The sequence below is a fragment of the Ziziphus jujuba genome, chromosome 2, assembly GCF_031755915.1.
Source record: "Ziziphus jujuba cultivar Dongzao chromosome 2, ASM3175591v1".
In the NCBI taxonomy this organism is placed as follows: Eukaryota; Viridiplantae; Streptophyta; class Magnoliopsida; order Rosales; family Rhamnaceae; genus Ziziphus; species Ziziphus jujuba.
The window spans coordinates 26436096-26508184 of record NC_083380.1 but is presented as its reverse complement, the minus strand read 5'-3'; the positions used below and the strand labels follow the sequence as shown (position 1 = coordinate 26508184).

Genomic DNA, 72089 nt, shown 5'->3' with positions numbered 1-72089 from the left:
CTAATGTAAATACATATCCATTAATTGATTTGGTTTCTATGTTGTCAGAAATCCAATTAGCATCACTATACCCTTCAAGTACTGGTGGATATTTCGTATAATGTAATCCATAGTTTAAGATATATTTTAAATACCTTGAAACTCTAATTAATGCTTCAGTATCTACTGAGCCGACTTACTGAATAAGCTATATTTGGTATAATAGAATTCATTAAATACATTAGGCTTCCAATTATTTGTGAATATTCTAATTGAGAAACTGCATCTCCTGTAAACTTCTTTAATTTACAACTTGTATTAAAGGGAGTTATAGCAACCTTACAGTTAGACTACCTAAATTTATTTAATATTTTTTTTTACATAATGGAATTGTGTGAGAATGTAACCATCATTATTTCTTTAATTTGAATTCCTAAAATGACATCAACCAGACCTAAGTCTCTCATGTCAAAATTACTATTCAACATTTTCTTAGTTAACATAATCACATCTTTATTTGTTCCCATTATTGGCATGTCATCAACATATAAACATATAAACATACTATCACATAAGAATTTTTATAATTCTTAATGTATACACATTTATTACATTCATTTATTTTAAAATCATGTGACAACATTGTATGGTCAAACTTCTCATGCCAATATTTTGGTGCTTGTTTAAGTCCATATAAAGACTTAACCAATTTACAAACTTCATTTTCTTGACCTTTAGCCACAAAACCTTCAGGTTGTTTCATATATATTTCTTCATCTAATTCTCCATTTAAAAATGCTATTTTAACATCTATTTGATGTATCTCCATACCATATAAAGATGCTATTGCAATTAGCATTCTAATTGATGTTATTCTCGAAACAGGAGAATAAGTATCGAAATAATCCAATCCTTCTTTTTATCTATATCTTTTAGCAACCAAACATGCTTTATATTTGTCTATAGATCCATATGTTTAATTTTCCTTTTAAAAATCCATTTATAACCAATTGGCTTATTACCTGGTGGTAGATCAACCAATTTCCATGTATGATTTTGTAAAATAGATTCCACTTCACTGTTTATAGCTTCCTTTCATAAAGGTGCCTTAGGTAAAGACATAACTTCTTTATATGTTTGTGGTTCTCCAATAGTAACGTATGTAATAAAGTCTGGTCCAAAATTCTTTGGCATTTTAATTCTTTTACCTCTTCTCGGTTCCAAGTCTTGATCTTGGACTCCTGAAGTAGAAGGTTCCTCAAGAACTCTCTTCTTTGAAACATTAATCTTATTTTCATTATAAGGAAATATATTCTCAAAAAATTCGGCATCAATAGATTCAATTATCGTATTTACATGTATATTAGAAATTTCACATTTATAAACTAAAAATCTATATGCAGCACTAGCATTGGAAAAACCAATAAATACACAATCTATAGTTTTAAGACCTAGTTTAGTTCTCTTAGGTAATGGAACAAGCATTTTTGTAAGACAACCCCACAATTTCAACATTTTATTTGATGGAATTCTTCCTTTCCATATTTCGTATGGTGATTCATTAGAATTATTCATAGGAATTCTATTTAATATAAAATTAGCAGTAAGTAATGTATCACCCCACAAATTGTCTGGAAGCCCTAAACTGTTCAACATGGAATCGATCATGCTTTTAAAAGTTTTATTTTTTTGTTCTGCTACACCATTTTGTTGTGGTGTATATGGAGCCGTTGTTTAGTATATCATATGGTACATCTTGGTGTATTAGTCTTTAGGTGTTCTAGCCTTTGGGTAAGTGTGTTAGCCATTGGACGGGTATTCCAGCCTTCAGGCAGATGTGTTAGCTTTCGGCAGGTGTATTAACCTCCATGCAAGTGTACTAACCTACAGATAGATTATCCAAATTTGTCGAGAGACTATATACATATTTATATTTATATATTATATATATATATATATATATATATATATATATATATATATATTTACAATGGTTTTGGATAGTGGTAATATTATTGAAGTTATCATTAAGATCTCAACTGTTCAATTTAAAGTATTGTTTCTATATGTGTATTTTAAATGTAATTTATTTTATTAAAGGATATCTTACAGTTTATCGGTTCTTAGCAGTCTAATTTATATCTTTATATTTTGTAGATATTAAAAGACAGATTGTATGATTTAATGTCTGGGATCAAGGATATTGTTAGCTCTTGTTATTATTATTATTATCATCTTTCTATCTACATTTATGTGTTTGGTATATTCATGAAGTGCTGTAAAATTGTGAGCTCATAATAAGTGGGAGGTGTAGGTGGCCATGAATTTATAGAAATACATATTTTCTATATTGGGTAAAAACTTAAGAAGAGTCGAGGCCATCCCAAAGTTCAAGTTAGAAACTTCCAGAGGGGTCTTGACATATAAAAAGATACTTATGATTCATTATTCATTACTTATATATATATATATATTCCTATGCTGTTGTTATCAAAATCTTGTAAATTTGTAAAAATTTATAGTAAGGAAGGGAGGAAAAAGGCAGATGTATAATTTTGGAGTGAGTTTTTTGTGTAGGGGATATTTAGGGAAGTTAATTTTATAGGAAAAATGCTGTCATAATAGAAATTTCGATAGAGTTTCCCCTAGTTGAGGTTATCCTAAGATTTCAATAAAAAACTTTAAGAGGGTCCTAAGAAATTGAATGTGTGTTTTAGGAACCACATAGAAGACAAATAAACAGGGTGAAGTTCTCTCTTTTCAAGAAAGCTCTTTAAATAAGTATGCCAAGGCTTGAAACAAGTTTATTTGTGCAAGTATCATATTTACTACTCATCCACATGCTGCACAAAAGAAATATGGAGGATTGCTTTATGCCATATGTTCGGGAAGACAATTGATGTTGGATTTTTTATTAGGAGATCAATTATTTAAGCTTTAAGGACAAGTTTTCAAGAAGCCTTATACATCCATTCATTATCACTGGATTGTGTAGAGAAGTCGGAGTAAATTAATTTACCAACAAAATGACATATACAAAGTCCAACCTACTTATTACCAATGAATCTATCAAGAAATGTTTTACTTGATTAGGTGGTAGACCGATAGCATCCAAGTTGGGCTTCAAGATTACCAAAGATGAATAAATGCCATTCTTATCTCCTCAAGCAGCCCTAAATGAAATCTATGCCCAAGACACTGACTCTTTCCACTCCTATAATAAAGAAATTGATCCTTCATTCTTTCAAGAAGAAGTAAATCCCCAACACTCTTTCTCACAAATGCAAAGAATGATGGAAGTGATGCATATGCAAATGAATCAATTAGGAAATGATGTTCTAAGGTTAGATGCAAGGATTAATAACATCCTACAAAGGCAAGTCGTACATTCACAAAATGAAGCCAATTATCATCATGCCTTCAACTTGTCAATCAATTTCAAGGTTTTAATAAGCCTGACATCTTTTTCACTTTGTCCGAATCATTTGCTTCATCAATTTCAAGGTGCTCATTATGGAAATCTAAGAAGAAATAAAAGCTTTGATCGAATGGAAGATGACCAAGATGCAAGCCAAGACTTGCATCAAAATGAAGACAATTAGGATGGCCAACTAGGTTAAGGAACATCTCATCCCAAGTAAGCTATCTTACTCCTTAAGACCCTTTATTGTGCTATGAACATTGGGGACAATGTCTAAATTAAATTTGGAGAAGGATTTGCTTCTTGTTGTATCATGATATGATTGTTTGTCTCCAAAGCATCTTGATTCATCTTTGCATTATGATTATGATGAAGCTTGTTTTTTGTTCTCATGTTCCATCCATCTCAAGTACAAGTTTTTAACGGATTGAAGTTGTGTTAGTTAGTATTTTAGTTTAATTTTTTTCGAATTAGGTACTTTAATTTTTATTTTTTTTTCAAATTTTATGCTTTTTTGTTTAATTTATAGTTTGAAAATCTAAAAAAGATTTTTGTTTTTAAGAAAATATTTAGAAAACCACAAAAATTTGTCTATTTTTCATTTTTTTTTGAAATATATGGCTAAAAAAGAAGAATGAAATTATTTCAAAAATCATAAAAATATGTTGCTTTTTATTTGTAAAAATTTTTTAAAATCCAAAAAAAGAAAGTCTATATATAGTTTAGGTTTTGAAAATATAAAAACATATTTGGCTTTTAAGTATATTTTTGGTTGTTTTGGTTTTTGGAAAATGTATGATTAGTGAATGATGAGATTGGAGGATGTTGCTAGTTTAGATTATATGGATTGGTTGTATGTTTACTTATTTACCTTAAGCACATTCTCTTGTTATTATTTCTAATCATATTTTAAGCACACAATCAAGTTAAGCATAATTTAGATTACTTTCTAAGGAAGATTCACGTTAAGTTTGTAGTTTATTATGTTGTCTAGCTCTAAAACTTACATGATCTTTATTTGAAGTTAAAATATAGGTGAATGCTTAGCTTTGAAAATGATTTAGGCTATTATTATTTATGTTTGAGCTTTTATTAGATAACCTATGACATCATTTACATCTACCACCTAATTTTGAGCTTTTTAGGATGCACAAAGTGCATAGTTAGAGCACTTATTTTATTAACCTCATTTATTTTTACCTTTATGAGTCTTTCATGTGTATTGTTATCCTACCTTGAAATGTTTTGAGAAAGCTTGTTATCAAATTCATATGAAAATGTGCTTATGACATGTCGGAGGAAGGATAAAACGTGAGTTAAGTTTGGGGAAGTTACGGTGGTCTAGTGAGGTTTATTGTGCAATTTGTATGAGCTTTTGGATTTGAACGAACAAAGTGCTCAAATTTGGATTGTGTGATAAAGATACTAGTGCGTTGCTAACATTAGCGAAATTTTGTCCTTAGGCACATGATAAAAATAAGAAAAGCAAAAGTGAGAATTTGCTTTGTATGTTATATATATATATATATATATATAGAAAAGTGATTTATCACCCTTGAAAAGAAAGAATAATGCGAAAAAGCAAAGAAAATATCAAAAGGAATGAGTTTAGGGGTTCTCATTTTGAAAAAAGAAAAAAGAAAAAAAAATATAGTTTAAGAGAATTAGATTCTCTAATTAGTTTCTGGGCATGCTAAAATGTTAGAAAAGCACATATGAGTATGATGGAAGTGTTTTGTGAGGAGACAAACTTTTATACTGTACTAAGGATGGCAATTTAGATCAGATATGATAACACGACTAAAAAACAATAGAAATTAACGAGTTCTGATTTATTTTAAATGGGTTTAAGTCGATCCGTTTAATACGATTATTAGATGTGTTAATTCATATTTATCCGCTTAATTCAAAATTAATCCAAATTAAATCGTTTAACTAAACATGTTCATTTCAGGTTGATCCGCTTAATCAAAAATTTACCCAAACTAACCTGTTTAATTAAATGTGTCAATTAATGCATTAATCCAACCCAATATGATTATAACCCTGTTGAAATTGTAACTCTAATATATTAAATTTACCATTAAATTACTAAATTACAAACTTATTTAAAGTTGTATTATTAGTTTTCTTTTATTAATTAAAATATAAAGAATAAAAATTATTAAAATAATATTTATTTACTTCAATAGAATATGTTTAATACATGTATGGATCTATAGACATGAAAAAGAATAAAATTAATATGCCTAAGGGTATTGAAGACGTAGACAATTAAAAAAATAATTATTAATAAGGTTTTTTTATATAATTTTTAGAGAAGTAGTATTAGGTTTTTTATGTGTGTATATATATATATATATACATATATTTAACTATTATACGAGATTGTTATATTATCATATCATATGTTATATAAGTGTAAATTTGTAACTATTTATTTATATGGTTTTAAATATATATTTTAATTTATGATTAATTAATGACTAAATTATTTTTATTTTATATGAAATAATTAATTTAAATAAATAAATTTATTTAATTGAGTAAATTTCGTGTAAACTTATTATTTTCGTGTAAATGGCTCAATTTCGTTTAAACCAATCAATTTGTATAAATGAATTAATTTCATATAAACAAGTCAATTTCGTATAAATAGATCATGTTGACCCAAAGTGATCCATTTAATAAATGGGTTACATGAGTCATATCAGGTTACTTATTTATTAAATGGGTCGTGTTCAGGTTGAAGATTTTTAATACAATTACTAAATGGATTATGTTTGGGTTGAGCAATTTCAACATGATTAATAAGCGGGTTGACATGAACACGACATGGTAACATGAATTACCACCCCTTTGCTTTAGTGAGTGTTGAGTAGTATAAGTGATGGAGACCTAAAGATTGTGTTGGATATGTTGTTGGGAAGAAAGGAGATAAATAAGTGTGAGAAGAGTGTTTTAACTTTGAGAGATTTGTCAATTGTGTGGGAGTACTTGTTACTTGAGCACATTGTCATTGATCTTTAATACAAAGTTCTCTTCTAATATTCATTTACCTTTCCCTTTCTTTCTTTGAGCCTTCCCTCTTTAGCCTTTTCATTACAAGCTAATAAAAACGTATTGATCCCGAGTTTTGCATCCATTCTCTATTAGTTGAAAGTCTAAGATTTTGTCAAACATATGAAGCTTAATACTTAACTTTAAGGCTTTAATTATTGTAAATCCATCTAGGTGCATGACGTTGAATGCTTCACTTAATTTCACATGCACATTGAAAACAATAGTTTGTACGATGAAAAATGGAGAGTTAGGTTGCATTCATACTTTGAAGTTATTGCTTAACACTAATGACTGAATTCTCTGTGGAAACTATAATCATAATGCTTACCACTTGTCTTGAAATTTCAAGCTTTTAACTTGGTTTTTTAATCTTTAGTTTAAGTTTATTTGCTTTAATAATTAAATGCTTTAAGCTAAGATAGGCTAGATTATTGAGTATAAACCTCATTAATCACACTTTCAAAAAACTTAATCATTTGCTTGTTCTCAATCAAAACACCAAAGATAGGCTAGATTACTTAGTATAAACCTCAGTAATCACAGTTGAGGTTGAGTGAATGTACAAAGTTGAAAGGGTGTAGAAAGGGGCTTCGGGTTTTGTGATTGTGTTTTCTATGTGAAAACCTGTTTGTATACAAGTGGTGATAGTTTGTGTAACTACTGCAAGATCAATAAGAGACCAGAAGCTCTCACCGGAGCAACGAGGACGTAGGTCATCTTGGCCAAACCTCGATAAGTTGTGTGGTGTTTGTTTTGTTCTGATTTTCTAACAGTGGTATCAGAGCTTAGTTAAGTGTTCTTGATTCTTTTTTCTTGTGAATTTTCTGTGAGAATCATCTTTGTGAGGGTTTTCAATCTTTCAAGAAGTCAAGAATGTCTACAAAATTGGAAATTGATGTTTTCAATGGCAAAGGAGATTTCTTGTCTACAAAATTGGAAATTGATGTTTTCAATGGCAAAGGAGATTTCTTGCTATGGCGCAAGAAAATGAGGGCAGTACTGGTGCAAATGAAAGTAGCTAAGGCAATCGATGGAATTTATGCTGCTGATGTTACTGATGAAAAGAAGCATGAGATTGATGAAATTGCAATGAGCACAATCATATTGCATCTCTCCGATAGTGTTCTGAGGCAAGTTGATGATGTAAGTACTACTTCTCAAATGTGGCAAAAGCTTGAACAGCTTTATCTGGTAAGATCCTTACCTGATAGAATTCTTTTACTTGAACAATTTTTTGGCTTTAAGATGGATACTACTAAGGATTTGGACACAAATCTTGATGCTTTTAATCGTTTAATCTTAAGCCTTGCAAATTGTCAAGTTACTTTTGATGATGAACATCATGCTGTGATCTTATTGAACTCATTGTCCGAGACTTATAGAGAAGTAAAGAATGCCATTAAGTATGGTAGAGATTCCTTGACCTTAGATACTGTTGTAAGTGCCCTTCAATCAGAGACTTGGAATTGAAGTTTGAATCCAAAGGTGAAGGACTTACTGTGAGAGGTAGGAGTGCTACTCGAAATTGAGGTCATAGTGACCATAGAAGTAAGTCTAGAGAGACCTTTAGGTCTAAATCAAGAACTAGGGGTAGAAGGTGCTATTACCGTAAGAGAGAAGGACACATTATTAACAATTGTTTCAAGAAGAAGAAAGATGAGAAAGAAAAGAGTCAAAAGTCTGGAGATTTAGCAGTGGCCTACACTGACTTAGAGCCTGCAGAAGTTTTAGTAGTGTCCATAAGTCAAAATCATATTGAATGGGTGTTGGATTCTGGCTGTTCTTTCCACATGTGTCCTGACTTGAGTTGTTTCAACTCATACACTAAGTGTGATGGTGGCCAAGTGTTGTTAGGCAATAATCGATCATGTTCTGTAACTAGCATTGGTAATGTGCAGTTGCAGTTAGTAGATGGTACCATTAAGACCCTCACCGTAGTAAGGCATGTACCTGATTTGAAGAGAAATTTAATTTCTCTTGGCATGTTAGATGAATCTGGCTTGTCCTGTAAAGCAGAGAATGGTGTCATGAAAGTGACCAAAGGATCACTTGTAGTAATGAAGGGACAGAAGAAAAATGGTTTATATGTCTTACTTGGTAAGCCATTAGTTAATTCGAGTAATGCTTTTATAAGTTCACCTGCTGATAAAACTGCTTTATGGCATAAGAGATTAGACCACATTAGTGAAAAAGGTCTGTATTACTTGAATAAACAGAATGTTTTTGAGAAGGATATAGTTAGTAATTTGGAGTCTTGTGAAACTTGCATTTTAGGCAAACAGCATAGGCTCAGTTTTAATTTGAGCTCAAATAGGGCCAAATCTGTTTTAGATTATGTACATGCTGATTTGTGGGGACCTGCTAGAGTGCAAACACAGAGTGGGAACAGATATTTTTTGTCCATAATTGATGATTACTCTAGAAAAGTCTGGATATACTTGTTAAAGGCTAAAAGTGAGGTTTTTTCAAGGTTTAAAGAATGGAAATTCCAGTGAGAGCTGTCCCTTTTTCAAGAAATTGCTGGTTGAAAATCAAACCAGCAAAACTGTTAAAATTTTAAGAACAGACAATGGTCTTGAGTTTTGTAGTAGAGAATTTGATGACTTTTGTAAATCAAATGGTATTCTAAGGCATAGAACTGTGAAATTCACACCACAGCAAAATGGTGTGGCTGAAAGAATGAATAGAACCTTACTTGATAAGGTGAGATGCATGCTAGTGTCATCTGGGTTACCTAAGCTGTTTTGGGGTGAGGCTGTAATGCCTGCCATGCATTTGGTGAACTTGTCACCTTCTACAGCTTTAAACTTTAGAACTCCTGAACAAATGTGGCTTGGAAAGAAGCCTGATTATAGCAAACTGAGGGTTTTTGGCTGTGCTGCATATGTCCATCAATCTGAAGGGAAACTTGAACCTAGGAGTTTGAAATGTATTTTCTTAGGTTACCCTCAGGGAATTAAAGGCTATAGGCTTTGGGATAGAGAGAGTAGAGGTTTTAAAGTTATTATTAGCAGAGATGTCATTTTTGATGAAAACTCTATGCCTTGTAAAGATACTAACAGTGCAGGTGATGAAATGGGCAACAAAGTGGAGACACGAAGTCTAAATCTGTTTCCTGAGGTAGAAAACCAAGACAGTGAAGACTTTGAGGGAAGGCCAACTTCAGAAGGAATAGAAGAACCTGCAAAAGGTGATGAACCAGAAAAATTAACACCTGCACAGTCTGAGGAAGATTCTGAAGATGATCACACTCAACAGCAGTCACCAAGTACAAGAAATAAGAATATAGCATCACCTGGCTATTTGCTGACAAGAGATAGAGCTAAGAGGACAGTGAAACCAAACAGGAAGTACAGTTATGCAGACTGCATTGCTTATGCCTTGGTGGCATACGAAGAACTTACTGATAATGAGCCAAGGAGTTACAAAGAAGCAGTAAACTTTAAGGAGTCAGCAAAATGGAAAGAAGCCATGAAGGAGGAAATGGAATCTCTCCATAAGAATAGAACTTGGGACTTAGTACCAACACCAACAAATCAAAGAGTTGTAGATTGTAAATGGATCTACAAGGTCAAAGAGGGTATGTCCAAATCTGAACCAGTGAGGTTTAAGGCCAGACTAGTGGCCAAGGGATTTACTCAGGTGGAAGTAATAGACTACAATGAGGTTTTTTCACCTGTTGTGAAGTATACAAGTATAAGAGTCATGTTGTCATTAGTGACTCATTTCGAATGGGAATTAGAACAACTGGATGTCAAGACTGCCTTTCCTCATGGTGAATTGGAAGAAATAATATATATGAAGCAGCCTGAAGGTTTTGAAATTAAAGGGAAAGGTGGAGATTTGGTGTGCTTGCTTAAAAAGTCACTGTATGGACTTAAGCAATCACCAAGGCAGTGGTATAAACATTTTGACTCATTTGTGGTGAAATCTTGTTTTGAAAGAAGTGATTTTGATAGCTGTTTATACTTTAAAGATCCTATGACAGATAAAGTAGTGTATCTACTGTTATATGTAGATGATATGCTTTTAGCTGGACCAAATGGCAGAATTATACAAATTGTGAAGAACTTATTAAAATTAGAATTTGAAATGAAGGATCTTGGACCAGCTAAGAAGATTTTGGGCATTGAGATAGTAAGAAACAGGTCAAGATGTGAAATGAAGTTGATACAATCTTCATATATAAAGAAGGTAGCTTCAAGGTTTTCAATGGATGGTGCAAAACCAGCAAGTGTACCTCTTGGTGGACATTTCAAATTGTCAAGTGAACAATGCCCATCAACTGAGCAGGAGAAGGAAGACATGATAGCAGTTCCTTATACTAATGCTGTGGGATCAGTGATGTATGTTATGATTCTAACTAGGCCTGATTTAGCTCATGCTATTAGTGTTTTGAGCAGATTTATGGCAAATCCTGGCTGAGGTCATTGGGAAGCTTTAAAATGGCTTCTAAGGTATTTGAAGCATACAGCAAATGAAGGGTTGATTTATAAGAAGGATTCAAGTGAAGTGGAGCTTAATGGATATCTAGATTCTGATTATGCAGGAGATAGGGACAAGAGAAGATAAATGTCCTCTTATGCATTTACCTTGTGTGGAAATTGCATAAGTTGGAAATCTCAGTTGCAGCCTGTGGTGGCCTTGTCAACTACTGAATCAGAATACATGGCAGCAACTGAGGTTGCAAAAGAAGCCATTTGGCTTAAAGGGCTACTGACAGAGCTTAAAGTACTCAAGCAGGAGGTCACTTTGTACTCAGATAGTCAAAGTGCAATTCATTTATCTAAAAATCCAGTGTTTCATGAAAGAGTGTTTCATGAAAGATCTAAGCACATTCAAGTTAGATATCATTTCATTCGAGATTTGACAGCTCAGAAAGTAGTCAGGTTGGAGAAGATTCCTACAGAGTTTAATCTTTCAGATATGGGAACAAAAGTGCTTACTGTTGGCAAGTTTAATACTTGCAAGAACCTGCTTCGAATAGGAGCAGGCTGATCAATTTGTGAAGAATCTTGCTGAGATGGTGATGAGCTTCTGTATTTGGTTGAATTTGAGGATTAGGTGGAGATATGTGAAGATTTAATCCATAAATTCATCTTGCAAAGATCTGGTGTATGCATGAGGTCAACACTTGGAGGAGACTTCAGCTAATTCGATGGATAAGTCTCAGAAGAGCAAAACGCATCGTTTCATTTACTTGAAAATAAAGAAGGACAAAGTGGTCATTTCCAGTATACTGTAACAGAATAACGGCAAGCTATGTGTCTTAATCTGGGTGATTCTTCATAATAAGTTGGACGACGTCGTTTTGAAGCTGGTGTGTAATATATATATATATGCACAGAACTCTTTCTCTTCGATGGAAGTAACAGACATAACAGTTTTCTTCAAGATTGTGAATGAGAGAGGAGCTCCAAGATTCATGTTCTACCTTTTCTTCAATTGTATTCTTTTCTGAGTGAGAAAACATCTCTAAGTGAGATTGAGTGAATGTACAAAGTTGAAAGGGTGTAGAAAGGGGCTTCGGGTTTTGTGATTATGTTTTCTATGTGAAAACCTGTTTGTATACAAGTGGTGATAGTTTGTGTAACTACTGCAAGATCAATAAGAGACCAGAAGCTCTCATCGGAGCAACGAGGACGTAGGTCATCTTGGCCGAACCTCGATAAGTTGTGTGGTGTTTGTTTTGTTCTGATTTTCTAACAATAATATTACTCTCTCTCTCTCTCTCTCTCTCTCTCTCTCTCTCTCTCTCTCGCTATATATGTATATATATATATATCAATCTATTTATCTTATTTTATGTTTTTCCATTTCCTTATCAATAATCAGGACATTCTGGATGATTCCCAGAGGGGTGAAGTTTTATATATGCCTGGGCTAATGACCTAATAGAGTTATGAACATATAGAAAATGTTTGTCTATTGAGGTTTCTTTTCATTTTTCCTTTAACTTGATTTGTTGTAGTATTTGTATTCTAATTCTTTACTTTAAAACTACAGCGGAAAATCCAAGATGTTAAATCAATGTCAGTTGTATTTTTCTTAACATTCTTTTGAGATTATAATTCTTAATCATTTTTCCTTCAAAGATAACTTAAGAATCTATGTGTGGCTTCCAGATATTTTCGTCACGTGATGTTGGTGCCAAAATTCTTGAGGTGAGTCTTACTGTTCATGTTTCTTCTACAAAAATTGATTATCGTCAACATGGATGTGAACTGCACTTCCTTCTTGCATAATAAATGGACTTATAAATTTTTCTACTTGTCCCTCATAATTCCAATTAGAATTTTTGTTAAGCACATTATGTACCTGACATATTGATATGGAAAATGTTCTGATTTAGCATGTTAGCATATAAAATTACATTCACGCTTCAATAACTTTCTAAATTCAACTCTAGTTTGAAAACTGGTTACTCAAATGTATTACCAGAGAAATGATAATATAAAAAGCATTTAGAATGTTAAGGTGAAGTGAGAAAATTTTTAAGTCTCTAATTAATGCTTTGGCTTTAAAACAAAAAGTTTAAAGAATGAAAGACACACACAAGAGACTTAGCAGTCAAGAGTAAAGTTATTCTGCATATCAATTTCTCATCATTGTTGTTCAAGTCCAGAGATAGCCTAGGAATAATCTCCATCTTACTTAGTGACAGAGGTTTATCCTGTTTCAGCATTAGATGGTGTAAAGTATATTTCAGCCCTCAAGAAGTCTTGTCCTCACATCTTGATTTTCCTTTTTTTTTTTTTTTTTCAAAGCTCCAGCCTTTCATCTTATGACATTACATAGACGTCCTTGTATGTATCTTCTTACTTGCTGTCTCAATGTCCAAGCATTTCTTGCACGGTGTATCCCAACATTCTTAATTCTCAATTTTATTTAAAGTTCATGTGCTAGACCTAAATGATATGAATGCTTTGTTTATAGTTTAGAATTTAAACTATATAATCCTACGTTGACAGATTCAATGCAACATTTTCCCAAAAGCAAGATACTGATTCATTGATGTTTGACACTAACGCACATATTATTTTCATTTGTTACAGATTCAGTAGGTGAATATATAGCTCAGGGAGCATCATCCCCTTTTTTTTTTTTTTTTTTTTTTTTTTTTTTATCAGATCCCATATTTAGTCAAAATAATTTCAATGAAATATATCACTTGCATATATTGCAGCTTTGCAGGGGAATGAAGCTGTGTAACGGTTAGCTCCATTGCGGTTTGGGGACATCTCATAACTTATTGTGTTCTTCTATTCTTCGCATTTTACATGTCCTGTTTTAATATCCCTCTATTCAGTACTCTCTCTTATCTCTCATTTATTTCTCATATTCTCTTTATTTATGTTCTTCTCGCCAGTTCATATAGACTAAACTAGATTCACATATTCCTTTTGAACTTTTGCTTTGTTAAGCCTACAATAGAGTATAATAACTGCAATAACCTAGAGAAAGACTTGTGTCCACATTGTCTTATTGGTTATTGGCCTGTTTGATTGTTATGCAGCACGAGGAAGGGCATGTCAAATTACACCAGGGGTTAGTCAGTAGTTTTTATCCGGCACATCATACTAGGGGAAGATCACGCATAAGTTGGGGATAGTGCTATTGAGTTTCCTCAAAGACATGTACTAGCAGATTAATTAAATCAGGGTATGAAGCTAATCCTTTATCAATTGATCATCACATTACCATCTAAATCTGATCTTTGCTTGCAGTTGAGTTTGACTTACAATTTTGTTGATCCTGGTTTTGGTCCAGACCAGGGATGCTTAGTCGACAACAAAAAATTCCTAATCTGACAAGCTGAAAACTGAGCTCGATTGCTTTCCATATTATGCTAAGATATTAGATTATAGTGAGAAAAATATAAAGCATAGGCAGGTTTAACTTCTTTTGCTATGTTTAAGTGATAAATTTGAGTTCTCAACATATTGGGGTTTTCAAATCATAGGCAAATTTCACTTCTTTTACTATGTTAAGTAATAAATTTGAGTTCGGTAATAAATTTGAGTTCTCTATATATTGGGGTTGGTTTAGTTGCAATTTCAGTTATCAGTAATTATATTGTTCATGAATTTTTGCATCTATCTCCTCTCATTCAAATATCCAAAATTTCTAAGCTATTTTGTTCTTCTCTTTGCAGGGTCATGAACAGAATTCAGAAAATTGTAAAGTTTCATTAGGAAAAAAAATAAAATAAAATGACATATCAGTAGTGTACAAAACTCAGAATCTGAAAATTTCCTCCCAGATGCAGATTGACCGTAGTTGTTTGAATTTTCAGTTTTCTTTCCTTTTTGATCCCTATCAGTGTTTGAACTATGTAAATATAGATTATAAATGCATATAAATTTTCTTTCTTGAGAATAGAAATTTGACCAAATCATATTCTTGCATTCGATTCAAAGAAAGTAAAGAATCTTATAACCAACATACAATTATTATATAATAATCTATCAACATCTTGAGCATATACAGTAAAAAACTTAAACCAAATTACAAAAACAGAGTTAAACATATCCTTCACAATGGACGCCTGCACAGAGGACAGGAATTTTGATTCTCCAGCCACTTAACAATGCAGTTTTGGTGGTAAAGATGTTTACAACCAAAACGGATTAACTCAGTTCCAGCAGTGAACTTCTCCAAGCAGATACAGCAACCACCCAGCTCTCCATTGTCACCATACTCTGCAACCACTCTTTCATGGGTAGTCATACTCAATCTATCAACAGTCTGAGTCTGAGTTCTTGAACCTGTTGAATCCGATGACGATGGAAATCTGCTGGGCGCCTGATCAATTATCAACTGATCATCAATGAACTGAAAGTTGCGATGATCATCACTATGTGGCATATTACCGTTGGAAACCAAATCAGGATCAACGACCAGTTCTGATGATCTAACAACTAGATCCACTTGAGCATCCAAGGAAAACAGCCCTGTCTGCAGCAAAGCCGCGGCTAAGACATTAGAAGCGAGACGATCAGTGGAGGAGTGTGGGAGGCGAAACCCAGAAACTTGAGAGAGAAAGTTATTGATGTGGTTGCGGAAGATGGGACGTTGTCGAAGGAGATTGTTGGGCAAGAAGAGAGACGTGTGGAGTTGGGGAGCAAGAGGGTAGGAAGAAACTTGAACAACAAGGCCTCCGGGGGTGGTTCGAAGCTCTCGTCTCAAAGTCTGGTTCAGAGAGACGTTGAGGAATATTCCACTCGAAGGCAGCTCAGTCGACCAAGGCAGAGAGCGGCTTTGGGACACTTCCACACTAATCGCCATTCACACTATTTTGATTAAATCCAACTTAGCAAAACCAACTTTTTGGAAAATCCAACAGAAAAAATTGAAGAAGAACAGGAGGAGATGAAGAAGAAAGGAAAGAACTAAGTATTGAAGAAGAAGAAAAAGGCGGAAAATATTTGAACCAAACCAACCGTTAATTATATGTATAAGGAACTATGAAAAATAAGACGGTTTACTTTCACGCGTAAAAAAGGAAACCATTGTTTTGACAAAATTATCCTTCAAGAAAAAAGGAAACCATTGTTTTGACAAAATTATCCTTCAAGAAAAAAGGAAACCATTGTTTTGACAAAATTACCCTTAAAAAAGAAGGAAAACCATTGTTAAAATGACAACCGACAAAGTTTCATTTAATAAGCCTCGTACTTTTAACCTCATACCATGGTGAGGTTATGATTTTCGCCCCGGCGGGGGGAAGTACAATGTATAAACTGTTATTCTTTTTTTTTTTTTTTTAAATAAATTTGTCTTTATAAAATTGGTTTTGGATCTTCATTAAATTATAGTAAAATTTTATTATTTCTGCCAAAAAAACAATGTAGAGTAAATTTTTATTATAATATTAAATTGATAGAATCAGATAGACAGTGACCAGAAATTGATTTTCATCCAATATTAAATTGTCACAGCAATTCACAAAATAAAATTTTTTTTAATAAAGAAAAGAAATTCAATATATATATATATATATTACTAGTTTTTTTTTGTTTATTACGTACTTATATCTTTAAAATGTCTGTCTAGTTTAAGACAAAAATATGTTAATTAATGGTAGTATACAAGAAATAGCTACCCAACTACTTTATATATGGTTAAACAAAAAAAAAAAAAATCTATATATATATATATATATATATATTATATATGGCTTCCAAAAAAAAATAAAACCTACTTTATTTGTTAAGATAATTAGCTTTTAGTTTTAATTAAATTATATATTATTTTTCTTTATCTAGTTATATGTAATTTGCTTATCTAAAATATTTGTTAGTGATCATTAGAATTTATTAGGTATGTAAGTTAACTTTAAAAAAAAAAAAAAAAGCATATTGAATACAAATTCAAATTATGTTATCTTTTATTTTTATTTTTATTTTTCTTTCAAATTTATAGTTGTTTAAGATATTTAACGAACTAATAATTGACCCAAAAAAAAAATTATATACAATCAGGTATTAAAAAAACAGAAAATCAAATATGTTACTAATCATTTGGCATTTATTTATTTTTTTCTTATGGATTTTTTGGGTTATTTTATTTATTTATTTATTTATTTTTTGAATTGGGCTTTTTGCTTATCAATGAACTATGGAAGCTCCTAATAACACAAAGTTATTGATTAATTAAACTAGATTATAACTTTGTCACAATATTAATTTGATGAGTTGGTTGCAGCTTTCTTAGCAAAAAATCAAAACATAAAAACAAAAAGAAAAATAAAGTTGGTAGCTATCTAGTTATAAAATTGATTCTCATCCGATGTTAATGGTGATAGCAATGCTCACAAGAAATTTTTTTTTTTTTTTTTTTTTTTTACTTAATAAAACGTTTGTGCAAGGACCAAGTAAGATTTATTCAAGATTTATATCTGACATAATTACCTTTCAAAATAAAAAATCAAAACGGACAATTTTTTTTTTCTTCAAATAAAAACGCCATATTTTTAACCTTATCAGTAATATATTCTTTAAAACTATAATATAAAAAATCAGGTTATGGCTTTCAAAAATAAAAATAAAAAAAAATAAAAAATGAATCGGATTAAAAAAAATAAAATAAATAAAATATATAGAATCATGTTATGATTTTTAATTTGATTGTTATTTCTGCAAAAGAAAAAAAATATTAAACTTTCTTATAATATTAGTTTGATGAAGTAAGGTAGGCAATGACTAGGAATTGATTATCACCCAATATTAATTGTCATAAAGCAATTCTCAAAATAAAAATTTGAAATAATGAAATGAAATCATATTGATTTTTTTTATCAATTTCCTAAGACCAATCTTATTAGATTTATTAAATATTTGTGCCTTAAAAATATCTTTTTAGGTTAAGACAAAAATTTGTTAATTAAAAGAAATAAACTACTTTGTAAGTATGGCTTTCCCAAAAAAAATAATAATAATAATAAAATAAAAGTAACTTTATAAAATACTTGATTTCTTTTTTTTATCAAATTAAAAAGTTTTTTATTTCTTTTAGGGTTTTAAAAAAAAAAAATTGGTGAACTGAGCTTGTTGCTTATAAAGTTAACTATAAAGTATTAAAGTTAAAGGAAACAAAAAATTGAACACAAATTCAAATTGTCTTGATTTTGTTTTTATTTTTTTTTATTTTTTTCATTTGTTTAAGATGTCTAACAAACTTAAACTACTATAATAAAAACTTTACACAAGAAAAGTATATATAATTAGGTATTAATAAAATAAAATAAAAAAACATGTTACCAAATGGAACTAAGGACACGTTTGGTTTATGGAATATATGATGGAATACAATAAGTTTTTCTAAAATCTTGATATTTCTTTATTTGGTTGGATTTTTGAAATTTGCCTTTTTTATTCCTATAGAATTCTAATTCTTTAAAATAAAAAATTGTCTAATTCTTTAAAATAATATAATGTTATTCCTTCTAAAAAGTTGTATTCCTTAAAATAAAGGAATACAAAATACGCTACTTTATATATATATATATCTATATATTTTTTTTCATACTTTGATTTTTTTTTTTTTTTTTGCATTGTATTATTGTTTTTGCCTTTTTTTTTTAGCCATTTTTTTTTTCTTTTCAATCCAAAATTTTATTCCCTATAATACTATACCTAGAGCACAATTTGCTTCAAAACTATCATTTTTATATTTCTTTCTCAAAGGTGAAGAAGTTTTTCTTAGCAAATCTTCAAAAGTAATATTTTCTTCTAATCTCTTTTATTTATTATTTTCGTCTTTTATTTTTTCTTTTTTCTATTGCGAGATGTTAATAACATGTGACTACTGTGACCTGCATAGTTTACATTATAAAATGTTTGATTTGATTATAAGTTGTCAATCTCTTTCACTATATCGTCCCTTCACAACCTCTTTGTTATCAATGAATCAAAAATTAAGGTATCTAATGTATAGGAAAATTGAAGAAGAAGAAGAAGAAGAAGAAGAAGAAGAAGAAGAAGAAGAAGAAGAAGAAGAAGAAGAAGATGATGAGAAGATCAATTATCTACTAATAAGAAACTTTTAGCAATATCATGTGCTCTGGTGGGTTTTTAGTCTCTCACCAGTACATAAATATTATCTATCCTAATGCATGTATATCTAGTTCTTTGATTTGGAATCGTAAAATTTTCATTTATGAAATTTTCTTATTCCTAATATTGAGTAAATATTCCTTTATTTTATTTTATTTTAAGGAGGGCATAGGAGATATATTAGATATCTAGGATACTGAAAATTGCTTGAACATTATAAAATTATTACCATAAATTTATTTTGATATTTAATATTCTTGCAGCTAATTAAATGCCCAATTGAGTTTAATTGTGAGAAAATTGATAAGAAAAAAAAAAAATCGGTTTCAATATTGATAGTGTGGCTGGAAATGTTGCATACAGTCTCTATTTTTTATCAATTGTTATGTTTTATGGTTAAACATTATATTGAAAAACAAATCTTTGTGAATAACATATGTTAATGATTTTTATTCAAGAAGAAGAGATATTAATAGATTAATATATTAAAGTGATATAACTTGCACTAATCAACTTAGGGTGAATAGACGTGCATTTATGAAATTGTGTGGTATGCTTCAAACAATAAGAGGCTAAAAAGCCACAAAACCCATGCTAGTAGATGAACAAGTTGCAATGCTTTTACATATTTTATCACATCATGCAAAGAATCGAGTCATAAAACACCAATTTAGACATTCGGGAGAAACAATTAGCAGATATTTCAACGTTGTTTTGAATGCTATAATATAACTACAAGCGGAGTTACTTAAGAAACCAGAGCCGGTTCTTTAAAATTCAGTAGATGAAAGGTGGAAATCGTTTAAAGTAATTTTTCATATATATATATATATATATATAGGAAGTTATAACTAGAGAGACTATATATAAATTTTATTGTATTCAATTTTAGGATTGCTTAAGGGCATTAGACGGAACATATATTCAATTCAGGGTGCTTTCAGAAGATCAACCGAGATACCGTAATAGAAAAGGAAAGATAGCTACAAATATGTTAGGAGTTTCCTCACAGGACATGCAATTCATATATGTATTGTCTGGTTGGGAAGGTTCTGCAATAGATGGTAGAGTTCTTTGAGGTACAATAGGTAGAAGAAATGGATTAAAAGTTCTACATGGTAAGGATAGTAAATTCTCTAATAAAGTTTTAATTTATTAATGGTGAACTTTAATTAAGCAACAAAATTCTAAGATATTTTAGTTTAAACTCTCAATCCTACTTCTTTTGAATTGGTATTTATTTGAAATTTAGTTAAGATACTTATGGAATTATTTATTAGGTTATTTTGATTTTTTCTTTTTATGTTGCCTAGGTTATTGTTAAGATGATTAGCAATAATAAGAATTTTCTAATTAAGTATTTATTTCATGTTTTTATTTTTATTTTAATGTTGTTGAAATTGTTTTGGGGGGTTTTTGAACATATAAATTCTTAAATAAATATTATGTAAAAATACTTATTATTCAATTTTGCACCTATGAGGATGTTTACCATTCCATTATTTAACATGTGGAACCAAACAATGGAATTCCTATTCAATGTTATAATATATTATTTCTATTAAACTAAAGAGTAGGAATAGATAATCTATTCCACATTTTTTATTTCTAGTAATTACTAATTCTCAATTATTAGAAATAGTCATTATTTTAACCACGCGTAACTTTTTGTTTATCAGTGGACTATTGAAGCTCATAATAATACAAAGTTATTAATTGAACTAGAATGTAACTTTGATAGAATATTGATTTGATGAAGTTGGTAGCACATTTCTCAGCAAAAAATCAAAACATAAAAACAAAAAATAAAAAAACAAAATACAAAATAAAGCTGACAGGACCCGCCCTAGGAACCTTCTCAGGATCTTTCGGGTGGTCCCGCCTAGTGAAGTCTCACCGGGCAATCCCTAGAGAATATCCAATGGAACCTCACCTTAAAACATGGATAACCGAACTCAAGCATTACTAATAATACCTCATTATGTAAATATAAACCACAACAGCATCAAATATTATAAACGCAGTTCCACAAAATAAATATGAAAACACAGTAATAACCACAATATTTAAAACCATAAATATACTTAAACGTATACAATGTACCATACGATATACCAATCTATAAACCATGGGATACACCCACCTCACGACCTTCAATATACAAAACTTGTCATGGAAATAATAAACGTCGAGACGTATCCAACCTCATGGCCCGTGGTAATAATAAACCGTTGGGTGAAACCAACCTCATGGCACTGTGGCAATAATAAACCGTCGGATAAAACTGACCTCATGGTCCATGGCAATAATAAGCTGTTGGATGAAACCAACCTTATAGCAACGTGACAATAATAAACCATCGGATAACCCTGACCTCACTGTCCGTGGCAATAATAAACCGTTGGGTGAAACCAACCTTACGGCACCGGGGCAATAATAAACCATCGGTTAAACCCGATCTCACAGTCCGTGTCAATAATAAACCGTTGGGTGAAACCAACCTCACGGTACCATGGCAAACCCAGCGCACTGTAATATAATATTGAACCGAAACTTTGGTACTATATGGTACATCAAATAATAATAACTAATACAGTATCCTTAAAACAATCTTATAAAATCATATATACTTTTCCAACAATACTATATCATAATAATACTTTAATATTCAAATTCCACCACTTATTTAAATATTTCAAAATTTTCAAAACATCAGTTCATGCTAAAACTAGAAATACTTCGTGAAATATATTCACCATAAACCAATTTTAAGCACATCAAATTATAAAATATTTGAACATGATTTTCAATCCGCTTTGTCAAATCAATTATTTTATGAAATGATTTAAAACCTCAATTCAATTACCAAGATATTTAAATACTATAAGTCTATTTATGAAATCATTAAAATGGAAAACCGTTTAAACTATTGTCAAACGTCACATAAAATGATAACACATATAAGTAAAATCAAATATTACATATGCATAAACCAAACATTTCAATCAAATGGCATATACATAACATATTCAAAGCACATATATACTATACCATATACCCAAAATGTTTTAAAAATATAATCACTCACAGTACTATAGATGCTCAATCCTGCTTCTCTGTAGGCTTATTTCCAGGCTTAACTCGAGTGCCTGTATTATAATAAAATATATCTCAGGTTCCAGTAACTAAAACAAAGATACTTGTATGACCCAAATATCTTAAACTGATTTATACTATTATATAATTGAGTAAATTGGACACCGAATAGTCCAATTCTACCGCATATCTTTAGAATTCGGTACTCAAAATTGGAGATTTTTACCCGAAGCCTGATATTTTGAAATTTAACCTTCTAATGTTTCCTAATAATATTCATTTTTACTAATCCAACTCCAATTTTGACCAATTTAACCAATTTTGTCTAAATGCAGTCCGAATTTATTCGAAAATTAACTTATTAATCCAAAAATAAAAAAATTAGCAAACGACATCCAAAATTCATAAACTTTATATCCATGGAAAGCCCAAGAGACAAGGAACCCACCAGTATGCTCACCTCGCTCTAAAGATTCCTCTGGTGGCCGAAAAACTCAGTTGAAGCTTCGGCCGAACTTCCTATCATTGTATCTCCCAAACGGTGAGGAATCTGGACAAAAGAACCACGAAAATGAGTTTAGAGCGTTTAAAAATAGTAGAAAATGTTTATGGATTGGCCTTAAATGGCTGAAAAACATAAAAATTTGGTGATCCACCTCGTTGGCCGTCGCCACCTTCTCCGGCCGCTGTTTGCCATGAAATTTCACGGCCAAGCTCACCTCAACGTGGTTTTCCTCCCTGGCTAGAGTGTGTAATAGTTTGGTGGCTGAAATGGGCAAAAACGGTGGGGACCCGGTTCACCGTTAAACGGGTCAAAACGATCCAATTCGGATCCACGGGTCTGGGAGAGAATTTCTCAGGTTTTGGGAATGAAATGGGTATTTTGGAAATTGATTTCTTGTTTGGCATGCTTACCGAGACTTATATAGAGCCTTAGGTCACTAACAGACAAAAACTAGGGACTGGTTTTGACACTGATATAAAACTTATGTTTAAAATTTTTCAGAACCATAATTTTTTATCCGTAACTCGGAATTTGGCGTGCCACTAGTCTATGAACTCGTATCGACAAGATCTATACAATGGTACCTCAGTCAAACCAAAAATGTTGCCCATTGAAAAAGTCAACTTGGACACACATATTGTTCACTTGGTCAAATTTTGTCAAACTTGTTAAAAATTTCTTGTAGCAAGGATAAAGTTTTTAAAACACCAAAATGACCTCTTAAACCACCACCATGTCCTTCCCTCACTAACAATTCCTTAGTGCTACAATTAGGCACACAAAATTTATTTTACCTAAACAAATATCCCTCAAAGATGTAAAATTTATTAAACCCATATTTTGTACAACTAAATATTTCACCAAAGTCACTATCGTGAGCATAAAGTTTTTTCAATTGTTCAAATCCAAGAAATCTAGCATCTAAGGTAGAAAGCAATACATACATTCGGGATAATGCATCGACAACCACATTTTCCTTACCTTTCTTATAGCGGATGACATAAGAAAAAGTCTCAATGAACTCAATCCACTTAGCATGCCATTGGTTAAGCTTCCCTTGGCCTTTGATGTGCTTCAATGATTAATGATCCGTATGAATCACAAACTCCTTTGACATTACGTAATGTTGCCACATCTCCAAAGCCCTCAAGAATGCATACATCTCTTTGTCATAGGTCGGGTACTTCAATGCAGCTCCATTTAGCTTCTCACTAAAGTATGCTATGGGTCTTCTTTTTTGTATTAAAATAGCTCCAATACCTACACCCGAAGCATCACAATTTATTTCAAAAGTTTAAGAAAAATTAGGCAAAACTAGTAAAGGTGCATTAGTTAATTTTTCTTTCAACAAATTAAAAGATTTTTCTTGTGCTTCTTCCCATTTGAATCCAAAATTCTTCTTTACAACTTCGGTCAAAGGTGCTGCGATGGTGCTAAAATCCTTGACAAATTTTCAATAGAAACTAGCCAAACCATGAAAGCTCCTCACTTGGGTAATAGATGTAGATTTTGGCCATTCTTGGAATGCTTTCACCTTGGATTGATCAACTTTAATTCTTGTAGCACTTACAACAAATCCTAGAAAAACCAATTCATCTTTATAAAAACCACACTTTTTGAGGTTAGCAAATAATCTTTCCTTCCTAAGTACTTCTAAAACTAACCTAAGATGTTCTATATGCTCATCTTAATGCCTATTATATACAAGAATATCATCAAAATAAACAACCACAAATTTTTCAATGAATGGACACATGACATGATTCATTAACCTCATAAAAGTGCTAGGTGCATTAGTTAAACCAAAAGGCATTACCGACCACTTATACAAACCATATTTAGTTTTAAATGCGGTTTTCCATTCATCACCCTCTTTCATCTTAATTTGATGATATCCACTCCTAAATCAATTTTAGTAAACATGCATGCACCATAACATATCATCTAACCTAGGAATTGGATGTCTATATTTAATGGTTAGATTATTAATGGCCGTAAAATCTACACACATGCGCCATGAACTATCTTTCTTAGGTACGAACAAAACAAGAATAGAACATGGATTCGTGCTCTCACGAATATAACATTTATTTGATAACTCACTTACCTGCCTTTGTAGCTTCTTTTTTTCCTCGGGATTACTCCTATATATAGATCTATTAGGAATTGCAGCTTCTGGCACAAAATCAATTTGATGTTCATTCTATCAGATAGGTGGTAAACGATTTGGAATTTTGTCCAGAAAGACATTATCAAATTCCTGCAAAAGAGAAGAAATAGAACTTGGCAATTCAAGTTCTTCGAGTTAGCTTGATCATTCAAATAAGCATCTTTATAAATCATGAACAGTAGTGGTTTATCACTCAAAAATTCCTTCTTAACTTCACTCAAGCTAAGATAAAAAAAAATTTCTTTTTCTTTTCTTTTCTCTCCTTTCTTTCCCACTCACGGGTTCCACTTTTCCACTCTCACTCTTGGCTTTTTCAGATTTCCTCTCACTCTCGGCTTTATCTCTTATTTTAACCTCATAGTTGGGATTAGAATACTTACCTTGGATAGCAAGCTCAACTTTGTCTTCATGGATAGGTAGTGAAACTGTGGGTGCCACACTAGACCTCTCCTTAAGCTTTTCGACCTCCCTCCTTTGTTGCATTTAAAGTTGGTCTCTATATACCTCCTTTGAAGTTAATGGCTTCAGCTTAACTTTTTTTTTTTCACTTAAATTTAAAAATAATAGAATTCTCTTTTTCATAGTGTATGGCATCCTTATCAAATAGCCATGACCTTCCTAATAAAATATGACCAGCATGCATGGGAACAACATTCACATATTTATCAATGCTGAATTTTACTTTGGCTTGTTTATTTACTTTCATCTCACCACTATCGTTAAGCCATTTTAATCTATATGGTTTAAGATGTTTAATAGTTGCTAAACCTAATTTATCAATTACCACATTACTAATTACATTAGCACAACTTCTACTATCAACTATCATACTACATATGTTACCTTGAATTTCATATCGAGTGTGGAAGATGTTCTCTCTTTGAATTTGGTCCTCATCTTTGTACAGGGTTAGAACCCTTCTTACCACCAAACTCAATTCAGCCCTTGAAGCCTTGAGTGTTTCGGATTCCCCTTATTCCCATCTCCAATTTCTTCATCAACAAATTCGGTCTCTCCCTCGGATTCCTCACTTTCGAATTCCAAGTCTCCATTATCTTTCAACACCATGCTTCTCTTATTCGGGCATTGACTAGCAATGTGTCCTCGTCCCTGGCACTTAAAACACACAATGTCATGAGTTTTAGAAGGTTTAGAATTAGTTTTACCTTCAATCTTAGATGCTTGGCCATTTTCAGTTTTGGCTTCTTTCTTTGGCCGATTGGTGCTCTCATCACCATGTTTTGGTTTTGGCTTGGTGTCATATGTGGGATTGCTTCTCCAAATACTTGGATTTGTCCTCCCGCTGCTTGAAACACCTCCAAACCACAAGCTTCCACCCCTCTTCTTGAATTGATTTTCAATCTTGATGGCCACATGAAGCATCTCCTACAATTCTACATATTGTTGTAGCTCCACTTGATTGGCTATTTCACGATTCAAACCACCTAAAAACCTCGCCATGGTTGCCTCTCGATCCTCATTCATGCTCAATCTCATCATAAGCATCTCCATCTTCCTTATAGTAATCCTTCATGGTCCTACTTCTTTGAGTTAATGATTGGAGTCTTTGATGCAATAACCTATGGTAATGACTTGGTACAAACCTCTTTCTCATGACTCCTTTCATTTGTCACCAAATAGGAATCAATTCATCTCCAACTCTTCTTCGGATACTTTGCTCATTTGTCCACCATTGGAGTGCATAATGTCCAAACTCCAAAGCAACCAATTTAACTTTCTTAGCCTCAGAATAATTATGACAATTGAAATCCTCCCATTCTAGGTAAGCTTCCAGATCACTCTTTCCTATGAATGGTGGTATATTGACCTTAATATTTCCAAGATCATCATCTTCTTCTCTAGCTGGTCTCCAATGGGTTGGCCTTCCTTGGTAAGCAAAAATATCATCAACCCCCTCTTCAAAATCATCTCCAAAATTACCTCCTTCAAATTTTGATGAGAATATGCCTGTGCCCTCATAATTGACTACCCACTAGAGTGCTGATCCAATACAGATGAAAACCGGGCCAATTGACTACCCACTAGAGCACAAGCCAAGGGGCCAATTGACTACCCACTAGAGCACAAGCCAAGACATTTAAAGTTAACATGGTTGGATTCATATAGGGAGTTATTAACTCTCATAAAGGTTTATCAATATCCAAAGATATAAGACCCATTTTATGCATTCAGTTGGTGAAGGCCGATACAAACTCAGATAGTAGTTTTGGTGTAAATATGGACTTCGGGCAGCATAGAATGGGTTCAACACTTTTTGAACTCAGTTGATATTACTAAGAGTTCATGGAAATAAGTCAAGACAAAAGCAAAAGCAATCAAAGAAGGCATTTACACATAAGAGGAGTTTTTGGCCGAAATTGTTATTTTTGTTGCTGGCTTTACTGTATTTTACTGATTTGGCATTTTCTCTTTATTCCAGTCAAGGGAAATGTATGGGAATTATAATTAATCCTATTTTGCATCCTACACGGGACATTGGATCAGATTTGGAGCCTCTACAAGCTGGATATTAGTCAAAGTTAGCTTAGTAGTCAAACTAGTCAACAAGTTTTCTAATTTGATTTTGACTCTTTATTTTAGAAAACTAGCTTTTATTTTGGTTTTATTTAATTATTTTGCTGGACAAACTAACTTAGGAAATTTATTATTTTATTATTTCAATTGTAAATTAATTAATTTCTAATTCAAAATAAGAGAATTAATTCATACAAATTAGATTAGGAATGGGTGTGAAATTAAGCAATTTCCTAATTTGGTTCTATGTTGGCTGAAAAATTTCCTAATTCTTTTAAGGTCTTATTTTGTTCTTTCAAAGCCTATTTAAAGGCTTATTTTCAATAAGAAATCAACTTAGATATTATTCAGAAAATTATTTGTAAGAAATCATATAAGTCATTCTCTAAACGATTCAAAATATAGTTTTTGCATGGGAGGTCAGATTGTTTCCAAATCTCAATGGTCACCAATGTTTCCTTTGAAGGAGGATCACCATCTGCCTTGGGAACCTCTTCTTTGACTATGTGTGCCAAATTCATGGTTGTCAGAAAGAAAAGCATTTTTTGTTGCTATCTCTTGAAGTTAATACCATTGATGTGAAGTCCCACATCGGTTGAAAATGAGAACGAAGCACGCCTTATAAGGTGGTGTGGATACATTTCCCTTGCAAGGCCTTTTAAAACCTTGAGGGCTGGGTTGTAAGAGGATTCCCCAGGCCCAAAGAGGACAATATCGCATGTGGGTGGTCTGGGCTATCACAATTGAACTTCTCAGGCTTCTCATCAGAAGGATTATTAGAGACATCCATAGGATTTGTCACTATACTTGCTTGTGAATCCGCCATTAATTACTGTCTTTAGATTGTTGGAAAATTCACAAACAATATAAAAACAAAGTATAAATATTTAATAAATATTTAATATGATGCACAATAAAGCAGAAGAGAAGAAATAATAATATACAGGACAATATTTAATATGACGTACAATAAAGAAGAAGAGAAGAAATAATAATATACAACAAAATAAAAAAAAATAAAAAATAGGAAAACCTGTATTAAAGAGTTGATGATAGAGTCTTGCTTGTAGCAATGTCCTAAAGACAGTTTTTCTCCCCTTCTCTATGTTTGAAGTTCTTTAGGAGATTGCCTCCCAAGATTAAACTATTAGATATTTGAAATTGAGCACTCAAACCCAAACCTAATGCCAGAACAAAAATATATTTCCTCTCTAAATTTATTTATTTATTTTTTTTAACGATTGTGAATATATTTAAAAAAAAAAAAAGAATGAAATCTATCCTTTGTTTATAGGATAATTTGTACTCTTTCATGGAACAATACAATTCCATGTAAAAGGTAGAATTTGTAACAGGAAATAACTTCTGTTTTTCCTGAAAACGTCTTTTAACAGATTTCTAAAAAATGAAAATAAAATAATAATTTATTTTAATAAAAATATGTATATATATATATATATGTATATAATAGGTAATCACGTAGGCCCCCGTTGGTAAGCCTATGTTTAAGTTTAATATGTATATGATGGGCAATCAGGTAGGCCCCCACTGGGGAGTCCATGTTCAAGTTTTAACCCACATCACTTATGCTCATAAAGCATAAAATTTTCTCTTAAACTTTCTATGTGGGACTAACTGTTTTTATTTCAAAACACTTATAACTTCAACAAGTGCATCATAGAGTGCATTGAAAACGATTTGTTTAGTCTTGATGCAATCATTGCACATCTACATATCAGGGTTATTATAGTTTTGATGCGCGTTGGCCGCAGGCTGCCACCAACACCTACGGCTTTCACCTTCAGAGCGGCGATCTATGGTGCATGGAACACGAACCTCCTCGTGACACATTTGTCAGTGCTGACAGCTACTCGTTGGCAGAAGGCTCCATGGCAAAAATGGACGGCGGAAAACAAGAAGATGCTTTAAAATCAAAAGGTGGGAGTAGGGATTGAGATTGTCCATGAGAAATGGAAGTCCAATCCTTAGCGTAGCTTCATCTCCAAACTTGTCAGACATGTATAAAGCGACTGTGAGTCCACCGCAAGGAACTTACTTGTACAACAAGTAAGGGTGGTGAGATTGGTTTTAACAATTTAATTTTAGGTGGAAGAAGTAATTTGGAGTTTTTGTCGAGGCTTTGTAGAAAGGTTGAGAGGAAGCCATGGATTTAAGCTTCGATAGAATGGGCTCCATCATCCTCACAATCAATGAAGATGGTTCCTTTGATTCTTCCCGCAAGTGGGTAGAAGCGGGTTAAGGCTTTGGAGAGTGAATCCTTTGGCCTCTGGATTATTTGGTTGGTTGGAAAATCATTGTTCTTAGGATAGAAAAGAAGTAGAGGGATGTAAGTAGATGGAGGAACAAGTTGATCTAAAAGAGAGAGCTCATAGTGTTTAAGGTGGTTGGGAGTTGGAGAAGATGGTTTTATGGTTTTTTCTGCTAATGATCTCAACCTTCATCTCCTCTGCCATTGTGTTATTTCTTGAAGATTTTTTTTAATGTTTTTGATAAAAGGAATCAGGAAGTCTAGCTTTGCAAAAAAGATATATAGGAAGAAAATATAGGGATATATAGGACGAAAATATAGGGATTGATTGGAACTTCAAAGGCACTCGAAATTTTCTCTAATTGGTGCTAGATTTATAGGCGACTTTCTTTTCTGTTCTTTTTATTTTTTTTGGATAAAAACAAATGAATTCATTAAGAAGAAAGCACGTACATCATGCTTTAAACACTTGAGTGAGCATGGTATTTATTTGCTGTGTTATACATGGTTTATATTTATTTGGTGTGACATGGCTTTTATTTGTATACAAATTTTTTTTTTTTTTTTTTTTTAACCTTTTTGTCTACGTATATAACTCATTCTTATTCATATGCCTTTTCAAGAAGAAAAATATATATATATATTATTCATATGCCTTTGAAAAACTTTGCTAGCAACACTCAGAGAAGATTTTCTCCGTCTTTGTACACCCGCAAACACACTTGATGGCTTCTATAGGTGTCATGTGTTTTCCAACTTTTTCCAAAACAATGCACATCTCAAACAAGAATTTGACCTTCTCTTTTAAATTTATTACAATATTACCATTCTATTATTTAAATACATTTAAATACATAACTCTTATTTTACATATGTTTCTTTTCTTTCTTTCTTTTTTTTTTTTTTTTTTTCTAGAATCGAATTTCCTATCTACAACATATCCAAAAATTATAATAAAATTTATACATGTTCATACATAGCTAATCCTATTTTTTTCTATGAAACATAGATAATTAAAATAAAGAAAATATTTTCAATATAATTAAGAAACACTTTAACTTGATATGTGTTTACTTAATTGTATTGCATCACTAGTTTAAAACACATGTAAAAAATAAAAGTTTCTTAATTGTATTAAAAATATTTGCATTATTTAAATATCTATTTTTTATAAAAAAGAAGAAGATTAATTAGCTATGTATAACTATATATCAATTTGTTATTATTTTCGATATATGTTGTGTCACTCTTAGAAACATGTAAAATAAAATAAAAATATATTTTTAAAAAAATTAGGAAAAGAAATATATGTAAGATAAGAGTTTTGCATTAAAATTAAAAGAATAGCAATATTGTAATAAATATATATAAAAAAAGAAAAAAGAAAAAAGAAAGGGTGAAATGAGCAAGTGCATTGTTTTTGGAAATAAGTTGTGTAGAATTGAGCGAGTGTGTTAGCGTTTGTACAAGTGAGTGTCGCTAACAGTCCTCATTCAATTTCACTCTTTTCTATTTTGTCCCCTTTAAAATTACATTCTGTCCCTCTCCTGCTTCGTGCGGTATCTTATGTGAAGATAACATTTCATTATCTATATGTATTCAATTATTAAGAGTTTTGTAAACTCAATGATTTATAATCATTGGTAATATTCATAACATCATACATGTAATAGAATAAAGTATGTAAATTTCATATAAAAAGAATAAAAATATTCTATTTAGATCTATTGGATTTTATATTAATTTTAATTTAATTTTTCAAATTTTAAAATTATAATTAATATCTTTATAGGAAATGTAAATAAATTTATTTTGAGGAGTATGAATAAAATAACAGAGAAAAAATGAATATCTCAATATCTTTGTTTTTTGGGGGGGGATAATATCTTAGATGTCTAGTTATGAGTGAAATATTATACCACAATATCTCAATATCTGTATAGCGATGACATAAAAAATTATTCCTCCTTCTCATGTTATCTCTCTTTTCAGTTTTTCTTTTTCTATTATCTGTATATATTATTTATCATCCCTTTTATATGTAATCAATACTTTATTAATATGATAAAATATTTTAAAACTATAATACATATTTAATTACTAATTTTGATGTAATTTTATATACAAGTATAAATATTTATAATTTATTTTTGTTTCAATGCATAAGTTGCAGTATTTTTTTTTTTTTAGTTTTTAATTACTTTAGATGTTTAAATAGTAAAAGAACTAAAATTGATTTTTTATTTTTATTTTGCATGGAATGTTTTTAATTTTCCTTTTATTTGCAATCAATTAATTATGCATCCAAAGCATTGAAAATCAATTTTTTCCCACAATATTTCTTCTTTTTTTTTTTTTTTTTGGGAAAAATAGCCCTCATTTAATAAATCCTCTAAGTAATTCGACTACCAGGTAACAAAACAAACAAACAAATAAATAAATAAATAAATTTGAATTTTGTATATATGTTTATATTTTTCCACACCATAAGTCAAAATTATCAAGGGATGTTACTATAGTATGGTGCCCCTCGAATTTCTTCCTTTTCTTTTTTTTTTAATTTTTTTTTTATCTACCATTAATATTTAATGGTGCCCCATAGAAAACTTTCGTAGGTCTGCCACTGATCCAGATCCGCTCATGATGAAACATGACAATAAGCAAATCAATGATCACAATTCCTTTTTTTTTTTTTTTTTTTCCCCCCGCTTTGTTCTTCATCTATTCTATTTATTGAGGCTTTTAATATGATTTTGAGAAGATAGACTTTTTAAATAAAGATGATAGATTTTTTAAAATAAATTGCCAAAAAATATAATGGCTTTAAAAGAAAGGAGATTCATGAATTTTTAAAAGAAATATATAAAAGTTAAGTTGCGCTAAAGATTAAATTTATGTATTTATATACTAATAAAGTATCCTTGTTTGGAAGTTTAACTTTAAAAACTAAAATAAGAGAGAAATAATTTTAATCCCATAATGGGTTAGTGACCAGATATCATTAGATCCTTAAAAGCTTAGAACTTAGACGTGGAGAGGATCTAGCCGATATTTTAAAAGAATAACAATATAGTGCATCAGGCTTCGGAAATAGAGATTCAAGTTATATATTTGCACAGATTTTTCTTATTTAAGTTCTGCCACGAACGTCCACAATTATGAGTTAAACTTTTACAGTTGAGTGGTTCTTCAAACATCTTTACTCTCTATATTATATTTTTTTAGTTTGGCAGCAAATATTGGCCAGATAGATAATTAACAATAATATCATACAACAACCACTAAAGTGCAAATATATATATATATATATATATATATATATAATTCTGATCAAAATACAATAATTTTTTGTTTTTTTTTGTTTTTTAATAATACGCCACATAAAATTTTCTAAATATTCAAATTCAAAACTCGAAACAGTTTTTTTTTTTTTTAAGTAATTTTCAATACCATATTGAATTATCATCTCTATGTAAACATCTACTTAAAATGCTATATAATAACATGCATGATTATGGTTCTAATTAAAGCCTAGAAAGGTGGTTACCACCAATTTTAGACATTAACGAAGAACTAGGATTTGAAGGATAAGCAAATGAAAGAAGCTCAGGATCAAGTTCAAATAATACCATATCTTCTTCCCTGAGAGTCACACAAGCTTCTACTCCATCACCATCTCTAGTGCTTGTCAGCAAAATGAAGTTGTTGAGAAAACTTCCACTATCTAAGCTCAACCATATTGGTTTTCCCCAACCAAAATCAGTCTCATAGAAACCAAAACCACACAAACTAGTGCATGTATATAGATTTGTATCTTCTCTAATAGAAATGTCTTTTCTCTCTTTCCATGATTGGAAAATCTCTTCCATCCAATCATCTCCTCCAAGCCTTTTTGCTTCTTTCTTACCAAACTCTTCAATTCCTCTTCTGAATTTAGACACCAAATCTGGAAGCTCTACCATACCTGCCTCTAACTGAATTGAAAAATATTACACAAAGTTTCCAATGGAGTTTTCTGAGAAAGGGGGTTCTACTCGTTCTCTGAAGTTGACAAGTTGGTGCATCACAGAGTGCATTGAAAACCCCTTGTTTAGCCTTGATGCAATCATTGCACATCTCCATATCAGGGCTGTAATAGCTTCGGTTCGTTTCGGCTGTTTCCCCTGCAGCTGGCTGCCATTAATACCGGCGGCTTTGGCCCTCAGATTGGCAATCTTTGACGCCTGGAACATGTACCTCCTCGTGACGCACTTGTCAGCGGTAACAGCCGCTCTTTTGGACTTGTCGGCAGGAAGCTAGATGGCGAAAACCGAAGGTGGAAAACGGGAAGATACTTTAAAATCAAGAGGTGGGAGCAGGGTTTGAGATTGTCCATGAGAAAGGGAAGTCCAATCCTTGATGAATCTACTAAGTGTAGCTCCATCCCCAAATTTGTGGGACATGTACAAAGCTACTGCTAGTCCATCGCAGTCGAAGGAACTTACTTGTACAACAAGTAAAGGTAGTGAGATTGGTTTAAGCAATTCAATTTTAGGTGGAAGAAACGGTTCTGGTAATTTTGAATATTTGTCAAGGTTTTGTAAAAAGGTTGAGAGGAAGCCATGGATTCGAGCTTCGATGAAATGGACTCCATCATCCTCACAATCAATGGATATGTTTCCTTTGATTCTCCCTGCAAGTGGGTAGAAGCGGGTCAAGGTTTTGGAGAGTGAATTCTTTAGCCTCTAGAGTAGTATTTGGTTGGTGGGAAAATCTTTATTCTTGGGATAAAAAAAAACCATAGACATGTAAACAGATTGACGGACAAGTTGATCTAAAAGAGAGAGCTTGTAGTGTTTAAGGTGGTCCGGAGTTGGAGAAGATGGTTTTATGGTTTCTCTGCTAATGATCTCAATCTTCACCTCCTCTGCCATTGTTTTATTTCTTGAAGAATTTTGAATGTTCTTGATAAAAGGAATCAGGAAGGCTAGCTTTGTAGAAAAAAAAAAAAAAAATATATATATATATATATATATATACATAGGAAGAAACTACAGAGATTGATTGGAACTTCAAAGGGGCACTAAATTCTCTCTAATTCGTGGTAGATTTATTGGCAATTTTCTTTGCTTCTGTTATCAAATTTTATTTGGTGTCTTATACATGGTATTTATTTGTATATATAATTCATTCTTTCTTTTTTGTCAACATACATAATTCAATATCATTCACGTGAATTTAAAGTTGGATCCGGATGACAGGCTGACACACATTGGGCCGAGATGGCACGTGCGCCCCCAAATTTTTTCATTTTTAATTTATTTTTTAATCTGTTTACTCCTTTGTGTTTTGTCCCTCTTCTCCTCGTGGTGTATCTTATGTAAGGGTGACATCACATTATCACTATTCATTCAATTATCCGTAATTATTCAAAAAAATTTACATAATATAAAATAAAGCATCTAAATTCTACATAAAGGAATCTTACATGCCCAATTATGGGTGGAGCATGATACTGATGGTCAAATAATGATAGTTATAGATTTTAATGGGTGGAGCATGATACTGATGGTCAAATAATGATAGTTATAGATTTTAATGGTCAAAACTTCAATGAACTATGCCAATACTTTCATATGCATTTTTGAATGTTTTTCTCCTGTCCTCTAGGAAATTATGATATTCTCTGAAAACATTTTTTTTTTGTACTTTTTATAATATTTGTATATACCTTAAAAAGATTTATTAATTTTTAAAATAATTTTCTTATTTTTTAATAATTTCACAATATTTAAAATTTTGTTAATTATGTTTGAACAAATATTAGTATTTCTATTAGAAAAAAATAGCATTAAATTTAGTGTTTGTTTGCAAAGCTTTTTTTTTTCTGGATCAAAAGCTTTATTTGAAGACCAAAAGTTCTTTGTTAAAAAATAAAGATGTTTGGTAAGAGTCAACAAGCATTTATTAAAAAAAAAAAAAAATATTTTAGAGAAACCTAAAGTTTGTGCCTCTCTAAAAAGATTTTTGTTCTTTTTTTTTTTTTGTTTAACTTATGTAGAAATTTAATGAGCATTTAATATAATTTTTTTTATTTATAACCAAACATTTATTAGTTTTTTAATAAAAAAATTTTTTCAAAAAAATCTATTATATAAAGCTTTATAGACTAAAACTATACTTTCATTAGCTATACTAAACAGAGTTTTAATCTAATGTATTAATGATATTAACTTAATGGGAAATAGTTAAATTTAAAGAATAAAACTCAGCCATATAATTCGTAAATGCCACGTCTCAAAAAAATCTTTATAATGATTAGATCATCTCTACTAAATCTTTTTGAATTTTTTTCAAAAAAATTTATTATACAAACTATTATAGGCTATAGTTCTACTTTCATTAGCTATACCAAACAGAACTGTAGTCTAATATATTAATGATATTAACTTAATGGAAATAGTAAAATTTAAAGAATAACACTCAGCCATATAATTTGTAAATGCTACATCTCAAAAAAATCTTTATAATGATTAGATCATCTCTACGGAATCTGTTTATTAGTAGTTTTTTTTTATCACATTAAAAAAGTAAACGGTCAATAAAAGAACATTTCTAATGGATCCTTCTAACTACTCTTTCAAATTGATATGGTAAGACAAAAATGGATACTGATAAAGTAACTCTCTACTACTGTAACCTGAATAAACTATTATGATGTTTTTTTAAAAACACATTTTTCTTTAAAAAGTCAATTTATTCAAAAAAATAATAAAATATATGTAACCAAATAACAACTATAAATAACCATTTACATATTATCATTAAAAAATAATCTTATAATTGATTGTATATTTGTCACACACACACATATATATATATATTGAGTTATATATATATATATTTTTTCATACTTTGGGATATATATTAGACAATTGTAATCCATATGTTATTCATAAAATCGTCCATGGAAATAAATTCAACTTTTTTTTTATTTTTGATATTTTGAGTGGATGATTTGAACCATTTATTAAAAAAATAAATAAAAATGATTTTTACTATTAAGCGCGCTATCCCTATAGAAACATTAAATTCAACTTGAAATTAATAAACAAATTAACAATTAGTTTCCAGCTAGCAGCAGTGCTGTCTCTTTTGATGGAATCTTTTAGCGATTAATTATCAATATTTTTGATATTTGTAGGAAGCCGAATAAGATTTTGATGTTAATGCATTAGCCATCAATATCTAGTGAAGGTAACCCATTCAATATAATATGCAACTCGTTGTTTTAAAGAATTTAATTAAACATAAGCCTGGTTTAAACCCGTTAATAAACAAATATCGAAATATTTAAAATATTCGATATGCGATCATAATTAATCTAATAAAAAAAAGTTTCTTAATTATGCTACGGAAAATAAGTTGTTATGTTTATTCGAGAATAATAAACTTTTATTTACTAGATAATTATGATTGCATATCAAATAGTTTATATATTTTAATTTTTTTTGTCAAGGGGGTTAAAAGCATGTTTATTTAAGTAATATAAGTATATTCTTGTTTGATTTTTATAAGAAAATAAATAGAAACAATATAAATTCTTTTATGCAATTAAAAATATATTTACTCTTTGGATGAATATATATATATATATTTTACAAAGAAACTCAAATCGACACAAGTCACGTGTAAAAATTAATATTTGAAACTTAGCAGAAGTGGAAGTAATTGCTTCAACACAGTTTGGGATGCACCATTATACGGCAATTGAACTTGACGATTTTGAATTTTTATTGGACAAAATTTAAAATGCAGTCCAACAGCCTAACAAAAGAAGAAATCATTCAAAATATATAAAACTATTATATATATGAGTTTAGCTCCAACAAATTTGGGCTTTTTAACAAAAACGGTGTTTTAAAATGATATCAAAATTTTCAATCATGGACGCCATGGCCAACCCAAGCCCTTTCAAGTTTTTTTTTTTTTTGGTTGAAATATCTATATATATCATAAGAAGTTAAGTATAATTTTTATTATGGCCCCCAAAATTGTATCACTTTCCTTTTAACTTATTACTATAAAGTTAACTAAGTTATCAATCAGTTTTTTTTTTTTTTTCTTTTTTAGGAGTTCATAAATTTTTTTTTCCTTGATTTTATAAATTTTTAAATATCTAAGTTGAAGCTAATTCGTTATCAACTTATCAATCAAATTCTTTTTTCCCTTAATTAAGTTCAGCAATCAAATTTTTTCCCTTGATTAAGTTTATATATTTTTAAAAATCTAATATAAGTTATTATTAGTTATTTTATTTATAAAATTTTGCCTTGGTGGTTTTATTGAAAAAAGAAAAATAATAATAAAGTGGTTTATAAAGTGGTGAAACAACTAGCCAGCAACAGCGCTCACATCTTGGTTTCCAACATAGCAGCTCTGAATGATCAAAATTCTTCACTCAATATCAAACTAATCAAATGTGGAGCAAACTCAAATGAGTGTCTCTGAGGATAAGCATGAATGCTAAGGCTCTTGGGAAACAACCAGCCATTGACTAGGCCTACCCCAGTTGCTACCCTGGACGAGGAAGTGCTACAAGCGTAATCAACATGGTTTATGCAGAGGAACAACATATCAGAGCCACATATTGAATAGTGAAAAGTAAGTATCTGATCGGACTGCAACAACTATGCAGTGGGATATTGCCGGAAACGAAGTTTGATAGTTTATTGGATGACGATTCAAGTCCCGAAAGCACTTTTTAAACAATCAAAGAGTTTCTGATAGCAGGAGTCGTATTACCATATTAGGTCTGAATTTCGGATTCTTATTGGATCTCCCTTGACAATGGGCAGTGGTTGTGTATTCTGTCTATAGAGCTTAGAAATTTGTTTTTCAATTTGACAAGTTTTGGTTGTGTTTGATGATTATATTTTCTTCTTGTTTCGCTTTTCCTTACCGATGCTCACATATGAATAACCCTTTAAGTTGTAGACATATTAGTATAACTGTCATGCTATGTGAGCTTTCTGCTGCAATATTTTGTATAAACCTCAAAATACATAATAACAATAAACCAAAAGATGCCAAATTATAAAAGGATGAATTTTTTTTTTTTTTAAAGCCACGAAATAATAATAAGAGAAAGAAAAGTATGAAAGATGGAAAACAAAATAATTTGGAAAAATAGACCTTTAACTTTTTTCATTCTCTCTTTGATTGCAGTTAATCAATGGAAGAAATTTTTTTAAAAAAAGTACAATTATGCACACACATTGGGTTCTTTCACTTTTCCATTACATTGCGCGTTGGTTAAGTTTTGGTAATAAAATGAACATGGACTGCGGTTGTGTTTGATGATTTTTAATTGTTATTTTGATTATCAAAGTAAACAATCACACTTTTTTACATTTTGAAATTGGAATTTTTTTATAAACTCTTTGGGAGGAATCTTTCTCTGTCAAGGAGATGGAATGCATTATATTGTGTAAAAGAAAACACAAGTTCACAGCTAGAACTGAATTACAGTATCTTCTTGCACAAGCAACTCGAAAACAATCCAGTGCTGGGATTGCAGTGAAAAATAAGGAGTCAGGATTGCAATAAAAATGAAATCTGATAGTTTCAAATCCCAAAAGCACTATGAACAAGAAAGCAGTCCATGGTTGAAGGTATCAGTTATCTGAAGAAAAATACTGAAATGGTCATGTAGAGCTAGAATAGTATTTACAACCAAAAAGCTTCCCGAAAGAAAGAAAGAAAAAGAAAAAACCTGCAATATATAGAACCTGGAAACGAAAGATTTATCACAAGTCAGTTAAAATAAGGGAACAGAATGAGTTTCTAACATACCAAAAGCAGAGAATGAGAGTATCACATTTACATTTTTGAGTTTGTAAAAAAAATTACATTTACATGTGATTTTTCCCTGTTTGTTTTTCGCGTGCATTTTGTTTACATCTCTTTATAACTAATTCATGGTCATTCATGAGTTTGCACAATATTTACTAAAAGCAAAAGAGAAAAAACAAACAGGGAAATGAAGTACCTGTTTATATGTGAGAGATTGTAGAAATTAATGAAGTACCTGAATTTAGTAATTTTAGAAAATGCGGAAATGATCAATCTTGTGTGATGAATGTGATGGATGGTGGGCCAATCTTCCCCTACCCTTTTCTGACGTTGTGGCTTTAGCAAATGCCATCTCCAGATACTGGGAAATAGATTTTGGCAGCCTTTCTTCTGGCTAGCATTGGAGGTCTAGGCATTCATGAAATGGTCAATATTTTTTTGAGAGACTTAGCAAAGACTTGGAAAGATCTTAGCAAGTAGGATCTTAGTGGATCCTAGGGACTTACCAGTCATAATCATGAAAGGAGGGTTTGTCAAATTCTTGTTGGAATCACCGATAATGGTGGTTAAACAACCGGCCAGCATTATTTTTCAAAATGCCGAATAGTTAAAAAACCAAAAGATGACCAAAAATTTAATAATAATGAGAAGAAGAAATAAAAGCATGAAGGATGGAAAACAATGTTTGTTGGACCCTTAGTCTTTTCACTTTTTTCCTTTCGTCTCTTTCATTGCTATTAATTTATGGGAGAAAATCAAAAGTAATGAACAGAATTCAATAGAATTATTCATAGATGTATAAATAGATTATGGATACAAAAGTGATTATTGTCCAAGTTTTGGGAATAAAACGAACATATATAGCAAAAAAGAAAAATCTGGTTTAGAGTTTTAACGCCAGCCTTTGGATTCAATTCAATATACTACATGAAGTAGAATATGTGATTAATTTCATTAGTAATCTATTGGGGATTGTAGGATTCGAATTCTTAATCTTTGTAGGAGGAAATAGTAGCTATGCCACTTAACTCTATTGGCTCCCAATCATCTTCACCTTTTAATTCCATGCTTCACACTTTGTCACGACTAAGCAACTCACTAGCCATATCTTGAATAAAAAGATGAACAATTAACACTGACTTAAACAGAGACAGTGATACAATAACAGTAAAGAAAGTAGATTAGATTAGTTGATATATATCAGCTGGATTTTGAATACTTACTTGAGTTGCTTACTCGTCAAGCAAAGTAAGTTTTTATTACCCGAATTTACTAGTTCCTCCTGAACTTTTATTATCCACTTACTTGAGTTGCCTACTCCTCAAGCAAAAGTAAGTTGGATTGAATGCTTACTTGAGTTGCTTATTGCTATCCGTATTATCTAGTTACTCAAGCAGATTAGAATTTTTATTTATCCGCTTACTTGAGTTGCTTAGTCCTCAAGCAAAGTTTTTACCATCAATCCTACTTCCTTTAGAATTCACAATCCTACTTCCTCTAGAATTCACAATCCTACTTCCTCTAGAATTCACACTCGACCCAAATTGCCTCACCGCTTTTTCAAAGCTATATATAGAAAGAGAGCACACCACACAAAAAGGTATATTACGCAAATAGTTAGACAAAGAAAGAAAAAAAGGAAAAGGAGAGAGAAAGAGAGGATTCAGAATGGCTTTGGACTACTACAGCGTTCTGAACGTGAAGAGGAAAGCCAGCGACGATGAAGTGAAGAGGGCGTACAAAAGGCAGGCGTTGATATGGCATCCAGACAAGAACCCGGCCAGCAAACAATCTGAGGCCGAGAGGAAGTTCAAGCAGATCTCCGAGGCCTACGAAGTGCTCGGTGACCCTCGCAAGCGTCTGATCTATGATGTGGAAGCAATCAAGTCCGTCCAATTTCCTCCTCCACGTCCATCGTCTACCTGTGCCCCAGCTGCTGCTTCAAGATGCCATCAGAAACACCACAATCGGCAGCAGCATCCGGATATTGTCAAGTTACGTGTTTTTGGTGAAGAAGGTTTCTGGGTACGCGTACACCCTACCAATTGTAATTGAGGTTTTTCTCTTTCTTGATTTTGACCATTTAGACTTGTGAGGGATACCTACCTACGTGTTGCCGGTACTCTTTTTCCTTATTTGAGGTTTTCCCACTTAGGGTTTTTTTTCTTAGTAAGGTTTTAATGAGGCCGGTGGTATTCCCTTGAGGTCTTTTGGTCGGTTTGTCCTTCTTGGACTCGATTTCAGTTGTACTTGACTGACTTTGTATTGTATTTGATTTAAGGGAGGGGTGCCAACCTAGTTGGTCTCCTGTATATGCAAAATTCATCTTCTTATTCTTTTTCTTGTTATTATTCTTTTTCTTATTCTTATTATTTTTATGCTTGTTTAATACGTAGAGTTTATCTTATATTTGCTTAATCATTATCCTTCAACTGTTATATTAGAATAATATAATATATGTTAATAATTAATGACTTTAGAAGAAAGTGGGATCATGGCAATTATCTACAAGATTTAGTCTTAGATCATAACATTGGAACGAAATAACCACAAATAACCATAAATGTTAAAATAGCATAAATTTTTTAAAAATTACTATCAAAAGAAACAATTTAAAGTAATACTACATCACCAATCTTATAATACTTAAAATTAAGCATTAATATTCTTTTGTTTACTCAAAATCTTATAGCACAAAGAGATCTCAAACCCATTACCGCCGCTAAGATATCCGTGTACCTAAAACACATATCATGTGTTCAAATGTATAAAACCATCCAAAACAATGAAAAAGAATGATAAAATAGAAAGAAGGCTAAAAAATATTCGAAACTCTATCTAAAAAACTAAAGGATTGATAAATATGCTACAGTAGAGGAAGAAATTATCTACTAATTTAAAGTCTTGATCAATCTCATTCCTATTCCGTCATATTTGGCAGTCCACACCAAATTCAATACATACCTTTGTCCCAAAAATAAACCAATTCATTCAGGTTTCAAGCAAAGAATTAATAAGGCATTACTTCCACTAATTTTGCTTGCTATTTTTTGTTTTTAATTGTATAGTTCTATTCTGAGCCAAATTTATTGGGGCCTTCTGGAACTCCCATTGAACCGTCAAGCCCATGAATAATATTGTTCCTTAAAAAAATCATGATAACCATGGTTAATATACATTGTTTCAGCAAGGCAAACTTTTAACTTGTGTGTAATTTTTTAAAGAGGGAAAAAAATAATAAAAAAACCACCCAGAGCGTAGGGTAACTATGTTTCTTTTTTCAATTATTTATAAATAACTAGACCAAGTAAGTTTTTTGTTTTTATTAATTTATGATTTATAAACTAAATCATGATATGTTTTGTTTAGTTTATACTTTAAATTTTGTATAATTTGATGCAAAAATAAATCTGATCATATGACAAATAGTAGAAATATGTTTTTTGATTTGGGTACGTAACAGAAAAAAATTATGTTAATTAAATTATATAGAGATTTTTGAAATTTGAAAATACAGGAAGTTAGATCTGAATCATTTGATGCAAAATTAGTATTAAAAAAAAAATCATTTGATGAAAATTTTTTTTAAAAAAAATGTAGAATTGCAAATCAAAAATATATATATATATATATATATATATTTTAATTCAGAACCACAAAATGAAATAAATTCCCGAAGATGCTACATGTATTTGTAATTCAGAACCACAGAGAGAGAGAGAGAGAGAGAGAGAGAGAGAGAGAGAGAGAGAGAGAGAGAGAGAGAGAGAGAGAGAGAGAGAGAGAGAGAGAAGAGGAAAGAAAAAAAAATTAAAAAAATGAAAAAATCCTAATCTGGTAACTTCCATTTTCCAAATCTTTTTCCAGCTCCCAAACATTTTCCCCATTTATTTTTTATTTTTTAATGATTAATTTTAAAAATTAATATTATATAATTTTAGATCATGTTACTATTATTCGTGAATAATAATAATAATAACCCAATTTGATATTGTTATGAGTAATGCAATTATTTAAATAAGTGGGGACATCTCTATCATGAATCATAATAATAACTGTATATCTAATGTATTTTGAAAAATGTAATTATTTAAGGAAATCTCATTAGAGCTATAAATAATGCAAGTTAATCTATCTTGAACAACGCAATTGTTTTTAAAAAAATAGGTGAATAAAAAAAATTAATAAATTTAATAATATAATTATTTACAAAAAATAGATGAATAGTATAAATCAATTTATTTAAATAAAATTATTTTTTAAAAAAATTCATAATATGGTACAATTGTCCACTAAACAATGTACAATATTAATACAATACAATATAATGAAACAAAATATAACATAATTAATACAGTATAATCTTATGTACTAAATTACCTTTAAAGCATATATATCATTATGACTCGTTTTCCTACCAGATTTATTATAAAACACATGCACACCATTGGCATCAAAGATGTGCTCTATAAATTACATGTAAGTCTTCATTGTCAATGATGTACACGCCTTTTATAACAAACTTTCTGTTTTTTAATAAATTTAAGCTTTTTAAAAGTCTTGTATTTAACATATTATTGAAGTTGTAAATAATAATAATAATAATAATAATAATAATTTTATATTGTTGAAGAACAAACACATAGAGATATATTTACCAAATAGGTAAATAGAAGTTATTATCTTAAAGACAGTTTCTAATTGCAATGCAAAAATGACCTTACACAGTTTTTAAAAACTTATATTGCTATAATCTCCTTGTTAATTTTTTTTAAAAAAATTTTAGCTGTCAAAATAAATTATCTGGAACATTGGAACTTCCTCTAGAGCAATACTATGGGTATCAATTTTCTTTTCCTAACTGCTAACTTGGATGACCATGTTGGATGGATCATTCTTTATTTTTCGTGATTTCGTTTAGGAACAAATCAGAAAGTAATTATAGGAGTTAAAATGGTGTCTAAAGATGAAGTTGGTTATATAGAATCTAGAAAATAGGGAAGCTTTAGGAAGAGCAAAGAAGCTATTGGATCAAGTTTTGAGGTTTTATCTTCTTCTAGTATTAATATCAACGGCTCTTATCGGATTGTCAAAATTCTTTTTTGAAGAAACTACAAAAATTATAAAAGTTAAAAAATATATATATAAAATAAAAAAAGAAAGAGCGGCACCAATGAAGTACACCAATATATCTGCTAGTTTCAGATGTTTGAAGCTGTGAGTGTTTTGTAAGGTGAAAAAACCATTGATGATATTTGGAAGCCCGCCTCCACATAGATTCTTTGCCAAAACTGTTTCAAATCTCCACATGAAGCGAAAAAGGATGACGGGTAAAAGGAAATGAAGGGATAGAACTCAACACCCTACACATAGCAACCCAAAATGACGTATGGGCTCTTCAGCTAATTACAAGGAGGATTTGATGAATCTAGAAAATGATCACCCAAATCAGTCATCTCCAGAGAACTCTTCCACCCCAACATGAGACTTCAATAACAATATAGAATAAACGGTTTTCATTGCAAGAGAGCCAGCTACCCCTTCCCCTAGCCTCAAATTAAAAGATCTAGCAAGGAATGCAGGGAGACTCAGCGCTATACCACACACAGTGGTTGAAAGGGACAATACAATGCAAAAGGCAGTGGACAGAGGGACAGTGCTTCCAGAACAGGTAATGGCTGAGGAGGCGGGCCTTAACATGCCTCCCCCCCCCCCCCCCCCCCAAAAAAAAAAAAAAAAAGAGCCATAAGCCTCATCTCTTGGATTTGCCGAGGAATCGGAAGTGCCTCGGCAGTGCGACGACTCAAAAACCTTGTTAGAAAGACTTCACCGCTTAGTCTCTTTCTCATTGAGACAAAATCCAATGAAACCCGAATGAAGAAAATCACGAAAAAAACTACCGTTTGATAATATTTGTGTTGTTGAAGCTAGGAACAACGTGTTGTGTATAAATCTGAACGGATAATTGGAGTCCAATACATCATAGATAACGGGTTGAGGTGCAACAGTTGGTTTTATTATTGACTGGCCCAGAGAACCCTCAGTAGACATTTCTAGACTGATCTTTTAGAGGTTGTTAAATCAGGAAGTGAAATTTGGATGTGTATGGGAGACTTTAATGACATTGTGTGTCGGGAGGAAAAAACTGGAGGTCGGAGAGTTTCAAGTAGCTTCTACCTTCGTAACTTTATTTTCGAGTCAGGAGCTATTGATATTGGGTTTAGTGGGTATTCTTACACCTGGTGTAATAAGCGTGCTGGTATTGCAAATATTCGGGAAAGGATCGATAGAGTTTTGGTAAGTGTGGACTGGAGAATTCGTTTTAATCAGGCAGGGGTTCTACATTTACCCCCTGAGGGCTCAGATCATCTGCCGATGCAATTATCTTTAAAGCAGGAACAATGCATACCCTCTAAACCCTTCCGATTCTTAGAAGCATGGACTCGTGATCCTTCTTGCTAGAAAATAATCAATGACGCTTAGCTGAATGGATTTCAAAGGGAGCCGAGAATCCCTGTGCACATTCGAATAGCCAAAACAGCAAAATCTCTTAAAAGGTGGAATAAGGATACTTTCACGGATTCTATCAAATAGAATCAAAGCTCTGGAGGAACAATTAGCTCTGGAAGCTCATCTCTTCCCATCAGAAGACAATCTTAGACTCCAATAGCGACTACAATCCGAAATTGACGAATGGTGTCTGCCATTGGAATTAGTCTTGAGGCAAAAGTCAATGGAAGTTTGGCATAAAGAAGGGGCTAGAAATTCCAAATTTTTTCATGCCTCAACGATCTCCAAAAGGAAAAGAAATCTTCTTATTGCACTAAAGGATGATCAGGGAATGTGGATGCAGACCAGAGAAGAGATTGGAAATTATCTAGTCTCAAAGTTTGAGGAGCTATACCAAGTAGAAGAGCAGAGCTTTTGTGATTGCCTCGAGGATTTCATTCAAAGAGACATTTCAGCGGAGGAAAACACCATTATGGATAGGATCCATTCGGATGAGGAAATTATTAACATAGTCAAGAGCATGCATCCCATCAAAGCCTCCGGGCCAGATGGGATGCCTGCTATTTTCTTTCAACGATATTGAGGAACAGTCAGAGCAGACATCGTCACCATGGTACAAAACGCATTCAGGTCAGCCCTTGTTCCCAGGTTTATCAATAAAACTTTATTGGCGGTTATTCCTAAGGTTCACCAAGTTGCCGCTTTCAATCATTTAAGACCAATCAACCTCTACAATACTGTCTAAAAAATCCTTTCTACGTTAATTGTGAATTGATTAAGCCCTATGTTGGATAAAATAATCTCCCCCTGCCAATCAGCCTTTATCCCAGGTAGATGGATCGATGAGAACTCAATCTTAGTCAATGAAATCCTTCACACAATGAGGAGAAAGAGAAGTGGTAATGGCCTGGTTGGCATTAAGGTAGATATGATGAGAGCATATGATAGAGTTGACTGGGGATTCCTTTCGAGGCTGCTAGCTCATTTCGGATTTTCCAGCAAAATTAATGATCTGGTAATGGGTTGCATTTCAGTCCATTCAGTTGATCTGATTCTTAATGGAAGTGTCTATAGAAAGATCTGTTAGAGTTGGGCCTAGGCCCACAAGTGTGAATGATTTGGGTCTTCGGTTGTTGAGTTTTGTTATAATATATATTTTTTTATTATCTAAATCAAATAATATTTTTGATAATAGTAGGAGAGAGTTTTACGGGAGAATAACTCCTTGGGGAGAGTTTGAAGGTTACACGAACTGCAACGTTCTTTTCAATTTTAATTTTTGGAAGGAAATATAGAAAGAAAAAAAAAATAGTGGTAAAGTGAAGGTACACAGAGAGTTCGAAGAGAAAAGCTTCAGAGGTGCTAAATCTGAAAGCTTTTGCAGCCGTTGTATCCTGGGAGACGTTCGCTACAAAACTCCTACACCGGTGGGCGTAAAACGTCTTAAGGACACTGTGGTATCACACAGGCCTCGGTCAACCTTTCTAGAAAGTAGATCAATTTCAAGGACCTACATGTTCTAAAATGCTTTATTTATTTTGTATTTATTTTTATTTATTTTGTATTAAATTGTCCACATATATTTACATATATTCATCTATGATATTTTCCCAACAATCTTAAGACGTTTTAATAATTTTTATATATGTAAATATAATGTGGAAATTTAAGTTGTTTATTATATTATTATTTGCTGTGTATATATTGCATTTGCTTATATATATATATATATATATATATATATTGATTAAATATTTCCATGTGTGTTTCACTGTTGAAACAAGAGAAAGAAAAAAAAAATTTATTGAACTCGTGGGTATAAAAATTTATGGGTAATTATTAATTTTTTGTTTTTGATCAAAAATCTTTCCAAAATTGAATTGCCCATAAATTTTTAAACCTTTTGGTGTATTTTTGGTAATTTTTTGGCCACTGGAACAGTGGAAAAGACAAGGAAAATTGTTCCTGGGTCGTATGACCCGTTTACCAGAGAAACCAGATCAAAACGACCCGGTTGAAGGTTGAAGAAGAAAAGAAATAAGGTTTGGGTTGTATCTGAAAGGCTGGGTCGGTTTTTCTAATTTTATTGGGTCAGGCCCAGTTCTAAAGCCCAGACCAGGTTAGAACAGGCTATTGTTCAACCCAGGACCCAGGCCCGATTGAGATCAAGGCCTAAGAGAACCGGTCCAATGGCAAATGGGCTTGCCACGTGTAGCCAAAGCAATGAGCCATGTGTCGCCCAACGGGTGGAACACGTGTCGACCTGACACAGATGACACGTGTCTCCTTCTCGGACGGCCACGTTTCATGCTCTGGACAGTCCATGTCAGGACCCGTCCAGAATTCCTTCCCCGGAACCCTAGACAGCCCTGATCCCAGGGAAACCCTACCGAACCCTCCAACGGAAAATCCGACAGAGCCTCCCCTAAGGGATTTACTTACCACAATTTACCTGCACTGAAAACACACTTCTAAAATTATCCCCTTATTCCTCCCACAGTACTACAAATCGATTCCACAAATTGCAGCACTTAAAAAAAATAAATACAGTAATCCAGTGCAAAATAAATACAACAAGAGTGAAAGAAATATTACAACTGCAATAAAAGAATAACAGGGTACTGCCGAACTAAAACAGCGAGGAAGATCAAGTCCGCTCCGAGTGAACACCGACAACCTGGTACCTAGAGGAACGGAATTTAAGAGTGTGAGATGCTAATCATCTCAGTGAGCGACCCTACTACTATACCATATAATATCACAGTAATAAGTATAAATAATAATTATTTGGAAATAATATTTTCTCTCAAAACCCTTACAATTCTCTCAGTTGGAAAGGTTCCCCTTTTAAAACAATTTCACAAAACCCTTTATCCATATTCCCCGAAAACCAAGACATCAATTAAATACCAGAAGCGGTAACAATTATATTTTTAATTCCAATTCAGTTTCCAAACATTTTATTTTTAAAACACAGTTCTGAAAATCATTTGATGCACCCACTATATACCAGTGGCGCCAACAGTACCCAGCGTCCCAAGGTACCGCCAGACAGGAGGTTATAGAGAGAAACCGGCATACGGTCGCGTGGCGTCCCACAGCGCCGCTGCTAACCTGGTGTCCCGGCCAAAGGGGGGTGGCCGCCCTCTCCGATGGCATCCACAGGACACCCTCATAATATCAACCGCGCGCTACTCACACCCACCTGCGCGCTAATCACATCACCTGCGCGCTAATCACACCCACCTGCGCGCTAATCACAACCGTGTGCACACTAACCATATCACATATACCATATCACATAATCAGAACACCAGTACGTGCACGGTGCATCTAAAAATCATAAAATCCACAATTTAAATTATAAAACAAATTTCACATTTTTCATAAACATAGCGGGCATAATCCATCCGCTTGAACCGGAAAATTCTCCACAATTTCCTTATAATTAATACCATAAATCCCATGATTTTCAAATCCACCAACTCCCAAATCCATCAATTCAAATATCCACATTTTTTCCAAGCATAAATAATTCTCAAAATCTCATAATCAAATCTCATAATATTTCATGGACATATTTTATAAAAATTGAAATCACCAACATAACCAAATATTTTCCTTGAAATATTTGAAATTCAAATCGTGCCCAATTTACCATTAAAACCACACCAATTTCAAAATCCTCAAAACCATAAAATAATTCCACACGGCATAAATTTGTAGAATTCGCATTTTCTTAAATCCAATAAATTCATAAATAATTCTACAATAAATCCAATAAATATTTGGCACATAGAAATTAAATTCCAAATATTTAATTCACACATAATATATTCATCAATTAAATTCCCCAAAATTAATTTGAAGGTGGGTCACTCACCTGGAGCACGCAATTAACCCATGATCCACTACGGGATCAATTCTACGACTCACCGGTGCTCCTAGAACAAAATTCACAGACAGTCAAATAAATTAATATTTTATTCGGGTAAATAATACCCGGTACCCGGGGGGTCAAAACACAAACGATAACTAAAATTTACGAATCATATACCGAATCGAAGCTCGAGTGATGCTAATCACAGATCCGGTCTTAATTTCCGATGATCGTACCCAACGGGGTCGGAATTTTATCGGGAAGCTTTTCGGGTTTCGGCTCCGCAATTCTCCCAAACCGTCGCGAATTGGTGGAAACGGAAGTCGGATTTGGGTTCAGGAGGTCGAACACTGCGGACTGGAGCTGGCCGGAATTTTCGGGGTACTCGCCGGAACAGTAATTTCCGGCGGGCCGCCACGTCACCGGCAACCGTCGCCGGAACAGTAATTTCCGACGGTGGCCGTTTGCTGTGAAATTTTGCAGATTTGTAGATCGTGAGGAGAGCAATCCAACGGGACCGACGGTGAGCAAAACGGAGGTCGGACGGCGGAGAAATCACCGTTTGAAGATTTTCGACCCCTCGCCGGAAAACGCTCCGATCCCGGCGCGTCGGTGGTCCGATGGCCGTGCTTTTTGGTGGGTAGGCCGGACTTGAGGAGAGGATCAAGGCTGTCAGGCGCGTGTGGCCGGAAAATGGCCGGAACAGTGCCGATTCGCGGTGGCCGGCGGTGGAGGGGAAAAATCGCCGCCAAACTTCGGACGTCCGATCCGGGCGCGTCCGGCGGCCGTTCGCAGTGAAATTTGGAGGTTTTGCCGGAAATGAGGTGGGCAATCTGGCTGGCCGGCGCGTGTACAGTAACTAGGCCGGAAAAACGTGAAAATGACCGGCGGCCGGCGGGTCCTCTCTCTCTCTTTCTCTCTCCTCTCTCTCTTTCTCTCTCTTCTCTCTCTTTCTCTCTCTTCCCCGAGAGTTTTTCAAAATTAAAACCCTGCGTGACACTGTTCATTCCACGTGGACCACTCAGAAGCTGACACGTGGCATTTCACTGTTCACGACCCAAAAACATTAAAATAATACGGTATCCGGTAAACTTCAAACGTCCATAACTTTTTAACCACATATCCGATTTAAGCGTGCCGCTAGTCTATGAACTCGTATCGACGAGTACTTTACAACCATACAAGAGTCAACTCACAATTACATCACAAGAAAAAGTCAACTCCCGGCACCTTTTAGACAGTTTACACTTCAACTTGTTTTGCCCATAACTTTCAAACCGTAGCTCCGTTTTCGACGTGCTACTAGTCTACGAACTCAGGGCGTCGTGCACTTCGCCACGGTACCCTAGTCAACTCAAAATTCTCACCAAGTCAAAAAGTCAACTTTTGACCCCTTCGGTCAACGGTCAACGGTCAACCTCGGTCAACGTGCACGGATTCCGGTGCGATTTGGGACGGGGTGTTACAGTCCACGTGTCGACCTGCCACAGGTGACACGTGTCTGTCTCTAGTATCGACATGTGTCGTAAATAGTGCCAACAGGATCGCCAGGCGGCATGGCGCCACGTCAGCATGGTGATGACGTGGGGGTGACACGTCACCAGGATGATCACGTGGCGGAGCACCACATCAGCGGTCTGATGACGTGGCATGGTGCCGCGTCTGCCGAGTGCTGATGTGGCATGGTGCCACATCAGCACTGTGATTATGTGGCGGTGCCATGTCAGCTGCATGATGATGTGGCATGGTGCCACATCAGCCCTAGTTGCCATGTGGCAACAGCCATGCATGCCACGTCAACAAGGTGACACGTGGCATGAATAGTGTTTTGGGTGTATATAGTAATTTTTTGTGGTATATTCAGAAACCCTAAAAATCACTTTTTTGTGTGTTTTCCTTATGGAAATTGCGTATAATTAGTTTGTTAATATAGAAAATAACAACTAATTGATTTCTGTTTTGTGATATTACAGAAATGGCAAGTGGAGACAACAGGACTATACCCACTCAGACTTCTGGAATTCAGATGCCTCCTTTTGCTAGTCATGCAGAGAAACCTGAGAAGTTTAATGGAGCAAACTTCAAAAGGTGGCAGCAGAAGATACTATTTTATTTGACCACCCTGGGACTTGTGCGGTACTTGACTGAAGATGCGCCACCCAGTAATGAAGAGAGTGATAAGGAGACTCTCATGGCGGTAGATGCATGGAATAATTCCGATTACTTATGTCGGAATTATGTCCTGAATGGCCTGTCTGATACCCTGTATGGTGTATACTGTGGCACGAAATTAGCAAAGGAGCTATGGGAAACACTGGACAGAAAGTATAAGACCGAGAATGCGGGTTCAGGAAAGTTTATTACAGGCCGATTCTTGGACTACATGATGGTGGATGCAAAGCCAATAATGAATCAAGTACATGAGTTGCAAGTGCTGATTCAGGAAATGCTTGCTGAAGGGATGATAATGAATGAAGCATTGCAAGTGGCTTGTATAATTGAGAAACTATCTCCGAGTTGGAGTGACTTCAGGAATTATCTGAAGCACAAGAGAAAGGAAGTGGATATGGAGTCTCTTATTAGCAAGCTTCGTATAGAAGATGACAACAGGAAGTCTAATAAGAGAACTTAGAAGGCCGTGTTGAAGGGTAATGTTGTGGAGCATGGTCAAGGCTCCAAAAATAAGAAGCAAATTGGAAAAGCTTCTAAGCTAGGGCTAAAAGGAGGAATCTCCAAGAAGGCCAAATTTCAAGGTAGGTGTTTCAACTGTGACAAGATGGGTCACAGAGCTACTGAATGTAGGTTGCCAAAAAGAAAAAGGAACCAGGCACAAGTGATGGAAGACATCACTAAAGAGGTTGACGATATTGACCTAAGTATTGTGATATTTGAGGTGAACTTGGTAGGATCTAATCCTAAAGAGTGGTGGATAGATACTGGTGCGACCCACCACGTGTGTTCGGATAGGAGTATGCTCACTTCCTTCGAACCAAAGAAGAATGGAGAGAAGCTATTGATGGGTAACTCCACTACCTTAGAAATCCAAAGTGAGGGCAAAGTAATCCTGAAGATGACCTCGGGGAAAGAGCCGACTTTGAATAATGTATTGTATGTTTCAGACATTCGCAAGAATCTGGTATCTGGATCGCTGCTGAGCAAACATGGTTTTCGCTTAGTGTTTGAGTCAGACAAGGTTATTTTGTCTAAATTTGGGATGTTTGTGGGAAAGGGCTATGTAGTCAATGGTTTATTTAAACTGAATGTAATGACTGTAAAGCCTAAAGAAATGAATAAAGCTAGTAGTTCTTCTATTTACTTGCTTGAGTGTTTCATTTTATGGCATGATAGACTAGGACATGTTAATTTTAATTCTCTGCGGAGATTGATTAACTTAAATCATATTCCCACATTTGAAATTGATTCCAATCATAAGTGTGAAACTTGTGTGGAAGCAAAATTAACGAGGTCATCATATCAAACAATTGATAGAAATAACAAACCTTTGGATTTAATACATAGTGATATATGTGATTTAAAATTCGCACCAACTAGAGATGGTAATAAGTATTTTATCACCTTTATTGATGATAGCATGAAATACTGCTATGTATATTTGCTTAAAAGTAAGGATGAGGCTATAGAGAAATTTATTCTCTATAAAACGGAAGTTGAGAATCAACTCAACAGGAAAGTTAAAGTGATGAAGTGATCGTGGTGGAGAGTATGTAACTCCTTTCGGAGAGTATTGTGCTCAACATGGCATAATACATGAAGTTACTCCACCATATTCGCCACAATCAAATGGTGTGGCTGAACGGAAAAATAGAACCTTGAAAGAAATGATGAATGCAATGTTGATAAGTTCTGGAGTACCTCAGAACTTATGGGGGGAAGCTATTTTGTCGGCAAATGACCTTTTAAATAAGGTGCCCCGGAAAGATAAGGTAAAGACACCTTATGAGGTATGGAAGGAAAGACAACCCTCCTACAAATATTTACGAGTGTGGGGGTGTCTAGCTAAAGTAGTTGTACCTACACCTAAGAAGGTGAAGATAGGTCCCAAAACTGTTGATTGCATCTTCATAGGATATGCACAGAATAGTAGTGTATATCGGTTTCTCGTGTATAGGTCAAAAATTTCTGATATACACAAGAACACAATAATGGAATCGAGAAATGCATCATTTTTTGAACACATTTTTCCATATAAAATGGAAGAAGGACCAAGTACATCTAAACGAACTTATGATACTATGGATGATGATAATCATGATAGTGATCAAGAACAAGAAACTGAGGTTGAGCTTAGATGTAGCAAGAGAGTAAGAACGAAAAATTCCTACGGTCTGGATTTTCTTACTTATATGCTAGAAAGTAAACCTCAAAACTTCCAAGAAACTATAAATACTCTTGAAGGGAATTTATGGAAAGAAGCGGTTAAAAGTGAAATCAATTCCATCCTGCGGAATCACACTTGGGAGTTGGTAGATCTTCCTCCAGGTTGTAAACCTTTGGGTTACAAATGGATTTTTAAAAGGAAGATGAAAGCAGATGAAACAATAGATAAGTACAAGGCAAGGCTTGTAATTAAGGGATACAAGCAAAAAGAAGGCCTTGATTATTTTGACACTTATTCTCCAGTCACGAGGATAAATTCCATAAGGATGGTATTGGCAATCGCAGCATTACGGGATCTTACAGTACATCAAATGGATGTGAAAACAGCCTTTCTGAATGGAGATCTAGAGGAAGAGATCTACATGGAGCAACCTGAGGGTTTTACTGCTCCCGGACAAGAAAGGAAAGTCTGTAGATTGGTAAAATCCTTATATGGACTTAAATAAGCTCCAAAGCAATGGCATCAAAAATTTGATAATGCCATGCTAAAAGATGGGTTCAAAATAAATGAATGTGACAAGTGTATCTAAGTAAAAGATACAGAGAATGGATATGTTATTCTATGTTTGTATGTAGATGACATACTCATAGTAGGTAGTGACGACAATATGGTCCGAACTACAAAAGCCATGTTAAATTCTAAAATTGACATAAAAGATATGGGGCTTGCAGATGTGATTTTAGGTATGAAAATCACGAGAACTTCGAATGGAATTATTCTTAGTCAAACTCATTATGTAGATAAAATACTGGCTAAGTTTAATAATAATGATACTAGTATAGCCAGAACACCCATAGATATGAGTTTACACTTATCCAAAAATAAAGGAGAAGGTGTATCTCAAGTAAAATATGCTAGGTTGATTGGAAGTCTGATGTACTTGATGAGTTGTACCAGACCAGACTTAGCCTACGCAATAAGTAGACTAAGTAGATACACGAGTAATCCAAATGAAGATCATTGGAAAGGGATCGTTAGAGTACTAAGATATCTACGATATACTCGTGAATACGGACTGCACTATACAAGATATCCTGCTGTATTAGAAGGATACAGTGATGCAAATTGGATATCAGATATAAAAGATTCAAAATCCACTAGTGGCTATGTATTCACATTAGTAGGTGCAGCTGTGACATGGAAGTCCTCGAAACAAACTGTGATAGCTCGATCCACTATGGAATCCGATTTATTGCTCTAGATAAATGTGGTGAAGAGGCAGAATGGCTACGCCAATTTTTAGAGGACATTCCAAGGTGGCCTAAATCTGTGCCAGCAATAAGTTTACATTGTGATAGTTAATCTGCGATTGGCAGGGCATAGAATATTATGTATAATGGAAAGTCTAGACACATTCGTCGTAGACACAATTGCATTAGACAATTAATCTCAACTGGAGTTATCTCAATAGACTATGTAAAGTCAAAAGATAACATTGCGGATCCGCTAACCAAAGGGTTAAATAGAGAACTAGTTGAGAAGTCATCGAGGGGAATGGGATTGAAGCCCGTGAATAAAGTCAATACGATGCAAACCCAACCTAGTTGACTGGAGATCTCAAGATCTAGGTTCAATGGGACAACTCAATTGTAAAGACTAGTATGGATCACTGTGGGGGGTTAATCCTCTGCCCATTCCTATGATAAAACAGTGATAAAAAGAGGTTAAGCATAAAAGTATGCTTTTAATGATTCCTATAAGTGTGTGTTTAGTAATCTATGCATAGGTATGCTGATTATATAAGAAATAGGAATCACCTATGTGAGAGAGAAGAGTGGCCGCTTCAAAGGAGAATTGTTTAAGGCACAATTCTTTAGAAACTCTCGCAGAACCAGGGAGGTGTTCAGGGCCAAAATGAACACAACAGTGAGAACTGAAGTGTATCAGGAATGAATCATGTGTGGGCTATGTTGTCATTTACACAAAAGACGAAATGGTTCAAATATATCGCTTCTACCATAAGTCAGTAAAGAAAATATAGTCTCTCAAAGGAAGGTTCAAAGAGTAACATCTACCTATCCTATGCAGGTTCCGACTGTAGAGCTTTTTACCACTAGAGTCATTTTTGTATTTTTAAATCAAATCATTCATGTGGGGGATTGTTAGAATTGGGCCTAGGCCCACAAGTGTGAATGATTTGGGTTTTCGGTTGTTGAGTTTTGTTATAATATTTTTTTTGTTATTTAAATCAAATAATATTTTTGATAATAGTGGGAGAGAGTTTTACGGGAGAATAACTCCTTGGGGAGAGTTTGAAGGTTACACGAACTGCAACGTTCTTTTCAATTTTAATTTTTGGAAGAAAATGCAGAAAGAAAAAAAAATTAGTGGTAAAGTGAAGGTACACAGAGAGTTCGAAGAGAAAAGTTTCAGAGGTGCTGAATCTGAAAGCTTTTGTAGCCGTTGTATCCTGGGAGACGTTCGCTACAAAACTCCTGCACCGGTGGGCGTAAAACGTCTTAAGGACACTGTGGTATCACACAGGCCTCGGTCAACCTTTCTAGAAGGTAGATCAATTTCAAGGATCTACAGGTTCTAAAATGTTTTATTTATTTTGTATTAAATTGTCCACATGTATTTACATATATTCATCTATGATATTTTCCCAACAAGATCAACATGCAAAGAGACTTGTGGCAGAGAGACCCACTATCTCCATTTCTTTTCATCATTTATTCGGAATCGCGGTCTTGAATGCTGCTAAAGCTCGAAAGAGAAGGAAAGATACATGGCATCAAAATTGGTAGAACAAGTCTAGCCATCTCTCATCTATTTTTTTGCGGATGATATCATGTTGTTTTTTAGAGCTAATATGGAGGAGGTCATGGAAATTCAGAATTGTTTAAAGCAGTATTGCATATGGACAGGGTAGAAAATTAACTCTACAAAGTCAGGATGCTTCTTTTCAAAGAACACAGGAGGGAGAATGAAGGCAAACATTAAAATGTTGCTTGGTTTGAATAAGATCTCAGACCAGGCCAAATATCTAGGAAACCCTTTGTTCGTGGGCAGGAAGATCACTCAAGCCTATGAAGATTTAAAGCGAAAAATTGAGTTCAAATTACAGGGTTGGAAGTCAAAGCTTCTTTCTCAGGCTAGAAAATCTACTTTAATAAAATCTGTCATAAATGTGATGCTTGTGTATGCTATGTCTAATACCAGCCTTCCTTTGAAATGGTGTCAAGATGTAGAAAGACTGACCAGCAAGTTTCTCTGGAACAACCAAGATAGAGACAGGCACTTGGTTCCGATCGCCTAGTCTAGGATTTGCATGCCGAAGACAGCAGGTGGTTTAGGCCTGAGAAGGCTTAAGGATATGAATTTGGCTCTCCTGAGCAAAGTAAGTTGGTTATTAGTCACAGAGGTTAATCGACCTTGGGTTAAAGCACTAAAAGCCAAATGCCAGCACAACATTCATTAGTTGCACCAAAAAGAACTGCTCACGGTCTTGGAGAGGAATCCTCAAATCCAGGAAGATTATAGAGAAAGGTTTGTGCTGTAGGGTAGAAAGAGGGAACAACATTAACATATGGGAGGATCCTTGGGTTCCAAACAACCCAAATTACAGACCTATCCCGCTGACAGATGAATCCCCTAAAGAATGTGGTATGGTGAACACTCTCAAGAATGCAGATGGAAGCTAGAACAGTAAGAAGATACATCAACTTTTTTATAGTAATACTGCCAGGAACGTTTCCATAATTCCTAGCTCAACGGGTGAAATGGAGGATAAACTCATTTGGACTGGCAATACTAGCGGAAGTTTCTCTGTCAAATGAGCTTTTAGGCTGGAGTTTTGGAATTCTATGTCACATTCAGAATGGTGGAAGTGTATCTGGTCTGCCAAAATTCAAGAAAGAGTGAAATTCTTTCTGTGAAAACTTTCCAATAGGGGTCTAGCCACAGCGGAAAACCTCTTAAAGTGCAATTTGGAAGTTAGTTGGTCGGACTGCATCCACGGTTGTGGTTGCTTTGAATCGAACAATCACCTATTCTTTCACTGTCAAGTAGCAAAACCGCTATGGTTTGCAATGCCGTGGAGCATTAAATAGGAGGCATTCGAAGACTACTCACTAGAATGGAAACTTTTAATGCTGGCCAATCCCTGTAAGGTCCTACCAGTGCATTATGCAGACACGGAGGAGTTCTTTATTTTTGCTACCCTTATTTTGGATCAGATATGGAAAATTGGAAATCTTTCCAGGTTTGAAAAGAAGGTTTTCTCTTTAAATCACACGATGCAACAGTTGAATTTCAAGTTTGAAGAATCTAAGGCAGCAGCAGTTAAGGAGTGCTCTTTACGACCAGCCTTACTTGCAAAGGTGTTTTGGGACAAACCTCCAAGAACCTTCATCAAAATTAATTCTGACGCGGCTGTCAAAAATGGAGCTGGAACTGTAGGTGTGGTGGCCAGAAATGATGAGGGGCAAGTTCTAAGTATTAAAGCAACAGACTACAAGACGGACGTTCCAGAGGCTGCAGAGGCTATGGCTGTTCTGCAAGGATTAATTATAGCTGAGGACGAAGGATGGAACAGGGTCTGGTGCGAGTCTGACTCCAGACATGTCATTGATAATATTAATTACCAACATCTACACACAGCTCACTGGATGACAGAATGAATTCTAGAAGACATTCATCGATACAAGAACAAGTTTCAGGAAGTGAAATTTACTTGGATTCCTAGAGAGAGAAACTTCTTAGCTCATTTTGTTAGCAAATGGTGCCAGGAAAAAGGTCTGACTGGAACTATATCAATGGAAAGCCTTCCCTGGTTTTTTCCTCTTTTTTTGTTGCCCAGGAGAACGGCTTCCCCGCCAACTCCCTTGTGTAGGCAAGCTGCTTTTGGGCCTTTTGGGTTTGTAAACCCTTTCCTTTAAAAAAAAAAATTTTAAAAAAAAAATGCACATTTAGCTTCTCTTATAATTAAAAGTAATTAAAGATTTGGTGGCTATCTCCAGCAAATTGCGGAAGTGGTGGTTTTTGTTTTCTTTGGACAACGAGAGGCATTTTTTTTTTTAATTTTTAATTTTTAATTTTTTGCGCTTTCAAAGAAGAAGAAGATATTATGGGGAAAAAAAAAAAAAAAGGAAATTGGATGAGTATTTTGGTAATTTAAATATTTTTGAGGCTATATGTAGATTTTTTTACATTGCAAAAAAGAAGTTCTCTTTCTTAAAAATGAAAGCAATAATAAAATACTCAATGTCCCATATACGTGGTAAATATAGGGCTTTCCAATTTGTCAAATTATACGGATAAAAAGGCATATATGGCGCTAGCAAATAATATATATATATATATATATATGTATGTATATCGTACAAATTTTTTTTATTTATTTTACTAAAAAAATTGAAAAATAAAACAATTTGTAAAAGTCTTTACAAAAAAGTATTTTTCAAGATGAATATAAAAAATTAAAGGATATAAGGATTAAAGAAACTAAGAAAAAAAAATATTTAGAAAATAACAAAAATAAATTTTTAAAAAGAATCTATTTTTTAAAATAAATAAAAAAATAAGAAATTGAAGGAAAAAAACCAAATAAAAACCTTTAAAATTCAAAAAATTTATTCTTTATATGTGTTTTAAAATCCATCAAGTATTGCTGTTATAAACTTCTTCTATATATATATATATATATATATATATATATTATTCTAGTTTATGTTATTTAAAATTTCCATATTTATCTGTGCTCAATATTTCATTTATTTATTTATTCAATTTTTTTAATTCAGATTTTATTTTGTTGTTGTTTGTTGTTTTTGTTGTTGTTGTTCTTTGTTTTTTTCTCCCCCCCAGTCTTCATAATATCAATTTAGCAAAACGACAACTATCATTGAGTCCATAAAAGGCAAAACGACACTTTCTTCATCTTTCCCGTTTCTTTCCAACTTTCCAGTTTCTCTCTGCTTCCCCTTTCTATTTTTCTTCTTCCTCCATTCACCCACTATCCGCCGGACTACTCCAAGGCCGAGCCGCCCCCACCGCCGTCTCCGTCCACCCCCAGTAAGGCCTCTCTCTCTCTCTCTCTCTCTCTCTCTCTCTCTTTTCTTTGTTCCTGAATATAATCACCGGTTACAAGGTAAATAAAGTCGATTGCTGGTTCTGATATCATTTTGATGTTTAGCTAACATTTATTTAGATGGGATTTTTTTTTTTTTTTTTGATGAAAATTTTCAAACTGAGATAACTGGGGTCTGAAGAATCAGGGCTATGTTCATAATGGTAGTTTCCAAATGATATTGGGGTCTTACACGACTGTAAATCCTTGCTTGTTCGGATGAATTTTAGTGTATAATGCATCTTTTAGACTGCCAGTCAAACTTATAGACCCTCAAAAACATAATTACTATTTACTAATGATTGTGATAGAAAGGTTTGAAATTTATCATTGAGTTTTAACAATAAAGAAAGTTTAATTTTTTATTGAGTTAGATTATGTGATATTTATGTGGAAAATGTTGAAAATGGGATTTTTTTTTTTTTTTTTCAGCAGCCATTCAATGTTCTCATTCAATTATTGTATAGATTCTTATCCATGATCAAACAGTTTATAAAAAGTTACGTAACCCACTTCAAAAGTTCAATGCTTATGTGCTGTTGATTAAAAACCCATTTATTAGATATTGATGTCTTTTAAAAAGTTCAGTTCAATTTGGTTTTCCAATGCAATTGGTATATGTATTTTTGAATTTGTAGTCAGTATGAAATTCTTATTCTTCTGTCAGCTAAATCATGCAACCTGATTATGTATGGAGCAGGTGACTGTTAAACCTCTACTTGTGCCGTGGTAAGAGTAGGTTTTATGATAATTTAATGATTTTACAACAAGTCATGCTCTAGAAGACTAGAACCGTACTACTTAGAAATAAAAGCTTAGAGACTGTACTGAAACATGATCAAAAATAAAAATTTGATTTGTTGATAACCATATCATATGAGCTTGTGGAGATAGTTGTACTGAAATTTAAAACGAACATTCAAAATTGGAATAGCTCTTAATTAAATTAGGGGATCCTTGCTTGCTATTCTCTGCATATTGTGCAGTTTCACCATCGGGCCCCAGGCTCTCTTGTTGTAATTAGATAGAGGATGCTCAGGTTCCAGAGCAATTAAGTAGCAAGAAAATAACAGAGGTGGGGCTGCAACAGTCAAATCCTTTGTCCCAAGACACACACAGATCCTGCCGTTATAGCTTCAATCTTTGTAAACTTTGATATACATTATCTGGCAGCAAATTTGTTATTTTTGGCTGCCAATGAGTATACCTCAGAGCAGGAGGATTGTTTCTCCATTGATGAATCTGATCAGACTAAAAGGATTTCCTATTTTACGGCAACTTCATATAGAAGAGCAGCTGCTACGAACCTCATCAGAAAATTGGTGCATTTTGAATGATGGAACCAATGACCGTGCTATAGTTATGGGTGTTTCTGGGTAAGTAATCTTGTGTATATATCTTTTTACCTAATTTGTGTTTTTTAAAGTTTGAACACTGGAAATGGCAAAAGGATTCCATTTAAGTTCCTTTGTGCAGGGTACCTGCAGAGCTTCTTGAAATTGATTCTGTGTTACAAGATGAGATTCCTGTAATCAGAAGGTTTACTGGAGGTGGTACAGTTGTTGTTGACAGTGGTACAATATTTGTCACATTGATATGCAACAAGGATGCTGTGGCTGGCTTGCAACCGTATCCCAGGCCTATTATGTCCTGGAGTGGCCATGTCTACTCCAGGGTGTTTCAAGGGATTGGTGATTTCCATCTTCATGAAAATGGTACATAAATGAAACCCTTGAGTTTTCATTACAATTTGCAACCATATGCTATCTCATTCAGCATGTTTACATGTATGTGCAGTAAGTGGTGTTGCAGATATTTCTTAGAATACCTTGGCTACATAACTTCCACACTTGTCCTATCTTAAATAGTTTTTGAACTTTCTCAAGTTATCGAGATAGATTTTATAGAGTTGCTTAAATTTTTTTGTAGTTATAGAAAATTCCTTGAGCGGGCTAGCTTGTGGAGAGTAATCCAAATGATTAGATTGTTGCAACTGTAAATATCTTAATAATTATTTTATTCATGTAGGCCTCCATATCTTAGTTACCAAGCAATCCAAAATAACTTTTGACTTGAGTGCTAACAATAAAACATCCTTCCTGGAATTTGTGTGTGCTTGTGTTTGTGCGGTGTTAGGCCTTTTTACTTCTAGTAATATGGTTTACTTTGGAAGGCTCAAGGCTGTTGCAATAGGATAATTGCAGTAATTTGAACTTTCAAGGCCTATTTACCTTGTTTAGATTATCCCATTGCTTTGAACGTTGCAATTAAACGCGAACAATTGTACAGAAAATAATTTTAGGTTTAAGGACATAAAGTTGTCCTTAGTTTTTAACATTTTTTGGTAGGAAGTACTTAGGTTTATACATGCTATATGGGTGTTTAAAGTTTTATATGTTTAAATTTAATGTTTTAGACATTTTTTGATGCAACTTGATGCTTAGACATGCTGACATCGACACTATGAAAACTCAAATGTAAACAAATTTTGGTCTGTTCTTTGTTTTTAACCATATATGTTGTAGTTAGCTTTCAGTTGCTAAATTGTGGATGACTATTGTCTGATAGATTACATCTCTTTTATGTATGTATATGCATATATATATATATATATATATATATATATGTATATATATTAATGTTTTTATTTTGCCACTAGTTTCTGCCGTTTGGCTTATGACTTGATATGTAAATCTTGTTATCAGAACACTAGTTGACGCTATTTTGTTAATGTTGATTAGATTCTGGCGCAAGTAATCCAGAAATAGGCATGCCTTAAACGTGCACTTGTTCTCATATGGTTTTAGATTATGTATTTGGCAATTGCAAGTTTGGTGGGAATGCTCAATCTATTACTAAGAATCGGTGGATCCATCACACATCATTTTTATGGGACTATGATGTCAGGAATATGGCCTATCTGAAACACCCAAAACGAGTTCCAGAATATCGACTGGTATACTGCAGACTTGAACTTTATACATATTTATGCAACATAAAAATTGTTTTCTTAATTTGTTACAATGGTTTTCAGATCAGTCCTCCCAAATGATTACATCAATTACTTTATTGGACTTCAATCCTGTTATTTGAAAATCTTTTCTGTTGTCTTTAATATGGTAATAATCTATTATAAATAGTTGCACAAATTGCTATAGTGCAGACTCCACAGTAAGATGTGCCATACTCATACCAAATAGCCCCTTTGCATAAATTTTACCTGGTACTCCTAGTCAGATGCCATATGAATAGTTTGTAAACATTACACATTTTGATGGAAAACTAATTATTCAAATTGTATTGCTGCTGTATTAGTGGTATGTTGTCTATGTGCTTGCTTAGATACTGAGATGTGGTTAAGATACTTATTTTGATTACAGGCTAGGAATCATTTGGAATTTATATGCCGCATGAAGGACTATATGCCAAGGGAAGCGTTCATGGAAAAAACTGTCGAGGCACTCAAATCAGATTTTTCCTTGAGAACCATAGAGCTTGATGCCTTGGACTCTTTCTCAGATACGAAATTTTGTCCATCAACTAAGCTATTGTTGAGGCATGAATTGGAGAGAGCAGCTTTGCATCGTAGGTGACATGTCTCTCTTATTATTTCAGTTTTGATTTTTCTCGTATTAATTTATGAGGGAGGTGCTTTTCGGTGATGCAGTCCCTAATTTTAGCAACTTTTTTTTTTTTTTTTTTGAGTTCAATTTAATATGAATTGTGAAATTAAATTGTATACTATATTTAACATTTTTAACGTTTTTGATGAGTAACATGAATAATTGTGTTTACTGGTTTTATGAGTAAAATTTGAAGATAGTGCCAACTTTGGTACCATAACATTACAAAGAACCTTCATTGAAAAAAAAAAGAAAAATTGTCTCACTCCCCAGTTGAAGTAAAATGGAGGAACATTGGTGTGTCCCTAAAAAATGAATTATATTAACCTAACTTTTTCATGTGTGTGAACACTGGTGACTACATAATTTTCTAATAGAGCCAGCAAATTATTCAGGGAAAAACAAAAAAAAAAAAGAAAGAAAAGAATTAGCAAATTGGACTTGAGCAGAGTAAAAAAAATTTTGACTGAAGATTCAATCAGTCTTCATTTATTTATTTTTTCAAAGTATTAACACTAAAAAAGAAAATGAAGAAAAGAGCAATTAATCAAAGCTTGTGAATTGAGTTTGCTTAAAATGAATTGAACCAAGATTCAATAATAGGGCTGTAAACACAATCTGTACTGAACGTAATATTTAATTGGAAATTTGCACTAAAGGTGCAATTCGTTACCATATAATGCTTTTTATGTCAAATTTTCATCCATTTATATTATTATTTTAGTAAATCGGAGAGGAAATTTTAGCCGTATGCTTGATCGAACCAGGTCATTGAGTTAATAATGATTGTCATTGTGAACTAGACTGTTCATCATTAAACATGCTGGCTATTTACCACCTAATATACAAATTTTGCATTTGCAAAATATATTTGTTTTGGTATAACATAGTATGTCAAATAGCAGCAAATTTTGTTACAGCAGACAGAAAATATATCACTACAAATATCATGAAACTTATTTTTGGAGGATTTTTTATTTTTAAATATTGGGATAGGGATTTGAACTTGATATCATTATGAAAAAGAAAAAAAAAAAAAAATATATATATATATATATATATATATATATAAATATATATATATATAATATCTACAAAGATACTTATTTTTGGACTTTAAAGATTATTGTTCACCATTTTTTTTAGCCCCTTCAATATTGTTCACAAAATTTAACTAAAACGTATCTTGAATTAATGACCTTGTTGTTTTAATCACAAATTACATCTTTTTTATAGTAGCACTGACAAAAGAAAGTTCTTTATACACTATTAAATGAACTTCATAAACTCCTTTGTCATACTTTCCGTAAATAATGACAGATAAATGTGCATAAAATCTTTCCCTTATGTTTTGGGAGCCCAAGATTGGAAATACACAAATTCAAAAGTCCATTTTTCATTTTTGTCAGGCGTGCTGCTTAAGAGTTCAAAGCTCTCTCTCTCTCTCTCTCTCTCTCTACAGTTCGTCCATTTTCCAGTTATTTTGTTATTTTCTTGCTGTTTAAGCAACTTTTTCATTTTTTATTTTTTCACTAATTTTCTCTGTGCTTTTCATTTGTTGCTAATTTTCTCATCTGGGTTTGCTCTTTGCCTGTTTGTAAAGTTTATTTTGATAAAGTTGTATCTTTTATTTTTTTTTTATTTTTTATTTTTTTCATAATGAACATGAGCTTATCAGTTTTGGTCAAATGAGTATGACAGAAATTTATTAGTTTATTTATCACAAATTTGGTCATATTCTTTCTTTTTTTAAGTTCCAAAAATGTCCTATCGAAAAAAGGAACAAATCTTCAATCCTTTTTAATAAATAAATGGGGCTTTGTACCTTGTACACAAAAGTAAAATTGATTTATGATTGTATACCAAATTGAATTCTTATTTTTTTGCTTCAATTGTCTATGTTGAAATTTGAAATAAATAAATTTCTTAAACATGTATAAATTATTGTTGTAAGGAGTTAATGTTAGACTAAACAAAATAAAACATTTTGTTGGTGGTTTAAATTCAATTGTTTTTTAACATAATTTTGGGAGTCTCTGCAGGATGGTAAGGGTTAAAGATAAACTAATGAATAATGATAAACAGATTAGAGAGCAAACTCAACTGACAAAGTACTTATTCAAAATTGGGTCTTGAGAGAATGCAAAAGGGTTATGAATCTTGTGCCTCATTGATGCAGGCATTCTCATGATTTCCCTAATTATATTTATAAAGTCAGGTGTTGTGACCAGTCAACCATCAAGTATCAAGTCAGGATGGCCGAGTGGTCTAAGGCGCCAGACTCAAGTTCTGGTCCTCGTTAGAGGGCGTGGGTTCAAATCCCACTTCTGACATTTATTTCCTTTTTAGGTCCAAATTTTGAGAGTGGGTTCAAATCCCACCTCTAAGTTTTATCTCTTTTTACTTTCAAAACCATATTTTGTATTTCGAGGGCTCATTATTTTCAAAATCATATTTTGGTTTCTTTAGCGCTATCAAAATGAATCTTATTTTATAGACAATTTAAAATGGTTTTGATATTTATTTTTTATTACTTTTGAAACCATATTTTATTTTCCTAAGGCTCATTACTTTCAAAACCATATATTGTTTTCTTAAGGCTATCAAACGTTTATGATTTTTTTTTTTTTATTCTTGAGAAATTAAGCATAAATAAATGATAAATGACTATTATAATAGCCACTTATCATTCATGGCAAAAAAGAAAAACATGTTTATCAAAATGAACCTCAACAATTTGAATTGGTTGACAATTTAGTTTTTTTCTTTTTTTTAATTTTTTTAATTTTTTATAATTTAGTGTTATTTTCTACAGTAAAAGAAATCGTTGATGAATCGTTATTAGATTTTTGGGTACACCTATGACATAGATGTAGATGTGTCCTATTAAAATGTACTTTGGTATAAGAGAAGGTGACTAATCACATGAAGTCGTCAATTTGAAATGTGTCTCTTCTTCTATTTTTCTCATCCTAGAACTCAACTTCTTAATTTTATTTTAAATCCTGAGCGGTATAATTTCTAGAGATACTTGATTGTTATTTAGAAATTCTAATGCTACATTAGGGAATAATCATTTTCCATTTTCTTTGATAATACTTTCTTGCTTTATTAGTAATTTCGAAAAGGTTCATGCTAAGTTTGTCCATTAACACCTCTTGACAGGAAAAAAGGTATAAAAAAATATTGTACTATGAATTTTATCTGCTTGCTTGCTTGAAGTTGAAAATACTCATCCGACTAATTTTCTTTGACTAGAACAGGAAATTGAAGGACCTTATATTAAAGATTCTCATCTACCATCTTTTTTGATTAAAATATTTAATTATCTGCATTCTTAAGTATTATTTTTGTTCTATGGAGTTTATCAGAATAGCATAAAATCTACAATTATCTTATGTCCAACAAAGACATTTACAGACTTGCATAACAACTTTTGATAAGTATTTTCTTGCTTAGTTATTTCTTTTCTTCAATGTTCAATAAATTCTCAAATGAATGCTACTAGGTAACAAATGATTATCATACTAATTTTTCCAATGCATTCAACTCGTTTTTTATGCAATATCATATTGGATGGAACTGACTAAAATTATACATATGATAATATAATGCTTACAATGACATTGATTGTGGATTAAGTGAATCCCAGGTTCATGGCTGGTATGCTATATCTTAAAACATTTCTTTTGGTGAAGTTCTTGTTCCATGGATTTTTCCACAATAAGAACTTGCATTTTTTAAATTTTTTTAATTTTTGATAAGAAATGAGGGAACTATCCTATAAAAACAAAACAAAAACAGCAATGCAACAACACGAGGAAAAAGAGACCCCATGGAATCAGCAAATGACAAATCTCTCACCTCTGTAACAGGAGCAGCAAGAGAATGAAAACCTAAAGAAAATGTATGGCTCAAGTTAGGTAAGCAATCTACAACTTGATTAGCCTCCCTGTAAATGTGCACTACCTCCTTGTCTCAATCAAGTCACAACAATGTTGTGGTTCTCTGACCACTTTAGAGAAGAAATATGAGAAGAAAATAAAAGAATTCTATTAATCTCTTAAAAATAGAATACAAAAATAAAAACTTCTCTCATGGAGGATTCTCTCGTGGAACCTCTCTCTGCACTCTCCAATTCTCTCTGGAATTGCTCACTCTTCTCTCCAGTTCTCTCTGGAACTTAAACAACTCTCTCTCTTGGAGTTTTCTCTCAATTCTCCTCACTTGGGAGGATTGAGATTGCTCTCTTGGCTTGGTTTTCATGCAAAGGTAAGGAGCCTATTTATAGGCTTACAAGGCCACACTTTTCAACATCTTAGCCCACAATTGTTGATCGGTGCAGCATGTCAACAATGGTGGCTGTCAACAATGGTGGCTGTGGTTGGTGAGGTTGGTGCAGCTGTGGTTGGTGAGGTTGGTTGGTGCGGCTGGACTTCACAATTCTCCCCCTCCAGCCGCATTTAAAACTGATGGTCATCTGCCATCTATTCCAGCTATGTCTCTGCATAGCTTCAGCTTCTCTTGAGCAACAACTTTTGTTAGCATATCTGCTGGATTCTCTTTTGTGTGGATCTTCATCAGTTTCAGCAACTGTTGATCTATTACTTCGCGTATCCAATGATAGCGGATGTCAATGTGCTTTGTACAGGAATGATACATTGAGTTTTTGCTCAAATCCATGGCACTTTGGTTATCACAATGTATCTTGTAGTCTTCTTGCTTGATGCCCAATTCTGTGAGAAAACGCTTTAACCACAACATTTCCTTACCCGCTTCCGCTGCGGCAATGTACTCTGCTTCAGTAGTGGATAAAGCAACACACTTCTGCAATCTTGACTGCCATGACACAGCTCCCCCTGCAAAAGTGTAGAGATAACCTGATGTAGACTTTCTATTATCAGGGTCTCCGGCCATATCTGCATCTGTATAGCCTTCTAAGATTGGGTCACCTCCCCCGTAGCACAAGCACAGCTTTGATGTACCTTTAAGATACCTGAGAATCCATTTGACTGCTTCCCAGTGTTTCTTTCCAGGATTTGAAAGAAATCTGCTCACAAAACCTACTGCATGAGCAATGTCTGGTCTGGTACACACCATTGCATACATCAGACTTCCTACCGCTGAAGAATATGGTACTGAAGCCATCTCCTCTATCTCTTCTTTGGATGAGGGGCACATTTTCTTACTCAACTTAAAATGATTTGCAAGTGGAATGCTGACCGGTTTGGCTTTATCCATGTTGAATCTCTTTATCACCCGTTCAACATACTTCTCTTGAGATAGCCATAACCTTCTCTTCTTCCTGTCTCGGATTATTTGCATTCCCAAAATTTGTTGAGCTGGTCCTAAGTCTTTCATATCAAAAGACTTAGACAATGCTTTCTTCAGCTGACTAATCTTCATTGCATCTTGTCCAACGATCAACATGTCGTCCACATATAGCAAAAGTGCAATGAAGTTTCCACCTGAAAATTTTTGAATATAAACACACTGGTCTGCTGCAGTCCTTTTATAGCCTTGACTCACCATAAACGAGTCAAACTTCTTATACCATTGTCTTGGTGCTTGCTTGAGGCCATACAAGCTCTTCTTTAGCTTGCATACGAGGTTTTCTTTCCCTGAAACCTCAAATCCTTCTGGCTGCTCCATGTAGATTTCTTCATGTAAATCACCGTGAAGAAATGCTGTCTTCACATCCATCTGCTCAAGCTCTAGGTTTAGACTTGCTACTAAACCAAAAATGACTCGAATTGAAGTCATTTTTACCACTGGTGAAAAAATCTCATCAAAGTCAATTCCTTTCTTCTGAAGAAATCCTTTGACCACCAATCGGGCTTTGTGTTTCTCCACCCTTCCGCTGCCATCTTTCTTGAGCTTGAACACCCATTTATTCTTTAGTGCCTTCTTTCCTGTTGGAAGCTTAACCAACTCATAAGTATGATTTTTCTGCAAGGATTTCATCTCATCTTGCATTGCTTGCAGCCACTTTTCCTTCTCTTGATGAGAAACAGCTTCCTGGAAACTCTCTGGCTCCCCTTCTTCAGTAAGCAGAATATACTCAGATTCTGGAAATCTCTTTGATGGAATTCGGCCTCGCTCAGATCTCCGAACTTGTAAACCACTGGTTTCAGGAGGTGTACCATCATCTGACCGCTGTGATGGCCCTGCAGCTGCTTGAGAGGATTGAGTCTCCCCCTGCTCAATATCCCCTTCTTCCTCCTGGTCTGCTTCTGGTATATCTTCATGCACCTCATTATCCTCTGTGGCTATTTGTGCTGGTGCTGGATTAGGACAAAAATTCTCGGCACTAGAACTACAATTAGGAGACATTCTAGGCTTTTCAATGTCTTCCATTTTCTGGTTTTCATGGAATACTACATCCCTGCTTCTAATAACCTTCTTTGTTTTCGGGTCCCATAACCTGTATCCGAATTCTTCGTCTCCATATCCTATAAAGATGCATGGAGTAGATCTTGCATCGAGCTTCTGTCTGAGCTCCTTGGATACATGTACATAAGCTAAACAACCAAACACTCTTAAATGAGAGTAGGAGGGAATCTTACCCGACCACATTTTCTCCGGAATTTCAAAATTCAACGGTACTGACGGTGATCTGTTGATTAAATAGCAGGCGGCATGAACAACTTCTCCCCAGAATGGCTTTGGCAGCTTAGCCATACTGATCATACTTCTGACCTTTTCCATAATGGTTCGGTTCATTCTTTCAGCTATTCCATTATGTTGTGGGGTACGAGGGACCGTCTTCTCATGTCGAATGCCGTGTCTTCTGTAGTAGGCATCGAACTCCTTGGAAGTATACTTGCCTCCATTATCTGAGCGGAGACATTTCAGCTTCTTTCCTGTTTCACGCTCTACCATGGTATGAAACAGTTTGAAGTAATCCAGTACCTGGTCCTTTGTCTTCAAGAAATATACCCACACCTTCCGTGAAGCATCATCAATGAAGGTCAGGAAATAGTTGTTGCCACCTAATGATTCCACCTCCATGGGACCACAAACATCAGAGTGCACCAGACTAAGCAACTCTGATCTTCTCGATGCAGAGGAACTGAAGGAGACTCTATGTTGCTTACCAAACAAGCAGTGATTACAAGGATCTAGCACAGCATCCTTGCAAACAGTGATAAGCTTCTTCCTTGCCAAAGTGGACAATCCTTTTTCACTCATGTGACCGAGTCTCTGGTGCCACAGATTTTGAGACGCCTCTCCTTCTGCAATATTGAGGCTGTCTGCACATATCTTCACATGAGTCTTGTACAATGTTCCACAAATATGTCCTCGGGCGACAACTATGGCACCTTTCGTCATTTTCCATGTGCCTTTGCTGAAGTAGTTGTCATAGCCTTGCTTGTCTAAGGCTGCTCCCGAAAGTAGATTAAGCCGAAGGTCTGGAACATGACGGACATCCTTCAAAGTGATTGTACAACCAATATTCGTTTTTATCTGAATATTACCAGTTCCCATAATCTTTGCGAAACTGGAATTTCCCATCTTTACCGTACCAAAGTCTCCTGCTTTGTACGTTTTAAAGAAATCTCTGTGTGGAGTGACATGGTCGGATGCTGCAGTATCGACTACCCACTCAACATCTTGGGTTGATATATGAAGGCATGTCTCTTCTTCGGTGGAGCAGAGCGCCACTTCTCCTGTACAAGTGACTAGTGTCTCTCCATCCTTCTTCGGCTGATTACCTTGGAGTCTCTGCTCTCTCAACAACTTTCTGCAGTTCTTCTTCATGTGACCCTTCAGGCCACAATGATAGCACTTATACGATGATTTTCTGCCGTCTGTAGATCTGCCTCTGCTCTTGCTCCTGCCTCTCCCCCTATCTCGACCACCTCTTTGCTGTCTTCCTCTCTCTGTGACAAGGGCATGTGACTGATCCATGCCAATGTCCTTTCTCCTGGCCTCTTCATTAAATAGGGCATCCTTAACCATAGACAGAGTAAGTTTGCCATTCGGGGCCGAATTGCTGAGAGAGACTACCAATGTCTCCCAACTGTCTGGAAGAGAGCTTAGAAGTAGGAGGGCCTGATCCTCATCCCTTAGTTGGTAATCCACAGCAGATAGTTGATTTACCAAGCTCTAGAACTCACTGGTATGCTCGGCTACAGAAGTTCCACTCTGTAATGTTAGATGTACCAATCGCTTAAG

The 72089-nt window shown here is 33.5% G+C and overlaps 3 protein-coding genes and 1 non-coding gene across 10 annotated transcripts; 3 read left to right on the top strand and 1 right to left on the bottom strand.

Annotated features, from left to right (window-relative positions):
* Positions 1-33119: 33119 nt before the first annotated feature.
* Positions 33120-34508, bottom strand: LOC132799182 (BAHD acyltransferase BIA1-like). Its single transcript, XM_060815032.1, has 3 exons — positions 34374-34508; positions 33663-33890; positions 33120-33569 (listed from the first exon to the last, which is right to left on the bottom strand). Exons 1-3 carry the CDS (start codon positions 34506-34508, stop codon positions 33120-33122), a joined length of 813 nt encoding a protein of 270 aa, XP_060671015.1.
* A 6330-nt stretch (positions 34509-40838) lies between these two features.
* Positions 40839-41726, top strand: LOC132800627 (uncharacterized). The gene has a single exon (XM_060814785.1). The coding sequence runs from the start codon at positions 41098-41100 to the stop codon at positions 41482-41484; it is 387 nt and encodes a 128-aa protein (XP_060670768.1). The 5' UTR covers positions 40839-41097; the 3' UTR covers positions 41485-41726.
* Positions 41727-60028: 18302 nt separating this feature from the next.
* On the top strand, positions 60029-64081 carry LOC107419235 (uncharacterized). 7 transcript variants are annotated; one of them, XM_048467239.2, is made up of 6 exons: positions 60029-60233; positions 60989-61017; positions 61462-61664; positions 61765-62003; positions 63096-63244; positions 63669-64081. In XM_048467239.2, the coding sequence occupies exons 3-6, from the start codon at positions 61486-61488 to the stop codon at positions 63879-63881; spliced, it is 780 nt and encodes a 259-aa protein (XP_048323196.2). In that variant the 5' UTR covers positions 60029-60233; positions 60989-61017; positions 61462-61485; the 3' UTR covers positions 63882-64081. The 7 variants fall into 7 exon arrangements, with proteins under 7 accessions (XP_048323196.2, XP_048323195.2, XP_048323197.2 ...); XM_048467238.2 differs by having other exon boundaries at positions 60956-61017; XM_016027977.4 differs by having other exon boundaries at positions 60031-60233; positions 61275-61664.
* Positions 64082-66160: 2079 nt separating this feature from the next.
* Positions 66161-66244, top strand: TRNAL-CAA (transfer RNA leucine (anticodon CAA)). The gene has a single exon. It is a non-coding gene; the product is annotated as a tRNA-Leu (tRNA).
* The last annotated feature ends 5845 nt before the right edge of the window (positions 66245-72089 follow it).

Coding starts and splice junctions, on each gene's coding strand:
- LOC132799182 (XM_060815032.1), bottom strand. CDS start 34,508: ATGGCAGAGGAGGTGAAGATTGAGATCATTAGCAGAGAAACCATAAAA. Junction 33,891..34,373: donor AATCTGTTTACATGTCTATG/GTTTTTTTTTAT, acceptor TTCGCCATCTAG/CTTCCTGCCGACAAGTCCAA. Junction 33,570..33,662: donor AGGGGTTTTCAATGCACTCT/GTGATGCACCAA, acceptor TTTTCAATTCAG/TTAGAGGCAGGTATGGTAGA.
- LOC132800627 (XM_060814785.1), top strand. CDS start 41,098: ATGGCTTTGGACTACTACAGCGTTCTGAACGTGAAGAGGAAAGCCAGC.
- LOC107419235 (XM_048467240.2), top strand. CDS start 61,486: ATGAGTATACCTCAGAGCAGGAGGATTGTTTCTCCATTGATGAATCTG. Junction 62,004..63,095: donor TTTCCATCTTCATGAAAATG/GTACATAAATGA, acceptor ATATGGTTTTAG/ATTATGTATTTGGCAATTGC. Junction 63,245..63,668: donor GAGTTCCAGAATATCGACTG/GTATACTGCAGA, acceptor TTTTGATTACAG/GCTAGGAATCATTTGGAATT.